Raw genomic sequence first — 72,089 nt, 5'->3', positions numbered from 1 at the left:
ACATGAATAACAGCATGCTGCCTCAGCTTTGCAGAAATGTTTAGTTTCACATTAGCAAGTTTGACCTATTGATAAAAAATTAAATGCCTTGCAAAAACTGAGCGTTTTCTCACTCATATTCTCATATTAGTCATCTTAAATTGGTGCCTCATTATTTTACATGCTGTATTATACAATAATATAATCTCATACTGAAACACTGCTCAAGCTAAACCAAGAGAACTGATGCCATCGCTGGTAGATCACACATAGCTATCAAGAATGAGGAGGGTAATGTATCACTTGCCAGTTCTAGCTTTTCTGTAAGCTCCATACAGAAAAAAACTGCTAGTGCTAACAAGTTTCAGAAAAGAGATACAAGGCGGCATAACGTAAATAATGTTAGTTTAGGATTTTTTTTTTTTGCTCTGAGTCATAGGAAAAGTCAGCACCACAGGATCCTCTATACTATGAAATTTTCAATAATGAAATCATGAAGCTGGCACAGCATTTGACGACAAAGTATCTGTTACTGAAGTACAGTATAGGCCCATTGTCTTTTATTGTGAGAAGATCTGAAGCAGCAAAAGTCTACCATAAAAAACAGTGCTACTCCAGTTTCAAAAGTGCAGGAAGCACTTACTTACTTACTTCCCACAGTAATGGTGAGATGCTATGTTTACTTTAAGCAAAAGCTGGCACATATAAAATGTGGGAGAAAAGCTGCTAAACAGTGAGGTCTGGTGCCTCTCGCACAGTTACTTGCACACTAAATAATATGACAGATGATGTCTGAAGTACACAATCCATTAAAATAAGCAGATGCTTTTCACTCCAACAGTTGTTGCTGATTTAGCCAATTCTCTGGTATACCTTATATATGACTTTGTGAGATCATTCCAGGATTTGTGTTCTATAAATTACTACCAATATGAACTACAGGAGAATATATATTTCAGATTCTGAGTGTGTTTATCAAAAGAATGATATCAACTCAAAAATGCATCACAGTTTGTACATACATTCCAGTACCCTGTCAATAATGAACCAACATAGCAGTGTGGGCTTCACAGATCAGATGTGTTAGCCCAGGTATTAACTAGACACACTGCATTACCCACCACAAGGTTTTGTCTGTCAAGAAAAATGTCCAGAGTACTTAAAATCTATGCTACACTCTGTTGATAAAGTTTCACCTGGAAGTTTTATTTAGTGATCTAGTATGGTTAGCAAAAATTTAATTGCTGGCCGATATATCCTTATATTTGAATTAACTAAATATTGTACTGCAGGTGCTCACTTTGACCAAAAGTAAATGTGCACTACTCTTAATTTTTGTTATGATCAAAAATAATATCTTCTTGGAGATGTGTTTCTATTTGCAGGCAAAGAAGTCCATTAACGTGTGCCCTTTTGACTTGTCATGATGAGAGAGAGTGTCTTGCAGAGGTATGTGTGCACACAAATGCTGATGTTGGTCAACAACATGTTATGTGGCTTCTGTGAAAATGTATATTTTAGGTAATAGTTTGATCTTTTGTATTAGTCTCAGGTATTACATGCTTTAAAAACTTAATGAACCCCTAATATAGAGCATCTCCTGACATTGGTGCGGTTCTACAGTATATTAAAACCGATGTCAAATAATGTTTGGTATAAAAGGAAAGTTCCTAGCTATTTTGTTGAAACAGAAATTGAACAAAACATATTTATTTTCCACAACAAAAATCAATCAGAAATGTATTTAAGATAGATAGATAGATAGATAGATAGATAGATAGATAGATAGATAGATAGATAGATAGATAGATAGATAGATAGATAGATAGATAGATAGATAGATAGCTTTCCCAAAGAGAAAATTTGGCTTTAAAAGGTCTTTAAATACATAAATAGATGCATACATACATAAATATAGATATACACAAAATACATACATAAATAAATATAGATATACACACACACACACTATGGTCTGAAAACACACCAGAATGACTAGAAAGCAAAAACAATAAATAAAAAGAAAGCAAACTTCCATCTTGGCTGTCACAGTCACAGTAAAGCATTATGCAGATGTATGGCTGTCAGTATAAAAAGATCCTCAATAGCGTTTCTTGACACACTTCCGCTGAATAATTTTTGGCACAAAGAACCTGGTGTGAAAAAGAGAGGAAGAGTAGCATTGTTCATAATAGTACTCAGTTTTGTTTGAATTCACTCTTTTGCTGCTGTGGAGTTTACACATTCTCCCCATGTCTGTGTGGGTATCCTCCAGGTACTGTGGCACTCTTGCCACATAATTTAAAGACAATGGTTTCTGGTGATTAGCAATTCATAATTGGCCATGTCATGATTTAGCCATCACTGCAAACTATATAGGGAAAGTAACATATAATAAATATTATTTTTGGACTTTTCCTCCCTAGCATTAGGCCCAAGCATCACTCGGGCAACTGTATAGATGCGTCTCACATAAGCGTTAGATGCGAGGATTACTTGGACTGTAAAAGTGGCAACAGCATTAGTGCCAAGCATTGCTCAGGAAACAATATAAGTGTGTCTTGCATAAGCGACGGGCCTGAGTGTTAAGCAGGCAATTGAGCAGACACGTGTTCTCCTAGCTTCAAAATAGTGTCTTGTAAGAAATATTGTTCAGCAGCCAAGGTGTTGCACGCTCTTGACAATGATACAAGCAGTGATGATGAAGAGAATCTGTTTTCAGAAAGTCAAATTGAAACAGGCAGTGAAATCAAAAGTGATTCTGATTAATCTGAAAGTGACGGTCGTGTCAAGCATACATGTACATTGTGCTGTTCAAAAGCTGATCAGTCAGGAAACAAAATTCGCAAGGTATCATGCTACTATTGTCCCGACTGTGACATTGGATTGTGTACTTCACAATGCTTCAAGGTATACCACGCAAATGACACATTTTGACAGCATATATGGTATTCGCATAATTTTTATTATTATTATTCACCATTGTTATTATTATTTGTATCATTATTATACTTTCTACACTTATGATTTTGTACTTTTAGTGTATTTCACATTTTACAGTAGAACGATCAGATTTAATAATTATGTAATTTTTCAAGTCAAAAAAAATGCAACAGTTTTACACATTTTTTAAAGAAAAACTGTAACATTAAGGAATTAATGAAATTCAAGAGTCTTGGTGACCTGGAGAATGTAATGCCAGTAATGGGTGCAAGTTACAAATGCATTTTAGATGTAGGAGGGAGACCTACCTATATGGAAAAATATAGAGAAATTCACAATATGAATTTACAAACTCCACTAATGTCAGAAGAGTAGCTTGGCTCTTTTGACTATATCCATAATTATTCATACATGGCCAATTTAGAGTCACCAGTAAAAAGGATCTGCAAGTCATTGGGGACACAGGTGAAGAACTTGACATTAATTCTTTGCAGACATGGGGATGATGTCTAAACTACAAATAGTCAATGGTCCACTTGGGATTTGAACCGAGGATCCAGGAATTATAGATGAATGTTATAAGGGGGGGCTGGGAACCTGACCCGTCCAGGATGCCCTCAGTCAGCAAGAATGGGGGAGACAGCATGCACAGGGCATTGTCTGTCCCAGAATGCTAGATGGCAGCCCCCCTGGGTTGCATTAGTACCCCAGATTCCTACAGCAAATCATGGGAACTGGAGTTCTTTGGCTTAGGCCTTTTGGGTTCTGTGGGTGCCACCAGGGTGTGCTGCAGGGACTAATCAGCCCTACCTCATGGGGTTCTCACCTTACCTTAAGGGATTACTTAAAAGGAGCTGCCTGCCACTGCTCGAGGATCCAGAGTCGGGAGAAAGGAGGATGAAGCTTGCTGGGAGAAGCGAAGGAGGCAGAGACAAAAAGAAAAAAGACAGAGAGAAGAGAGTAGAGTATTGCTGTGTGCAGCTTTGTGACTGTGACTGCACTGTGGGAAATGCTTCCCAGGGAAGAGTTTCCTGAAATAAATCCTCTTGTTCATTTTATACTTGTGTCTGAGCCATTGTGTCAGGTGTTTGGGGAGCTAGACTGCACCCTGTTGACCACAATGTATACTATTGAAAGAAAATACTTGGGAGCTGCAACTGTTTAAATGTGCTGCTTTGGGGTGGCACAGATTACCACAGCTGCATCCACGCACAAGGAACCTTGCTTTCATTTACAGCACAATAACTGTATCTGAGGAGTTAGCAAATTCTCTTTATCTCCATGTACGCTTTTTTCAGGTACTCCAGTTTTGACACCTTGTGACCCTGAATCCTGATAAAGAGTTTAGTAAGTAGATGGTTGTATGAGAATACAACTTGGTGCAGGATAACGCTTTTACCTTAATAAATTGTGATTAGCATATGGTAAGCATGAGAATAGTATTTGCAAAAAAGGTCAACTTAACTTTCTTTCATTTTCTATATATCTTTTGTGATATTTTCATTCAGAAAGAATTATAGGCCTAAATCACAAATAAATAAAGACAAATATCAGGGATAGCACAAAAGAACTGTCATTTAACACCAAAAGATAAGCATAGTAAAAGCAACAGTAAAATAAGGAACATAAAGTTCAATTAGTAAGTCAATTTTATATAGCATCATTAACAGCTTACAGTATTATCATGTGCTTAATAGAGCAAATAAGATTACAATACCGAATCATTCATAGAGACAAATCAGATTAGCAAAAAAGAAAATACAAAAAATGCTGAAATAATAGGTATAAGAATGAGCTATAAAGTGTAACTTATAAATTTGAACAGTGTAAAGGAAGAAAAGGTTGGACTAGTATCATTACCAGTATTGATTTTCTTTCTTTATCTGTACATGAGACCATCATAATGGAAGGACTGTGGGAGACAGCTTTCCAAGGACACGTTCACCCATTTGGTGTTAGTTTGCAGTATCCCTCTGACAGTGCTACTGTTTGGACACCTACAGGGCTGCATAGTCATGTAGTTTTGACAGATCAGCTGAAGGGAGCTGCTGGGAGTAGACTCTCTTGTTGTCCCGGAGGTCAGTTTCACTTGAAAGTGCTTCCAAACTACGCCTCTGATGCTTCATCCAGGTAAAACAGAATCAGGCATGGGGTAAGAAGTAAGTAACCTTGAGAGGAGAAGGAGGAAGAGGAGAGAAATAGAATACGAAGTTTAGGGTAATGATTGTGAAGCAATACCTTTGTAAAGGTATTTATGTGTGAAAATGAAACATTGTTTGGACCAGAGTTTGGTGTGTTGCAGTTGTGCCTGGTGTTTGGTATCAGTGATGTCCTCTAGTGTAGACAACTAAAGTACTATCCAAGTGATACTTACAGATAAAATATTGTTATAGTGTAAAACTACCTAGTATGACCAAAGACAAAATCAGAGAAATCTATGTAAGAAGATAAACATATGCATTTGGCATGGATATTTCACTGCCAACATTCCAAAAAAACTAAAAGGACCGTATTCAAGAAGCCAGAGAATTCAGATAAACCTTCAATGTGGATTTCAAAGTCAAGTCATGTTTAGGAAGCTGTTCCTGACTGTAAGAGCACAAGAAGCTAAATGAGGGTTTCATGACAGTTGTGCAACCTGGTGTTTGGAACAGTAAGATGGAGACTGATGAAAGTTAGTATGCTGTTGCAGAAGATGAAGTTATAAGCTAGTAAGTTTTTTGAGAAGGTACTGTATACTTACAGTATAATGTTACAATGACAAAGTAAATAAAATGTGGAATAACAAAGGTGGAAGAAAAACACAAAATGAAGTTGGTAGTACACCCAAATTAGCTGTAACTTTACTCTTGATTTCAAGATAACAAGATACCAAAGACCATTTACAATCAATAAAATGTGTATTCATGGTGTCTTATGTGTTATTTGATAGTGTTTTAAAAATAACATTTACTGTATACATTTGAGGATCAGATGTGCCTGGGTTAAAACAAAACATTTTTTTTTTATTTTAAAACCATTTTCTCTAGTCTTTATGTGCATGACCAAAATAATGGTATCTGTCGTAAAATTTAATTCTTCCTGTAAAACGATTTTAGACTCAATTGCTCTGCCCAAGATACGCAGTAATAAGGGTAGACCTGCTCCCTGGCTAAATGAAAATACACGATCGCTGCGCCGTGCCTGTCGAACTGCTGAACGGCGTTGGAAAAAAGATGAACTGATTGTCTCTAAACAGATTTTTAGGACTTCTCTTTTCAATTTCCAGGCTGTTAATTCTACTGTTAAACATGACATTGTCTTAGAATCCTTTGATCTAGTCTCACTTTCACAGCTAAAAAGAACTATTGACACCCTTAAACCAGCCCCCAGTCCTTTGGATATTGTACCACCACGTCTCTTAGTGGAAGCCTTTGATGTGTTGGGCCCATCCTTATTAGCCATTATCAATGATTCTATTAGTTTGGGAATTGTGCCCTCATTTTTTAAATTTTTTAGTCCGTCCCCGTCTAAAAAAGGCAGAATTAGATCCTGGAGTTTTAGCCAATTTTCATCCAATTTTCCAACTGCCATTTCTGGCTAAAATTCTAGAAAGAATTATTTATAATCAATTGGTTGATCACCTTAACTCCAATAATTTATTTCAGATCTACCAATCTGGCTTTAGGCATTATCATAGTGTTGAAACGGCACTCCTGAAAGTGTTCAACGACATCTCTCTTATTACTGACTCAGGTGATGCGGCAGTCCTTCTCCTCCTTGACCTGTCAGCTGCCTTTGACACTATTGACCATGAGATATTGCTGTTGTGGCTTGAACATCTTGTTGGGCTTAAAGGGGCTACTCTTAACTGGTTCAGGTCATATTTAACTGGTAGACACTTTTCAGTGACTTTTAATTCCTCTTCTTCATCTACTGCTCCTCTTAAATATGGTGTTTCTCAGGGATCCATTTTGGGTCCTATTTTATTCTCCATATACCTTCACCCTATTGGAGTGATTTTTATATCAGTTTATATTCCAGTCTGCAACTCTACAACAAATCAACTCCACAACTGTCTGTCTGAACTAAGATCCTGGATGGCTAATAATTTTCTTGATCTAAATCAAAATAAAACGGAGGTGCTTATAGTGGGTCCATCAGCTAAAGCCCAAATTGGTCTTGAACTTCTCAACTCTTTCTCTGTCTTTTCCAAACCTCAAGTCCACAATCTTGGTGTTACCTTTGACAGTAAACTCTCTTTTGAGAAACAAGTAAATTCTGTAGTCAAGAGTTGCTTTTTCCAACTTCATCTATTAGGTAAGATAAAGCCTTTTTTTTTATCTTCTAGGGATCTTGAGATAGCTACTCATGCATTTATTTTTTCTCGCCTTGATTACTGCAACTCACTGTATTCTGGGATTAGCAAATCCTTGATTCGCAGGTTACAGTTGGTCCAAAATGCTGCCACTCGCTTTCTGGTTGGGGCAAGAAAGTATGACTCTGTTTCTCCTATTTTAGCTTCTTTACACTGGCTGCCTGTCAGTTTTCGAATTGATTTTAAAATCTTGCTGCTAGTTTTTAAATCTTTACATGGGCTTGCTCCTGCCTATTTATCTGAACTGTGTGTTTTGCAACAGCCATCCAGAGTGCTTAGATCTTCTGGTCAGCTGTCTCTGGTTGTCCCTCGTACCAAGTGTACCAAGTGTACCAAGGGGGACAGGGCTTTTGCAGTTGCTGCGCCTCGCCTGTGGAACTCTTTACCTCATCATATAAAGGAGTCGTCTACAATTAAACTGTTTAAAACAAGATTAAAGACTCATTTCTATTCACTTGCATTCCGTGACCTTCAGTAATACTGATGGTTTCCTCTTTGTGATTATATAACATTACTTCTATTTTTTATGTATATAACATTACTTCTATTTATTATGTACTTTATTTTATTTTCATATATTTTATTTCTATTTATGTTTTATGTTAATTTGTTTTGTTGTTCTTTTATTCTATTATTGTAAAGCACTTTGGCCACAGCATTACTATGTTGTTTTAAATGTGCTATATAAATAAATTGAAATTGACAAAACAGTAAACTCTAAGATCACCTGGCACATTTCAAGAGAACAATTACTAACTACAAAAGCACGTGGAATTCTAAAACTTCCACTGCCAAATGTGTGAAATCTGCTGGATGCATTTTCTGATTTAACAATTTCATTACTGACAGTGCAAACATAACCTCAGTTTAGCCAACAATACTGGATAATTGTGAAAAATTAAAATAACTGTTGTTTTCCATGCTTTTTCAATTTCTTACAAGTTCCACTAATTTAAAATCTTTAATTGTTATTTTTAGTATTACATAATTAAGAAATTATTTACATTAAACTACAAGTTAATTTGGATCCCTGTGCTTTTATACACACTGGATACCAGTACAGTATATTATGTGTACTCAAAACACGTACTGTATTTTATAGTGTATACATATTGTATCTTGTACGTTGTACATTATCACCCAAAAAGATGTAAGTCCACTCATAATTTAGTGGCTTCAAAACTTTATGTTTGATCATCTAAAATAGTTTTAAAAGTATACAGTATTACACTTTGTAAGTTTGTGAAAGTTGGAATTTTGTAATGCAGAAAAATTATATTTATGATACGGTACATTTTTATATTTCTTGCTTTTATGGGTAGACAAGAGAAGAACTTTGATAATTATAGTATAATTATAATATTCATTTCTAGTGAGAAAAAAATATTACAGCTTCACACACCAAATTAAAAAATGACCTTGTGAAGACGATCTTTGAACACATTAAATTTCTTAATAACATTGAGCTTATGAATGAGAATAATAGTTATACACTAATGTAACAAAGGGTAAAAGACTGAAATTCCTGAAACATATACAGAAAAATTACTTTTTGTCTTTCATCACTGAAATAAGCTATAATAACAGCATCTACACACTTACAAATATTTAGTGATGACTTCCTCTATCCTCTTTTAAATTTTAAAGAAAGCTCTTGTAACCCACCATTTTCAAATTTTTCCACTGGGAAGTTTGACTGGGCAACCAAAGGACTTTCATCTTTTTACTTCCAAGCCAATTAAGGTGTTTTTCAATAACAGATCATTTGAAAAATAGTGATGAGAACCTGCGGTGGGCTGGCGCCCTGCCCGGGGTTTGTTTCCTGCCTTACTCCCTGTGTTGGCTGGGATTGGCTCCAGCAGACCCCCATGACCCTGTAGTTAGGATATAGCGGGTTGGATAATGGAAGGATGGGTGATGAGAACAGGGTATTCATCCCAACAAGTTTGTCCATCATATTCGCCTAGATTGTCCAAAATAACATCAAGTTGTGATTCGAAGGTCCCTAAAGTCCTACTCTCCACCATGCTACTTACTAATTTATTCCATGTGTCTATGGTTCTTTGCATGAAGAACAACTTCCTAACATTTGTGCAAAATAATGTCCAACTGCATCTTGGTGTTCTTGTTGCAGAATTGTTCCGCAGCAGAACAAGTGAGTTTGTATTTGAAGTTAAGTGAGTATTCTTATTTTTGATATTTTTGCTTCTGGATGTTGGATTTTGCTTATGGATTGTGTATTGGGATTTGTTCATCTTGGATTGCCTTTTAAGCACTTTTCAATATTTTTTGTTATGTTTTCTATTTTGCTAATAAAATATTTTAAGGATTAATGTTAATAAGTATTTTAAGGATACTTTGTTTCATTTGTCTTTATAAGCTAGAAATTGATGGTTCTCTCCCATTTGAGGCATTTTTATTTATATTTTGGGAATTCCTTTGCATTACAAACTTTTAAAGCTAGATCCTCATTTTTGGGGCCTGTTCCAATTGAAGGCAGCAGGTAGCATTTGAGGCTTAGGTGGTTTAAAGTAACCTTCTTCTGGGCAGTTCATTTTGGATGTTTTTGCCATGTTCACATTTCCAAGTTACCTTACTTCAGGAATCGGCCTAGACGCTCACCCCTGTGCTTTCTCTAGCACTGCTATGTCTTTGTTGAAGTATGGAGACCAAAACTGAATACAGTACTCCAGGTGAAGCCTCACTAATGTGTTATGTACAGTAACTTAAGCATAACCTCCCTTGACTTGTACTCCACACATTGTAATATTTAACCTTAGATATCATTATGCTTCTGTACACTGTCTGAATGTAGACAGTGATGAGTCCACTATTACTCCTTGGTCCTTTCCATGAGGATTTTCAAGTTTCAGACTTCCCGTTGTATATTCAAATCAAATATTTTTACTTCCCTTATGTAATAGTGTACAATTACTCTCATTAAATCTCATCTGCCACAAATCTCTCTGTAATAATTTAGCTGATTCAACATTATCTGTCCTTCCACCTAGTTTGATATCATCTGCAAACTTAACCAGCTTATTGATTAGATTCTTGTCTATATTGTTTATATATATTTTAAAAAGCAGCAATTCCAGTACTCATCCCTGAGGGGCATCATTTTAACATCACCTAATTTTGAAAAAGATCCCCTAACCATAACCCTTTACTTCCTGTGTTTGAGTCAATTGTGCACCCACAACAGACTGTGCCCTGAAATTTCACTTCTTTTAGTGCCACCGTCACATACAATCCTGTGTTTTGCTGAACTCTTAATACTGTATAGTGGACTGATTAATTTTTACTTCACTCAAGCAACTAAAGTTTGTAAGTTTTTAAATATGATAATAGGCCTATAAATGGCTTACCTAACAAGTTTCCTTCTTGTCTGAATGATGAATTTTAATTCTCAATCTTTTAAATTTAATTTTTTTTGTATAGAGAGCTGTCATGAACTCATGTGGTTTCCTCTTGAACCATTTTCAGGTATTTTGGATGTATTATTATTTTTATTTTTGTTACATATTTGTTTTTTTCTTAATATGTCATTGCTGCCACCATTGTATAATGTGTTTTCTTCCCAGGTGTCACAATGCCACCATCTTGTGTGTTTGTTGCATTGATTCCACCATATTGTTTGAAGCAGCATCCCAAGTTGATAGACACATGATTTATGACTGTATCATCAAACTTCCTCTATTAAATATGGTGGTGCACTTGGAAGTTTGGTTCAAAGACTCATTAAACATCAAAATACTAATACTAGAAGGAAAGTTTAACCGGTTAAGTTTGTACTTTTTGACTATAGAATGTTTCTGGCTTCAAGCTCGGTTTCCTATTCAAACAGGCTCAGACCAATGCCTGCCTATTTAACGTTCCTCTTGGTGGACCGATCTCCTGCTTAAAACTTCCATTTGTCCTCCTGGAATTGCCTTTTTACAAGGCATTCATAATAGCACTCTTCACCAAGTACAGGATCAGGGTACTTAAACATATTTACAACTATGTAGTAATTGTAAGTTACTAAAACATGCTGCATTTCTATATGTAAACACACACATTATATTAAAAAAAAACTGAAAAAGAATTAATCTTAATAATTAACACAGATAATGTAAAATCCATGAACATAATAACTAAGATATGGCCAGTTGACGAAGGAGAAGAAAAAAATTAAAACTCCAGTTAATAACAATCCTCGAGTAGACTGGGAGTCCAGATTCGGTTATAACAGGCAAAGTTACAGTTTTGAAGACCTATGCCGCCGTCGTCATCTTTAACATTCTAAAACATCTTTGTTTAGGCATAGTCTTGATGGTATAGTACAGTTAACAGTTAACATTCCTTTATTATTGAGCCATTAATGTTCAGAGAGAGAACCAAGCATTTTAAAGTAGTTCTGAACCATTTTCCTATTCTATTTATTTATTTGTTGTTTCTTTGTCTCTGTTCTTTAGTCTTCATTTTTATGACTTAAGATTTTAACATAAAATGGTTAAACTTGTCTTCTTACAAACTGCATGCTGACACAATGGTTTAGAATGCTATCTCAAAGCCCTGGGAATCTGTGTTCAAACCGCATTATGTTTTCTCTCCATTTTCTCCCAATCTTTACAAACAGTCATTTTTCACCTGTGTATTCCAGGAGTCGCTTACAGCCCCAGAACACACATGTGTCACACATGAGTGCCAGTGGATCACTCTCTGGGCTAATCTAAGGTATGTACTGCCACCTTGATTTGAGAGGGGGCACTGGCACTAAATTTGTCCTCCTCTATTTCCTCCGCAGTACTGAGAAGGTGCCCAGTGAAGGCAATTGACTCCTCCCCTTCTGGTCCCCCACCTATAAATACCATTGTGAATAGAACACCCCAACAGGTTGGAGCTCCTACCTGGTGACAGAAACGCTGGAATTACAAAGCCTGACAGCTCCTGTGTTTGTTTTGGACTTTTCTGTTTCATTTTGTTCCCAAGATGGCTACATTTGTTTACCTTTTGTTCAGTTTGATTAAACAATCACACATGATAGGTAGCTTAGTGTCTGTTTACTGGTTCTATACCAGCAAATATGGATGTGTGTGTTAGTGTGCTTTGTAGTAGAAAAAGCTACTGCTGCTTCAAACCTGTAATAAGAAAAATGGGTTCAGAAAATGGATTAGAGTTTTCTTACACTTTGTAATATAAATACTAGAATATACGCATATAATATAATTCATTATAAATCCAGCTATCTATTTCAGTTACTTAATCAGATGAATGTTCATATGCTTTTTATTTAGACATTATCTATTGGGGTCATCCTGTGAACAATTTGGTTTAATTCAACATATTTAATTTAGCTTACATCCCACTTACACGCTCAGAGCACTATACTCATCATAAGAAATACTGTTAGGTATTTAACTCAGTAAAAATAAATGTTCTTGTTTCATATAGTATAAACCTTCGTCTAGCTTAGACTGGTATCATTTATTTTGAAAATGGTATTCAGCTAAACAGTGTCATCTAGTGGTTATTCAAAAGAAATAAATAAACTATTCTGTGGCATATGAAGTAAAAGCATAGTTTCAACTAAACTAAAAAGGATATTACCTAATTTAAAACATGTGAGAACAATGAAAAATCAGAGACATTTACAGTAATGATCATGATATTACATTTTCAGTATTCTTTCCAATCACCTACATTTTAAATCAAAATATTAAGAAGACAGTTTTCAAAGAGTTAAACAATTTTTCGCATCATATGTTAAATGATGACCACTTCAGCTTTTGGCACAAGAATCAATAAATCCTATATTTTTATATGAATGTTTGACAAAACTGTTTTGTATGTACTTCCACTTTGTTGTATGTGCACAACAAATGGTATACCTTTCTGGGAAAGATTTGATCTTTCGAAGGTACAATTTTTTACTTACCAGTTAATGCAACACAATGTGTAAATCAATATTTCATGACAATAAAACACACTTTCCCAACACAAATTTACTCTGTCAATGCATTCTCTTATTTTTCAATCTTATTTGATTTCTGAAGTATAATACAGCCTTAGACTTATCATTTTTAAGATATTTTGACCCCATTCCTACAACCTGACAATAGACACCTTCTGTTGTTGCACATCTTTCCATTATGATCAAATTCAGTATATCTTCTTTTAACAATAATTCCTGCAAAGAAATGTCCTCTCAATGCCAATTCAACATAACATTTAGCCTTCTGGACACAAGAATGTGCATTTGAGGGTTGTCTGTGTACTTATTTGTATGATAAGGTTTAAATTTCTTAACGTATCATTCCCAAACTCCATGCCTATGTTTATAGTATTGCTTGTCATCCACCTTCAAGAAAGACTTTATTTTTCAATCTAATGCCTTAATATGATAAACTACAACTAACAGACCATACCTAGGAATGTGCATATACTTACTGTATATATTATGGTAGTTTTACAATAAAACACAAAAACACATGCAATAAAACAATGTGCTGCACAGTCCTAGGCTGAAATCCCTTACTGGGCACTGCATGTGTGGAGTTTGTGAGTTTCCCCCTTGCCTATAGACATTTTTCTGTAACATCTCTGATTTCCAGCCACATCCCAAAGTGTTTTATAGCAGGTTGCTTGATACATTTAAATTGGTATGCTTGGAGTAAATGTGGTTATGTGTGTGAATAGACTAGTACACATCTGGGGATAGGCACCAGCACCCTGTGGTAGATAGATATATGTGGCTTTTTGTTCATTTTATATTAGGCTTTGGCCAGATATGACATTCAACCCCTCTGTGGGTTTTCTGCAGTGTATGACAGTGTGAAGAATTTGGCTTGATAATGAAAGTTTAATGCTGGGTCTGTCATGATAAATCCAGCAAATGATAAATCCTTCCTTAGATCCTATTTTAACTGAAATTGGCTCCGATTTCAATTAAATGAGAAAGGGGCTGCACCTAACCCCTTTAGCTTCTTATCTGTCTCCCTTTGTCCCAGCTATCACTCTCACCCTGCATATATTGGACCTAAGTACCCCTATCATTATACACCATGTCCCCCAGAAGATGTATTATCTATTATCAAAATTAATAAGGTTCCTCATTTTTAAATTGGTCAGCACCATACTCCCCTATCTTTTACAGTTAGATATTGACCCCTATCACATCCCACATCTCTCATTTTGTATGAAATGCTAAAGGACCTGCTAAAAATATATTTTAACTAGTAGCTTGCAGTATGCATGGTATAATTACATAATTTAGAATTATAATATTTCGGCTTTCACCCTCTGCATGATTTTTAGTTTGGTTTACAATCATTGTTTCTGTTTATCTTGGAGTGTCCCCCTACCTCCCTTAATCTTAAAATCATGTCTCCCTAAACTCAGTCCTTTTATTCTCTATGCAGCATCAGGTTGAAAAACACATGGGCTGCTGTCAGGGTTAGAACTCTACGACTCTTTAACAACAAGGCCCTTTGAATTGGTGGGCACTTCAACTCCTATCTGTCCTGGGCCATTCAGGTAATTAGCATACTTGTGAATATTTGTGAGGGCTCAGGGTCTGGGACTTTACAATGGCTGTAGTCCGATTTTGTGATGCCCCAGTTTCTTAAGACTTAAGACATGTGGTGTTCCACTTATCCTTTTCCCTCCCATCCTTATTATGATTTATATGTCTCATGATACAAACCTCGTCTCTGGCCTGTACGCTGCAGTCATTTAAAGCTGCTAATGAGCCTTAGCCATTATACAGAATAAGGAAGAGTATAATCCTCTTCTCCTTTATCTTGGAACACTATTTTAAAAAATTCTCCATGTCCTCAAAAAACCTACTTAACTCACTTAATTAATGTGTGTACATCAGCTGTATCTTAAAACCCCAAAGTGTTATGCAATGGCTCTGGATACTGATTTCAACTGCCATTTTTGCTCTCCATTGCCCATGTGTCATAGTACTGGTCTGACGCTCTGTATTATCGTTATATTTCCCTCTACTTACCCTTTGCCTAGGGGTAAGTGTACTCATCAGATTCGTTACCGGGTTGATCTACTGTTGCACCTTAAGATTAACACACATATGCATAGCTATGTGCATACACATAGAAAACTCAACAGTGCCCTATGAATGACAAACACACAGCTGGTTAATCACTAGCACTTTAAACCACACAAGTGCCTTAGGAATAATACAGTCTGTCACTCTCTTAGCACTTCAAGAGACTTAGTTATTATCGGCATGAACAACATACAATGTTTTAAAGATATCACAAACCTAAATATTACTTTTGGTCTCCAAGAATACATTTAAACATGCAAAGGCTCAGTATCCTTGACTATAGGCCATTTATCAGCCAAGAATGTCATACTTTACGTAATTTTCCCTACTATTGTGTGGAGCTCTCACCCTCAGCCCTTAATAAACCTCGAAGCACAGAGGTAATGGCAAATCTCCAGCTGCACCAGGTGCTCAAAGAAATCTACCTTACAAGGGGGCTCCTCTTCGCTCGCCTACCCCCGGCGTTTTGAACCCGTGCCCGCCGGGCAGCCGTAGGTTGCTTTTGTATTGGCCTCTCTTTCAACCTCATGTAGCATTTTTATAGACTTAGCTAATGGGTGATTGTTTATGACCTTAGTGACGTTTCTCATTATAAGCTCCGTGCATTGTTTGTTTTCAGGACGGTTCACTCGTTGATAGATTGCGGCATCTGGATCTAAGATGTATATTTCTGCAAATTTGCGTCCGTGATTTGTTTCAGGGTGCACTGTTGTAAAGGAGGCAGTCTAACTTGACGCTTTTGACAACAACGTGTAAACTCATTAGTTGTATTGCCAGTTGTTTCTTCAGGGTAGTTAAGTGAATGACAATGATTGCAAATGACATTCATTAATTCCAATGAATTTTCATTAATAGTGGACTCATTATAGAACGCGTTGTCAGCCAACTGGCGGAATTGTTTAGCAGGTGTTTGTCGTTACTGTCTTTGACGTTTATCTTTTGCCTGTGCCGTTTGAGAGGCGTGTTGTTGTATGTCCAGTATTTGGGATGTGTTGTTTTGGAGCTGTAACTGCTTTGCTTGTGTTGTGTGAGAAGCGCGCGTGTTGTAGACGTCTGCGTTCATTGATTTTTTCCCATCGGTCCCGTTTTTGTAAGTCTGTCACATGAGCTCTTTCCTTTTGAACCCGTGCGTGCTTCGCTTCCGCAGTTTGAGATGCGCGCTGCATGTGTCTACGTTCATTGTATCTGTCCATTTGGGCTCGTTTCTGTACCTGTGTTAGTCGAGCTTTTCGTTTTTGGAGCCGAGACAGTTTTTCTTCCGCGGTTTCAGAAGCGCGTTGTAGGCGCCTACGTTTATTGTTTTTTTTCATGCGGGCTCGTCTTTGTGGTCCCGTTACTCGAGCCGTATCGTTTTGCACCCGTGATCGTGAATTCATGACTTGTCTGTTCTTTATCATTAGTAATATGGGTAAGTAATAAGGATGATCGCACTTACTGTTAATAGGGAGCGTTTTCTGTGGTTGTACGGTTAATAGTGCATCACTGTAATGAGATTCACCTATGCTGTATAGTTTGTACATGTTCAGATGACGTATGTTTAATACGGAGCGTTCGTTTCTTCATATTATTACCCATCAGGTGTTGCGCCTGTGTTATCTGTGGTTGTCTGGTTAATATTGCATCACTGTAATGTGATTTCAATATGTAGTGTAGTCCGGTTTCTTGTTGTTTATGTATGACGTCGGGTGTCCGCATGCGGTTTTTTAGAAGTGCGTGGATTATGCTGTGTAGTGTGTATGTTGATTTCAGATGCGCGTTGTAGGCGAATGCTCCTATCGTAGTATCTGCCGTTTTCCGTACCACAATTTGCTTTCCGTAATATCTCGGGGTTGATGTGTGACCCTTTGTGGACTCCGTAGTCTGTCCCGTTTTACTCTGGTGCGGGGGGGTGACTCGTCTTTTTCCGTACCATCTCGGGCTTGATTTGTGAACCTTTGTGGACTCCGTAGTATGTCCCGTTTCATTGTGGGGCAGGGATAATGTGATTCAAATATGTTGTTTTGTCCGTATTTGTGGGGTTTCTGTATGATGTCGGGTGTTTGCTTGCGGTTGCTCTTTCGTTTTTGAATGGTAATCTCGGGCTTGATGGGTGACCCTTTGTGGACTCCGTAGTCTGTCCCGTTTCACTCGGGGGCGTGGGTCTGACTCCTCTTTTTTGTGTGCTATGGGCGCGTTGCCTCATTTCTTATTTATGTTAGTGTGTGTACTCCGTAGTCTGTCCCGTTTCACTCTGGGGCTTGGGTGTGACTCCTCTTTTTTGTGTGCTATGGGCTTTGTGTGGCACCTGCATCTGACTCCTCTTTTTTGTGTGCTATGGGCACGTTGCCTCATTTCTTATTTCTGTTAGTGGAGGGGGGCTTTGTGTCTCATTTCTTATTTATGTTAGTATGTGTACTCCGTAGTCTGTCCCGTTTCACTCTGAGGCGTGGGTCTGACTCCTCTTTTTTGTGTGCTATGGGCTTTGTTTGGCGCCTGCGTCTGACTCCTTTTTTTTTGTGTGCTATGGGCGCGTTGCTTCATTTCTTATTTCTGTTAGTGGAGGGGGGCTTTGTGTGGCACCTGTGCACCATGTCTCCTGCGATTTCTGTTAGTTGGAGGGGGGCTTTGTGTGGCGCCTGCGCACTATGTCTTTTGCGTCCACGGGCAGGTCCCTGCGTCCATATCCGGTTTACCATTCTCGTTTAGTAATATGGATTACTTCAATCACTCTAGACATTCAGACAAAGCATAGAAAGTTAAAAGCAGCCTGGCATTTATTACAGGAATAATAATACCAGTAGAATAAAGAATAATAGAAAATAGGACTGATAGTAAAGTCTGGATATGTATAGTCATTAGGAAAAGCTTACGAAAAGTAAAGATGACAAGGATGAATGTTACAGGCAGTTGTGATCTAACACTTGTAGTTATTCAGGAAATGCTTTTCTGATGATCAGATGGAAATGGTCGCACGTTGCCGGCACCCTTTTCTGATGTTGCTCTGTTCTCTTCTCCTGACATCTTCATCCCTTCTTCGTCCTCCCTCCTATGTCGCTCTTCAGACGAGGTATATTTACAGTAAACCCCCCGCAAAGTCACAGTTCAGTTCGCGGCCTCAGTCGTTCGCGGATTTTTCCATAGAACCTAACAAATAATTGATAGTGGAAAGCACAAATATCCTCCACAATTTTTTTATGGCTTTTTTCATGGCAATACTGTACTGTAGAGAGAACACAAAGCAACCGTAGAGGAAAACGCGGCTTTGGATGCTGAAAGTAGCCAATCTGACAGCGTTATTCATTTCTCCTTGCTGCTGATTGGCTGCAGCCCAGCATTCCCACATCATAACAGTTTACTGTGTGTAGCTATCTCAATTGTTTCGCTGAGTGTTCTCTTGTTCTTCGTTTTGTTCTTCTTAAAGCCCTAAGGGCCCTGCACCTTCTAAGGCTTCTGGCAATGAACCTAAGCATCAGAAGAAGTTTAATACACTCCAGGAAAAGGCTGAACTACTGGATTTGCTCCAGGAACTAAAAAGTTATGCCGCAGTAGCCACCAGAGGAGCTGTAAATCCTCTTTAAAACTATCATTTTGTCCCACACACATCAGTTCTGTCTTGAACTCAGTTTTGAAAATCAATTTCTTTGCTTCTTACTGCGACCAACCTACAATATGCGGGTGGCTACCCCAAACTTTTTTCTGGCTTTTGGTCCTTTATTCTGACACCTCATACAACATTGAATTACAATGGATTTAATTTAGTGTTCCTGACATTGATCAACAGCAGTGTTTTTCTAATTAAAATTTTTTTTTATATTTCTTATATTTTATACTAGCAAAATACCTGCGCTTCGCAGCGGAGAAGTAGTGTGTTAAAAAGGTTATGTAAACATATATATACATATATTTAGGGCGGAGTGGTGGCTCTGAGGCTAAGGAGCTGCGCTGGTATCCCGAAGGTTGCCGGTTCGAATCCCCGTCACTGCCAAAAAGGCCACTGCTCTGCTGGGCCCTTGAGCAAGGCCCTTAACCTGTAATTGCTCCAGGGGCGCTGTACAATGGCTGACCCTGCGCTCTGACCCCAAGGGGTATGCGAAAACTACCAAATTCCTAATACAAGAAATTGTATAAGGTGAAATAAAGAGAACATATATATACATATCTACATATATACATATATATATACACACATATATATATATATATACATATCTACATATATAAACACATATATATACATATATATACATTCACATATATATCCCCACTGTTTTATAAACGAACGCCATATAAGGCCGTCCTTTCTCCTTGCTTAGCGGTTCTGTATTGTTTTATTGTTCGTTTATTACGATTGTTATAGTTATTGTGTGGCTATTCAAGACTCACTTTTCTGTTCAGGTACCCATTTCCTTTATGTAATCCGCGGATTCTCCGCTATTTTTTGTTCATTTATTATGATTATACAGTGGTGTGAAAAACTATTTGCCCCCTTCCTGATTTCTTATTCTTTTGCATGTTTGTCACACAAAATGTTTCTGATCATCAAACACATTTAACCATTAGTCAAATATAACACAAGTAAACACAAAATGCAGTTTGTAAATGGTGGTTTTTATTATTTAGGGAGAAAAAAAAATCCAAACCTACATGGCCCTGTGTGAAAAAGTAATTGCCCCCTGAACCTAATAACTGGTTGGGCCACCCTTAGCAGCAATAACTGCAATCAAGCGTTTGCGATAACTTGCAATGAGTCTTTTACAGTGCTCTGGAGGAATTTTGGCCCACTCATCTTTGCAAAATTGTTGTAATTCAGCTTTATTTGAGGGTTTTCTAGCATGAACCGCCTTTTTAAGGTCATGCCATAGCATCTCAATTGGATTCAGGTCAGGACTTTGACTAGGCCACTCCAAAGTCTTCATTTTGTTTTTCTTCAGCCATTCAGAGGTGGATTTGCTGGTGTGTTTTGGGTCATTGTCCTGTTGCAGCACCCAAGATCGCTTCAGCTTGAGTTGACGAACAGATGGCCGGACATTCTCCTTCAGGATTTTTTGGTAGACAGTAGAATTCATGGTTCCATCTATCACAGCAAGCCTTCCAGGTCCTGAAGCAGCAAAACAACCCCAGACCATCACACTACCACCACCATATTTTACTGTTGGTATGATGTTCTTTTTCTGAAATGCTGTGTTCCTTTTACGCCAGATGTAACGGGACATTTGCCTTCCAAAAAGTTCAACTTTTGACTCATCAGTCCACAAGGTATTTTCCCAAAAGTCTTGGCAATCATTGAGATGTTTCTTAGCAAAATTGAGACGAGCCCTAATGTTCTTTTTGCTTAACAGTGGTTTGCGTCTTGGAAATCTGCCATGCAGGCCGTTTTTGCCCAGTCTCTTTCTTATGGTGGAGTCGTGAACACTGACCTTAATTGAGGCAAGTGAGGCCTGCAGTTCTTTAGACGTTGTCCTGGGGTCTTTTGTGACCTCTCAGATGAGTCGTCTCTGCGCTCTTGGGGTAATTTTGGTCGGCCGGCCACTCCTGGGAAGGTTCACCACTGTTCCATGTTTTTGCCATTTGTGGATAATGGCTCTCACTGTGGTTCGCTGGAGTCCCAAAGCTTTAGAAATGGCTTTATAACCTTTACCAGACTGATAGATCTCAATTACTTCTGTTCTCATTTGTTCCTGAATTTCTTTGGATCTTGGCATGATGTCTAGCTTTTGAGGTGCTTTTGGTCTACTTCTCTGTGTCAGGCAGCTCCTATTTAAGTGATTTCTTGATTGAAACAGGTGTGGCAGTAATCAGGCCTGGGGGTGGCTACGGAAATTGAACTCAGGTGTGATACACCACAGTTAGGTTGTTTTTTAACAAGGGGGCAATTACTTTTTCACACAGGGCCATGTAGGTTTGGATTTTTTTTCTCCCTAAATAATAAACACCATCATTTACAAACTGCATTTTGTGTTTACTTGTGTTATATTTGACTAATGGTTAAATGTGTTTGATGATCAGAAACATTTTGTGTGACAAACATGCAAAAGAATAAGAAATCAGGAAGGGGGCAAATAGTTTTTCACACCACTGTAGTTATTTATTGATTCCCTTCTTTAGCTGACTGCCTGCTCATATAAGGTGCTCTGCTGTTTTTTTGTGAAGCAGCCTTTACACAGTTTCTCCGCTGTTTTATAAACGAACGCCATATAAGCCCATCCTTTTTCCTTGCTTCGCCAAGGAAGCAGCCTTTTTATTTAATCCACGGGTTCTCTGCTGTTTTATTGTTCGTTTATTACGATTGTTATAGTTATCTTTGTATACCATGTTGTCAGTTCAGCATTCCGGTTGTAAAATGACCAAGCCGTGCAAGCTTACAGTTGAGAATGCAACGTATAGTTGTACAGGAGAAAAGCAATCTTGCCTCAAATCAATGGCAACCTTTAGTAGGTCTATGAACTTAATTTAAACTTTAGGTTTACACGGTGCTTTGTTTCCGAAGTACCTGCACTCTTGAATATGTCTGTATGCGTCAGTCGCTTCATATTCTTTTCCTACATTATCAATTGTGTAATGTGTTTTTTGAACAGGTTTAATTCATCGAAGTGATCACTCTTGCTGCGTTCAGTCAGTTCACGTGAGCCGCTCTCTTGTGTGATGTTGCGATGTCCACGGCTTTATTTAATGTTAGCTAAGACCCGGCACTTAAAAGTTTCTCGCTACAGCAATTTTAACTCTGTTACAAAGTGATCCAAAGTCTCGTTTATACCTTGTGTCTTCTCATTAAACTTGTATGTCGCGAATATGGTATTGCAAACGGCAGCGGGAGCGTTTCTATAAACTTAATTTGTTTCCGCAGTAGCTGCACTTATGAATATGCTTGTATGCGTCACTCGCTTGCTTCTTATTGTTTCGCTGCCTTCTCAATTGTGTAATGAATGTTTTCTTCAGCGCTCTTTGGGGCCCTTCCTTGTTTTCTACGTACTGCGTTCACAGTCAGTTCACGTGATTACGTGGGAGGCGTGATGATGTGATATGCAACTCTGCCTCCCACGGCCATCGAGCTGCAGTCTATTACAGTATATGGACAAAAAAGAGGTTCCAGTTATGACCGTTATGCGTAGAATTTCGAAATGAAACCTGCCTAACTTTTGTAAGTAAGCTGTAAGGAATGAGCCTGCCAAATTTCAGCCTTCCACCTACACAGGAAGTTGGATGAGTGAGTCAGTCAGTCAGTGAGTGAGTGAGTGAGTGAGTCAGTGAGGGCTTTGCCTTTTATTAGTATAGATCTTAATATTTTTTAATTTAGCTTTTGATTTTATTTTTTTATTTTTTATTTAATTTTAGTTTTTTGCCATTTTTCTAATTTTTGTTTTGTGTTCTTTTTGTTTTTATTTAGTTACTAGCTGATTACCCAGTGGCTTCGCTCACTGAGTGCAAGGGAAAAAAATAAAATGTAGTATTTATAAAATAAGTTTGTTAATTGCCAATTTTATTTTTCAACAAATAAAGAGCATTTACAATAACATAGAAATCAATATAAACAACATTATTAACATCATTATCATATGAGAATATGAAGTAATATAAGAAGCACATTGCATATAAATATAAATTATTAAATAGTGGCTGTTCGTTTGTCTGTCCAGGATTTTAAATCACCTGTAGCTCGCAAACCGTTTCACCTATTGACTTGAAATTTGGTACACATATACTAAATGACATCTACTATCCGCTTTCGGGGACATGATTTTATTACTCTTTTTATTTTTATTTTATTTTATTGTAGAATCAACTCTCGGCAGCGCGCAGCAGGGCGGCCATACAGTGCATGCGTACGGGCACCGTTCTCAATCCCTACCACCTTCGCTAATCATTCTTGAGGCAGACTGAATTTTAAGTGCCAGATTAAGTGAAAGGTTAAAGAAAACATACTAAGCAATTGCAACACAAAAACTTAACTTAATCAGTTTTAACGCGAAAAGATGCCGAAGAAACAGGAGCAGCGGGCCGCTAGGGTGGAGTAAAGAAGAGATGCTCAAGAAGCAGCATGTGCATCAACCTCTGAGCAAACAGATGCTAAACGTACAGAGGAAGAAGATGAATACTATTAATGCTCAAGTCAAGTGTATTCACTGCACGTTATCGTGCAGTGCGCCGTTACTGGTATTTTGATAAAAGAATTTGAACAACATATAAAAAGCATATAAATTATTAAACAGTAAAACATTAACATTTAAGAAGTAAAGATACATTGAGTACTACTACAGTGCTTTCGGGTATACTACATTTTTTGTTTGCCCATTACGTGCATAAATGTATACATTTTTTGGTGTACCTACCCGAGAACACGCGACATATAACTGACTGTGGGAGAAGCATGGATTTTAAACACGTGTTGAGTTCATCTGCTGGTGTCCCTCGTGGAATAACTGGTAATGTTTGACGAAAATCTCCTGCGAGTAAAGCAACAGTACCTCCCATTATTTTGGTAGGATCTCTGAGATCTTACATTGTTCGGTTCAAGGCTTCATAAGCTCTTTTATGTGCCATGGTGCACTCATCCCAAACTATTATCTTTGAATGTTGCAAGACTTTTTCCTTTCCAGAGCCCTTGCTTTATGTTGCAAATTGGATTTTTGTCGTGAGCGAGGTTTAATGGTAATTGCAATGCCGAATGTGCTGTACGGCCTCCATCTAATAATGTAGAAGTGATTCCCAATGACGCTACAGCCAGAGCTATGTCACCATGTGCTCTCTCGGCAAAATGAGGTTTATTAAGAATGTTTTTCCTGTTCCTCTGTGGTCATATGTAATTTCCGTTTCAAACGCTCATATGCAATTTCCGTTTCAAATGTGAAAAGAATTTTATATATATAGATAGTTTTTCATCAGTTAACTTTTAGTTTTAGTTATATTTTATTAATTTTGTTTCTCACCATTTCTTGTTCACACAGACATAGTCTAGCAATTGTAAAAACTGAGCTTTCTTTTTAGTTATCAAATTGTACGTATATCATTTATGTTGTACCTGTCAACTTAATTCATACAATTTTACTGTCTATGATAGTGCAAGGGTTTCAGTATAATCAAAAAAATGCAAGAATCAAATTACAAGTGTGCTCTGAAGTCATGTTACCTTAACCTGCAACCAGTTTAAGCAAATTAGTATTTAATTTCAAAAACACATTTATTTTTATTTTTAAGATACCCTTGTAGTGCCACTCTCTGAGGTGTGCAGACCAGAGACTGGCCAGAACTCTGTAGGTGGATACACCCTTTATTGGTCTGGTCGCTATGATGGCTGTCATACTCGGGGAGTAGCTGTTGCTGTAGCGGATTGGCTTCTTCCGATGATGTCCGATGTCACTCCTTTCAACGAGCGTATTATGCGACTCTGGTTATGGCACTACCTGGGTGCCTTGTCTGTTGTCTCAGTGTATGCTCCAACCGCGGTAGGTGATGTCTTGGCGAGGGAGACGTTTTATTCACAGCTTCGCTTGGTGGTTGATGGGTGCCCACGAGGTGACACTCCTCTGGTCATGGGTGACTTTGATGCAGCCACTGGCACTGACAGGGCTGGCTATTAGGATTATCTTGATCCCCATGGGTCTGGTGACCGTGGTGAAAGTGGCTCCATGTTCCTTGACTTTGCAAAAGGTCAGGGGCTGCGAATCGCTGGATCCTGGTTCCAGCGCCCAGAAAGCATCATTGGACTTGGTACTCCAGTACTGCTGGTGCGGTGAAGGAGATCACATCCTCGTGGGATGACACTGGAGGCTCTTGAAAAACTGCAGGGTCTACAGAAGTGCCCAGTTTGTAAATTCTGACCACAGACTTGTTGTTGCTACTCTTAGGATCCAGCTTAGGTCCAGTAGGTTACCACCTACTAGGAAAATGAGCCTGGACTTGGCCAGACTCCAAGACTAGGCTGTTTCTAATGAGTTTGCATGCAGTTTGTGTGAGGAACTTGCAGATTTGCGTGCAACTGCCGATCCTAATGGGATGTGGGAGACCTTCTGTGACAGGACCCTGAAGGTTGCTGAGGGTTCTGTTGGTGTTACCGGTGTTCCCGTAAGGAGGTGTTTCATCTCGCAGGGCACCCTGGATATCATCGAGAGGAATCCCAGCGCACGGCTCAATGGCAACTCTGATCTGTACCGGGAACTCAGAAGGACAGCTGCGAGGGCTCTGATGGCAGATAAAGAGGCGTTTGTTAGAGGAATCTGTGAGCAAGTGACACACCATCTGTGGTCTAGTGACCCACATCCTGTTTACAGAGGAACCAAAGCATTACACACATCCTAATCTATTCCTCGGAGAGTAACAGTCAGGGTGGCTGATGGAACGGTTCTTACGAATGACACTGCAGTTGTGACCCGCTGGGTTGGCTACTTTGAGCAGTTGTTCAAAGCTGATCCTCTGGCTAGGACGTTGGATATCTCTGGGTCAACGGTCCTTGAGGCTGATCCTCCAATTAGCTGTGAATCACCCAATCTCACTGAGATTCCACAGGTGGTGAACTAGCTGCAGAGGGAGGAAAGGCTACAGGGATCTGTGGTATCCAGGGTGAACATCTCCAGGATTGTGGTAAGGCTGTCCTCCTGGCATTGCAAGTGATCTTTGCTTCTATTTAGGAGATTGGCATCATCCGAACTGAAAAAAAAATGGGACTTTTCGTCCCTATCTGGAAAGGGAATGGTGATCTCCTGGATTGCAGCAACTACAGGGGGATAACACTGCTCTCGGTGCCGGGGAAGGTCCTTGCTAGGGTCGTCCTCAATAGGATCCGTGATCACTTGCTCACCTACCAGCGACCGGAACAGTCTGGTTTTACACCTAAGAAGTATACCATCGACCGCATCCTAGCACTGAAGGTTCTCATGCAGCGCAAACACAAATATCGGCAGAGTTTCTTTGCAGCCTTTGTCGATTTTCATAAAGCGTTTGACTCAGTTGATCAAGCTGCCCTGTGGGACATCCTGAAGGTTCGCAAGATCCCCTCGAGGTTGCTGGATATCATGGCTGGCCTGTACACTGGTACTGTGAGTGCTGTGCAGAGTGGAGGCAGAACCTCTGCGTTTTTCCCATTTGATTCTGTGGTTCGTCAGGAGTGTGTTCTTGCTCCTACTCTGTTTAATGCTTGTATGGACTGGGTGTTGTGCAAGGTCGTGGGGTCCAGCGGCTGTGGGGCATCTGTTGGTGAAGAAAGATTCACAGATCTTGACTTTGCTGACGATGCTGTGATCTTCGCGAAGTCAATGGAGGCTCTGATCAGGGCACTCGAGATACTGAATGAGGAGTCTGAGTATCTGGGTTTGCGAGTGTCCTGGATAAAAACCAAGATCCAGGCCTTTAATTACCTCTTGGGCACAGCCATCAGCAGTGTGTTTGTTTGCGGAGAGAGTGTCGACCTTGTTGAGAGGTTTACTTACCTTGGCAATGACATTTATGTTTCTGGTAACTCTTCCTATGCAATCAGTAGATGGATTGGGAGAACATGGGGGGTCATGAGGTTCGCTGGAAAGGGGTGTGTGGCGCTCCCTTATATCTATGCAAAAGGACGAAGGTCCAAGTCTTTAGAGTCCTGGTGCTTCCTGTCTTGCTATATGGTTGCGAGACATGGAAGCTATCCAGTGACTTGAGACGAAGACTGGACTCCTTTGGTACTGTGTCTCTCCGGGAAAATCCTTGGGTACCGTTGGTTTGACTTTGTGTCAAATGAGTGGTTGCTCATGGAGTCTTGAATGAGGGAGGCACATTACCTGCAATGTGAGGGAGCGTCATTTACGGCACTACAGCCATGTGACGGATTTCCCCCGAGGGTGATCCGGCTCATAAGATCCTCATTGTTGGGCACCCGAGTGGTTGGACCAGGCCAAGGGGTCGCCCACGTAACACCTGGCTGCGACAGATAGAGGGTCATTTCTGGAGGGTGGGACTGGACCGCATGTCTGCCTGGGGGGTTGCGAACTGGGATCCCGAGTTGTTTCATTGTGTAGTGGGTGCAGAGTATATGTCATCTACCTATTTCAAAACTTTTACAGAATATTTGTTTTTCAGGGAATTATTGCTTTGCTTATTATTTGAAATACTCTTGAAGCCACTACTTGAACTGTGTTAATAATAATAATAACATAAATATTCCATGTATATACGTCATTTTTATAAGCATGCCATTTACATTAAATACTGACCATCTGTTATTGCAACATCTCAGAGCATTAATTTAATAAGCAACATGCAAAACATGAGAAGCTCCCTGTGAGCCTAACCTGGGAGAATGTAATTTAACAACACATGTGGGAATAAAAAGATTTTGGCAATTAGGAGTATTTAATGATCACTTCTAATATCCAGCTATTAAAACAATATCAGAAGTTATGCACACTCAGTCCACATACAAATGGGGAGAACATGCAAACTCCATAGAGACACTGACCAGGCCAGCAATCAAACCTGAATTCATGGTACTGTACGCTGACAATAATGATAATTTTATGTATATAGTACCTTTCAAATGCTTAAATTACTTCACAAATAGTCAAAAGAGGTCATTCAAAAAAGTTTCTGCAAGTTTATATTTTTGTTGGTAAGCGGTTTAGGCGGGAAGAGTAGTAATTGGTCATTAAAAAGGTTGGTACGACGCTGGCAAAATTGAATCCCAAATGAAGAAGAAAAGTGATGTAATTTATTTTTGAAATTCTTAACAAATAGAGTTAAAAAAAGTGTGGAAACTTTTTGAACATCCCTCTAATAAATATTGACAAAGATGATAGTATTGAATTACATTAGGAAATAAGCAGGAAAAAAGAAGAAGAAAGCCATGAACAAATAACAACATTTTTGTACACTACCTAGTGCTATAAATGTTGAAGTTACAATCAGCCATGATGATAATGAAAAGGATCAATAAATAAGTGAAGTGTGGAGTTTATTATCAGTCTTACAGCCATACATTGAACGGACATCAACCATTCAATGGCTATTCTTTAAAAAGACCTCCTCGCTGCTTTAAAGTAAATATTCAGATGGAAATCCCCTGTTAAACATTTGCAGTACTGCGTCATCCTAAATATATCCATCCATTTGCTATCAATGAAGGATTTGACATGGAGAAGTTCACACCGCACTGCCCACGTTGAAATATCACTACTAATAACATGATTAAAACTAAACGTATACGTGTAACTTTGGCTCAGTTGAGAAATCTGACTGCATGCTACACATCTGCTTAATCTGTCACTGCAAAGATACTATCAATAAATAAGCAATGTTTGTGGCAAGTAATGTTAAATGGCTGAAATTCCTACATTCTTGGTGTATAAAGAGAACATTTCTTACCAGACCAAATATGTACTGAACTTGAATCATGAACTTGAACTTGACAAATCCTCCATGGCTCAAATTTTCAAACTATTTAGTTTTATCTACCAAAGTAATGTGCAGCATGTTTTAATTCACCTTTCATTGAAATTTAGTAAAAGTTGCCTGCCATTCACTGTTAGCGGGGCATCTGTGATGGTGATTGAAACCCACAGATTAAGTCACTGACAAGTGATGAGACTTTGGATTTTGGAAGACCAATGAAATCCAAGAGATTCAGATGCCAGCTGCGAGGGAAAATTGCACATGTGCACAAATCAATGCTCGTTCCTTCCCAAATTTACGACTTCTGGGGTGGAGTGGAGGCTCTGAGGCTAGGGATTGGCACTGGCAATCGGAAGGTTGCCGGTTCGAATCCTGTAAACACCAAAAAATGACTCTGCTTCGTTGGGCCCTTGAGCAAGGCCCTTAACCTGCAATCACTCTGTTCTGGGTATGATGTTAATCTGCATCCAGTCCTGCATGTATGCCCTCCAACGTGCAGGGAAAAACCTGGGGTTGGTGGCAGAATTGGCACTCCACCCACCATAAAAAACCTCACACTGTTCCATTCCATCTGAACTAGTGTGGTGTTGAGGTGTCACCCGTTGCATGGCTGCACTCGGGTCCTAATCTGGGATCCTGAGTTGGTGTGGCAATGCACTGTATCAGTGCATGCTCCTAACTTCTGTCTCTCTCTCTTAGTTTTAAATAATATATAATTAATATACTGATAATTGCACAATTGTATGTACAGTATGCACAAAGACTAGTGTGGCGAAAAATCAAAATTAAAATTACAAAAACTAGTGTTGCCTTATTTTTTCATTTTGTTTAGTTCTAGTTTTCAGAAAGTGTTTCATTTTTTACTATTTTAGTTAATGAAATGATGATTTTTTGCTAATGATATATTGCTTTTAGTTTTTGTTAATACGAATAATACTGATCAACAAAAAAGACCCCTCAAGGTCAAAGTGAATAAAGAAGAAAATAATTAATCTCATTAATAGTCGCCCCTTTAAGATGACACACCTGAATCATCACTTGTATGGCCAGTTGTTTTCAGTCACATAATTAGTTACATGAAGATCACCTGTCTGTAGTCCAGGGGTTTCAATTGATTGTAGTATAAATGGGAGGTCCAACTGGTGGTGAGCTAGTGTGGTGGCCCATCCTACACAATAAAGGCAAAAAGGACACTCCCAGGAAATCTACAAGACAATATCCTACTCACTGAATATCTTTTGCATCCCAGTTAAATCAGTCACTAGGAAAAGAAAAGTGTATGGCAGAGCTGTAAATCTGCTTAGAGCAGGCTGTCCTCAAAAACTGAGTGATCAAGAAGAAGAAGACTAGTGAAGGAAGCCACCAAGAGACCAATGTTAACTGTGATGAAGGTACAAGCTATAGTAGTTGAGATTTTAGAGACAGAGTTTAAAACAACTGTTGCCAGGACGCTTCACCAGTCACATCTTTATGGGAGAGGGGCAAAGAGAAAAAACACACATGACATCACAACTAGAGTTTGCCAGGCACACAGAGGCTCTGATGTCAGCTAGAAAAAAGTGTTATGTTCTGATGAAAATAAAAGTGAGTGCTTTGGTTATCAGAGTAAATGCCATGTTTGGCAAAAGCGAAACACTGCGCACCATCCCCATTTTTAAGCATGTTGATAGCAACATCACACTGTGGGGATGCTTTTGTGTAGCAGGCCCTGAAAAGATTTTGAGGGTAGAGGGTAAAATGAATGCAGCTAAATACAGACAAATCCCAGAGGACAAGATGATGCAGACAGCAAGAAACCTGTGCCTTTGGGAGAAGATTTGTTATCCAGCAGGACAACAACCCCAAGCATAAAGCCAAAACACAGAAATGGCTTAAAAACAACAATGTTGATGTCCTGGAGTGGCTTATATAGTGCAAGACTGAAAGAGAGAGGCCAATGGGAACAGAGTCAAGGCTTTCTTGACTGCCAAATGTGTATCTACTAAACACTAAATGTAAAGGGGGTAAACATTTATGAAATCAGTTATTTTGTGTTTTATATTTGTAATTGATTCAAAGCACTTTGAAGAGATTCAATTTCATTTTGACATTGAATGTTTTTTTTTTTTTGCTGCTCAGTTCCAAAAAAGCCAAATGAAATCTATTGTAATTAAATGTTGCATAATAATGAAATATGAAAACTCTCAAGGGGTAGACTGCGTTTTAAAGGACCTGCATCTATTTATAGATGTGACCATGACTTTATACTGAGAAAGAGAATGGAGTTAGATCTACAGTAGGTGTGTTCTGCTCTTTTACTTTTTTCCCACTTTTGTAACTAAGCCAGCACAGCTTAAAAATAATGTTTGCCTTTCATGTGATTCAGAAAGTATTAATGATAAGTTAACAATAAACATATCTTTGAGCAATAATACTATATGATTATCTTTATTAAACTAATCTAGTCCAACTGTACCTGCCACTTTTATAACCACATAAGTTAGCACCTCAGGTCTTACCACTAGAGCAAAACATATTTTTATTGTAAATTAATGTTTATATCCATTGATAAATCATATTTTATTACAGTAAATACTTCAGCTATGCTTCCTTGGGACAGTGTTGGACTGCAGCTAACATGTAGTTTGGGTGTGCCCAGAGATAAAGATTTGCACAGTGTCCCACTCAGCATCCAATGGATGCCAACAATAAGAAATTTATTCAGAGGTGTTGAGAGAAAACAGCCCTTGGGACAGAACACGTACTTCATCAGGACTGAAAGCAGACTGACTAAGCTGCATAGATAACAATGACAAACACTTTTATGCAGTACAGCAACCCTAACTCATCCAGCGTTTTGAGCCTCCCTCAGTCTCAATAGCATACCATGAGGAGTACACCACGCTCACAGCTTCAGCTGTAACTAATTTAGTTTCATTATTAAACAGTCATCTAGTGATATATTTACTAAAAACATTTCTGTGAAATTAAAAAGAGTATCAGGCCAAATTAGGATTTCAGTTAAAACAAGGGTCTGACTACAAATTAGGACTCTGGAGAGAATGAACATCAGCAGCCACTGCGGCGCTAAAGGGCTGCCAACGCCTGTAAATTGGAAATTCAAATCTTTGGTTTGGTACTGGGCCGGCACAGTGGGTACTGGGGTAGCACGGAGACCTGGGTTCGCTTCCCGGGTCCTCCCTGCGTGGAGTTTTCATGTTCTCCCCATGTCTTCGTGTGGTGCTCTGGTTTCCTCTTTCAGTCCAGAGACATGCAGGTTAGGTGGATTGGTGATTCTAAATTGTCCCTAGTGTGTGCTTGGTGTGTGTGGGTGTGTGTGTGTGTGCGCGCCGTGCGGTGGGCTGGTGCCCTGCCAGGGGTTTGTTTCCTGCCTTGCACCCTGTGTTGGCTGGGATTGGCTCCAGCAGACCCCCGTGACCCTGTAGTTAGGATATAGTAGGTTGGATAATGGATGGATGGATGGTTTGGTACTGTGATATACTGAGATAAATCTCAATAAATTATTACTTCATTGAATCATGTGTGTGTATTCCATTATTGATAAGGCTTTCCCAGTTTGTATTGGGAAGATTAAAGTTTCTCAACACTAACTTACTGTATGAAACTTCATTTTGCTATATATCAATTTTAATTAAAAAAGAACAAATATACATAACTTATCTCTTTCTCTCCACTGGGACACTTCATTCCTGCCAATTATGTCTGTCCAGAATTTTCAGTCAGTTTCCATGAAGGGATGATAGAGGCTTAAGAAATTCTCTGGCTGATGTCCCTGAACAGTGCATCTCTTCCTCTGTGCTGAGGTTCAACAGTAGAGTTTTACCAACTATCACAGTTTGGTGCCCTAAAGAACATTTAAGCAGGTTCCTCCAGTCGTCTGTTATAATGCTTGCCAATTACCCTCTCATGCTCGACAACTTTAATGATGAAGTTCTGAAAAAGCTGGTACTATTCATAGATTTAGGATGCCTGGCTTGTTGCATTCACAATGTTCAATATCCACAAAGTTCATAATGTACTGTATAATTACTGTAACACAATTTTACTTTAACTGCAAGAAATTGACATCCTTAACAAGAGCAATAAGAGCATCAAAATTAATCAGAAATATTTTGATCTGTTAGCAGAAATAATTTGTATGTTTTCTCTTACATGGAAAGAGAACAATTTGAGTAAAAGTTGACATAATAGTTGCTAATGGCTAGATTTCAGAAAGTGCAAAAAATGTACAGGATCCCCAAAAATATTTTTCTGAAAATAAGATGGTTTCCCAAAGAACTAACAGACCAACAATCATACATGTAAGGCACACAAGCAGGAATTGTTTTTCCTTCAGTCCCTATTGAAGAAATGAGAGATGCAGCAATCTTAGAAGAAAGCCTAACCCAAACTATTGTAAAGAGAGGGGGTGACAGGTAGACTTACTTCCTGTCCAGGATTCTCTAGAACCATTTTTGACTTTTATTATCTCTTCTGGAAAGAATTCATTCTATTCCAAGACACAAAATGACCCAGAATCTAAGCATTTCCATTGCTTATGAAATCTAGAATACCCATCTTGTATTTTTAGACCCAGTCACATTTCTACACAATGTACACATTTTCCAAGTTTCATTTGCATCCTCTATATAGCAACAATGAAAGTTGTGATTCAATGACATTATTAGGTCGGGCCAATGGATAACTGAACTAAGAGCTTGTGGAAATGAATGACAAAACAAATGAGCATGAGAAGAGATGGCAGATTTAAAAGAAAAATCAAGCCAGAAGACCCAAACGTTTTGCCCCATATAACAAAGCATGGGAAAAACAGTATGCCAAATGGTTGAAGCCTAGTCCAAATGATCATTATTCAGCAATGCGAACATCTGTCCTTCTATAATTAGTGTAAACTATAGTGGTGGCAGAAATTTAGAACCATGAGAACAGCTACAAATTCAAATTTTGATATGCATGGAAAGGAAGAAAAGAAAAACTAATTCCTTTTATAACAAAGAAATGCTCTGAAATGGACCAAGACACCAGCTGAACTGACATCTGTCTGCCAAAGATTGTGTAATGAATTTGAGTGGTTTCTCTCCACTAATTATGGTACAAAGATTGGCGCAAAAATTTAATGACTCAAGCACTTCTACCAAAATGGCTGATGGTTGAGCTAAAAGTGAAGCTATAGCCTAGAATGTCTTAACACCATACTGTACATCCAGGGTAATTTAGCAGAACAACTGAAAAAACCAGCCTGCCTTCAGTGTATGTTCTGAGGCATCAAATTTAGGTAATGTAAAGCTTTTCCCATATATTATCCAGTATGTCAATGAGACTAAGGGTGTACAATATGGTCTATTGGACTTTTGTGAGGATTCTGATGATTAGAGTGGAGCAACAAAGTGTCAACATCACCAAGCATAGTGAATTGTTTGTTAGTGAAGTCATTGTGTTTGGCACAAATAATATTTCTGTTATTACAGAAATACAATTCTGTTTATCAGAAGTTAAAGTAGCTCAATGCAAAAATACTTAAAGGCAATCCCTTCATTTACACAAAATTATCTAAACAGCTAATTACGTTCTTAGCACAAGAGTTGATGTGGGAGGTTTTATTTTGGGGGTATGGTATGTTTTTGTGTTCTGGAGAGAAACTTATAAGTCTGAGGCAGGGGTCACCAACTCTGGTCCTGGAGGACCACTGTGGCTGCAGGTTTTCATTCTAACCCTTTTTTAAATGAGTGCCCTGTTTGTGCTGCTGATTAACTTCTTGTAAATTCACTTAAATTGAATTGCTTTTTTAAGATTTCTTCATCGTTCCTCTGAATTGTTTCATTTCTTTCCTAAAATGGCACCCAAACAGAAATGAAATGTGAAGTGAGGGAGCCAAGAGAAGGCCAACCAAATCGGAGCCTCAAACTCCAACCAATTTCACTCCAACCAGTTGCTTAATGAGGTGCCGATTTTTGTCGTTAATTAAACCAGTTTTTTAATTCAGTGGCTTGTTGCTGCTCTCGTGGTGCATTAGCAGACATTTCTGAAATTGTTTATTTTATCTTTCTAAAAGCACTGTTAAAATGTTTTGGGGACCCGAGCAGACCAACATTCCTAAGACCTTCATCGTTCTTTATTTTCAGATATTGTATGATGGACACCAGTTTTTTTGGCTCATTTTGTATCTCATTATCGTTTGGCTGCTAATTAAGGAAAAAGAAACAATTAAGGGATCTAAGTCTTCAAAAGCAAGTCAATTAAAATTAATTCAAAAATTAATTAGCAGAAAAAACAGGATACTCTTTAAGAAAAGGGTTAGAATGAAAACCTGTAGCCACAGTGGTCCTCCAGGACCAGAGTTGGCGACCCCTGGTCTGAAGGAATTATTCAAATTTACATCAAATCAGTATGGGCAAATATTGAGATGCATGTTAACCTGTTGGCTCTACTTGTTGGCTCTTATTCAATGAATCATAGAATGCTGGCCTGCACTCAAGTCTTGTTGTTTTGTCATTGGGCACATACTGTCCTAGAAACATCTGGAAAGTCATGGCAAGGTGTGCGGAGACCGCAAAGAGCAATGAGACTTCTGCAACGAGTGTTTTTTGTTGTTAATGGTCAACATCATGAAAGAGTTTGATTCTACTATCCAAAATTTGAATAAAAGAGTTTCCTTCCATTCATCTACTCTCTGCTTTTGCCTCCAGAGAAAACAGCCTATCTCCTCTTAATTTGAACAAAGAAAGCTCTGAGAAGTCTTTCCTAAGGGAAAAGGAAAATTTCATAAAGCTGTTTTTTTTTTATTAACAAAAGAGCTAATTACCAGACAGACAAATCTGACTTTGAATTCAAGACATTTTTTGGGACAGAGAGGTCTGCTTTAAGGGCAAGAAAATGCACACATGAAAACGGTATGGAAAATCAAATTAGAATAATGAATATATTATTTTAATATTTAGTGTTAGGCTTAGTCATGATAGAGGTTTTGTTTCATGTTGAAGAATTATTATAAACTGAACTACCGGTATGTTCAGTATTTCATGTGTTCATATTCTTGCAAGTTTTTCCTTCTTAAACAAATAAGTAAAGAAAGAAAACTGCTGTTCTACCTCCTTCTTTTACATGCTGTTATTATGAGCTGAAAAATGCAACATACACAGTATAATTTCTATATTATCAAGAAAGTTAAATTGCATACATTTGTAAAAAAGCTAACTTTGACTTTAGTTTTGCATTTTGTGACTGTACTATGTCAAGCATGGGATCATCTGAGGTAAGCACTATGACTCTGCAACACAAGGGGACGCTATCGCTAATGTTAACATCTGACTTTTCTCTCACACCCCTTAGAAATCACTCACAGAGGAAAACTGACCCCGTCCCTTAATGTTCCTCTTCTATCAAACCAAGATGCTCCCAGCATGGCTCGTCTCATTCTGGAGAGAGCGGACTGATGACTGGAGCTCCTGTTTGAACTTGATGCACCTGAGTTAAGACTAAAATCCTCTTGTTTATTTCTTTAGTTAACTTGCTTTTCATTTTGCCGTGTTGGATGTGCCATCAAATGCCTTTTTCAGTTTGAGGACTTATAGATATTAAAGGGGGAGCCAGTTAGTGCACCAACATTTCCTACATGATCAGTCTGGTCCCTTGGTTGACGACAACTGCGGTAAGGAGTACCATTTGGAGTAATGTAAATGACCTACTGCAAAATAAGTAATTAATAATATAGAGATATGTTCATATATATCGATGCTCACTGTATATTATTAATGGCCATTCTTTAACCTGAAAGGTTTGCAATAAACTATGTTATTCTATTATTATATCATTTGCAATCCCTTTATAAATAATATTTGTTGTATGTAAATATTACTGGTGACAGACTCGTGCTTTTTTTGATCACAATATTGTCCAGCAGTCAAGGTATTTAGCCTCTAGCACTCAATAGTTTTATCAGAAAAGCAGTTCAAATTTTTAATAAAATGTAAGAAATTATTACAATTACAAATTAGGGTTCAAGTGCTCAAGTCTTATTATAGACTCATACGCCATCAAGGCACTGTATAAAGGAAAGGATCTGGAAGCATTTGTTTGACATCATTGTCAGGCTCGCCACCTCCAAAAGTATCCCAAAGCTTGCAAACATTACATCAAGTCTAAATGGAAAAATACAATACTATGGCATTAAGCAAGAATTTGATTTTTTTTTCCAATTTCAAATAGTATAGAATCTCAGTTACCCACTGACTTGTAAAAGGTGGGTTGAGAATCTTCCAGTTAAGCAGGATAAGTCTATGTGCTAGTAGTGTGGCATAGGCAATTACTATGAAGCTGTCCTTCTCCACTTTAAGCCCTTCTGGGAGTAAACCAAGAATAAGAATAATTAGCTAATGTTTTGCAGACTGAGCAGCAAATTAAAAATGACCCTTCTTTTCTGCAGAACCGGCAATTAACATGTACAAAAAATGTTGAAACATTCAAGAAAATATTTGAAATGTGCTAAAGCCTTGTTCCATACTTCTGGTATTCAGAAAATAAACTCAGCACTACATCACTCTGTCCTGATCACCCCAGAAACCTCTACTTGCAGAGTACAGAATTTATTTGATCTACTGGCAGAAGGACATTTTGTAGTTAATAACCATGGGGTGATACATGCCTGCCACGCCATGCCACACCAAACCATGGTACTGCCACAGACATTGGTCTTTTTAAAGAAGCACTGTATCATTTTGCAAAAAGAGCCTCTTGTTTAGAAATTTTAGTAAGTGATAAGAAACAGATTTTAATTGAAATCACAGTGAGATGGAAGGACATGCCTCCATTATTTTAAAAGATTCCTAAAGAAAACGCAAAAAAGTAGTTTCAAAAAATCATTCTTTTTTTCTTTCTTCTTCTTTTGGCTGCTCCCGTTCATCATCTCAATCATCTTTTTCCATGTCTTCCTGTTTTCTGCATTTTGCTCTATTACACCCACCACCTACATGTCCTCTCTCACCACATCCATAAACCTCCTCTTAGGCTTTCCTCTGGCCTGGCAGTTCCATCCCTAGCATCCTTCTCCCAATATTCTCAGCATCTCTCCTCTGCACATGCCCAAACCAACATAATCTTGCCTCTCTAGCTTTGTCTCAAAACCGTCCAACCTGACCTGACCCTCTAATGTATCTTGTTCCTATTCCTGTCCATCCTCATCACACCCAATGCAAATCTGTTTTTGTCAGTGCCACCATCTCCAACCCATATAACATATAGTAGCTGGTCTCTCTAATGTCTTCTGGACCCTCTCTTTCATTCTTGCTGATATTCGTCAGTCATATATTACTCCTGACACTCTTCTCAACCCACTCCATCATGCCTGCACTCTCTTTTCACCTCTCTTCCACACTCCCCATTACTCTGTACTATATAACCAAAGCATTAAAGTCATCCACCTTCACCAGCTCTACTCCTTACATCCTCACCATTCCTCTGACCTCCCTCTCATTCACACACATGTATACTGTCTTGGTCCTGCTGACCTTCATTCCTTTTCTGTCCTCTCTAAAGCATATCTCCACATCTCCAGGGTCTCCTCAGCCTGCTCCCTAGTCTCGTTACAGATCACAATGTCATCCGCAAACATCACAGTCCATGGGGACTCCTGTCTAATCTCATCTGTCAACCTGTCCATCACCATTGCAAATAAGAAAGGGCTCAGAATCAATCCCTGATGTAATCCCACCTCAACCTTAAATGCATCCGTCACTTATACAGTACATCAGACCTCACCACTGTCTCGCTTCCCTCATACATATCCTGTACAACTCTTACATACTTCTCTGCCACTAACAACTTCCTCATATAATACCACTGCTCCTCTCGAGTCACTCTGTCATATGCTTTCTCTAGGTCCAAAAAGACACAATGCAACTACTTTTGGCCTTCTCTATAATTCTCAATCAACATCCTCAAAGCAAACATTGCATCTGTAGTGTTCTTTCCTGATATGCTCTTTCCGTACTGCTGCTCACTAATCACCACCTCCCTTCTTATCCTAGCTCATCAGTTTTATCCCTCTGTAGTTACAACAGTTCTGCATATCACCCTTATTCAGTACCAGTACGCTTCTTGTCCCCTCCTCAGGCATCAGGCATCCTGTCAGTTTCCAAGGTTACGTGAAACTATCTGGTTAAAAACTCAACTGCCATCTTTCCCAAACTCCTACATTCTCTTCATAGCTGTCCTTACTTCTTCCTTTCGTCCATTGCACTTCCTGGGTCATGATCTTAACATCATCCAACTTTCTCTCTCTCTCTCATTCTTTTCATTCATCAGCATCTCAAAGTACTCATTCCATTTGCTCAACACACTCTCCTTACTTGTTAGTATGTTCCCATCATTATTCTTTATCACCCTAACCTGCTGCTCATCTTTCCCAGCTCATTCTCTCTGTCTAGCCAGGTCTTTTCTCCCTCCTTTAGCCTTCGCCAACTCTCTCTTCACCTTACACCTTATTTCCTTGTACTCCTGTCTATCTTCTTCATCTCCCTGACTGTCCCACTTCTTCTTTGCCAACTACTTCCTCTGTATACTCTCCTGTACTTCCCCATTCCAACACCAGGTTTTTTTGTCCTCCTTCCTCTGTCCAGATGTCACACCAAGCACACTTCTAGCTGTCTCCTTGCCACTTATGCTGTAGTTGCCCAGCTACCTGGTAACTCTTCACTGCCACCTAGTGCATGTCTTAACTCTTCCCTGAGCACCACCTTACAGTCTTCCTTTTTCAGTGTCCACCATTTAATCCTTGGCTCTGCTCTCACTCTTCTTGCTCTCCAAAGTCATCCTACAGACCACCATTCTATGCTGCCTAATTACACTTTCTCCTGCCACCAGTTTGCAGTCTTCAATCTCCTTCAGATTGACCCTCCTACATAGGATATAATCCACCTGTGTGTATCTTCCTCCACTATTAAATGTCTCCCTATGTTCCTCCCTCTTCTTAAAATACATATTCACCACAGCCATGTTCATCCTTATCGCAAAATCCACTACCATCTGACCTTCTGCATTTCTCTCATTGACACCATACCTACCCATCACCTCCTCATTCCCTCTGTTCCATTGACCAACATGTCCAGTGAAATCCACTCCAATCACTGCTCTTTTTCCCTTGGGTACACTGTCCATCACTTCATCCAACTCACTCCAGAAATATTCTTTCTCATCCATTGCACACTCAACTTGTGGGGCATATGCACTAACAACATTCATCATCACACCTTCAATTACCAGCTTCATAACCAACACTCTGTCTGACTCTCTTTTCACTTCCAACACAATCTTGACATACTGTTCCTTCAGGATAACCCCTACCCCATTTCTACTCCAATCCACACCATGGTAGAACAATTTGAACCCGCCTCCGATAAACCTGGCTTTACTTCCCTTCCATCTGGTCTCTTGCATGCACAATATATCATCCTTCCTTCTCTCCATTCCCTTCCTCCTACCTCTGGGTACACCTTCCCCCTCTTCTTCTCCTTCATCCAACAGTATCCCAATTTCCTCCAGAACCCTGTTGGCTAACAGTACTGGTTAACCCAATCTGGCATGGAAATTTGTATAGTTGTCCGCATATTGATCTGGCAAAATTTTACAACTGATGCCTTTCCTAACCTAACCCTATCCTTTAATCTGTACTTGGAACCGGCACAAAGAAACACACTTGTTTGTGCATCCCCCATGGCTGAGTTAGTTTAAAAAAAATCATTCTACTAAGAGAAATAAAGAAAAGCATTCATATCTTGGCAAACACAGAACCATTCATGCCTACAAACCTGAAGATTCTAGTTTGGATAAACCTTCATATACAGTATATCCTTATATTTTACTAATTGAATGCTTCTCCTTGAAAGTCACAATGATATAACTTACCCAAAATCTGCAAGCTTAAGTTTGCCACATGAAATACATTTTTACTAAGCCACTGAGTAAAATCTTTAAAAAAAGAAAAAAAACAGTAAGCCTGCAGTGAATAAATTGGAAGGATCTTTAGTTATTGTAAAATACATAGAAGAGATTATATAATTTATTGTTTTTTCACATCTTCATTGTTCTGCTGAAAGGACAATAAAAACTGAAGAATGCTGTGCTGTCAATTTTAACAATCTTCATCACCATAAAGCGATGATATTATGCTACAGGTGCCAATATAGCTTTAATCTTTTCTGAAACTGAACAAATCTTATCATACCCATGATGTTTACAGAGTTATAGTGGGCAATAAAGATGTACTGCTTAATTACACACAGTTATTATGTTGCTGAAAAACCATATAAAGGTATAAATTAGCAGCAGAAAGCTTAGCTGTTTGTGGCACAATGGCTTTATGCAGTATAGCAAAGTAGGACTGATAAAATCATAGAGCTTGGAAATGACAAGCTTTTTCATCTGCATAAGATCTTGGTTGTATATTTCTTAATGTGCATATAAAATATTTCACAGTAATTTAAACTGTCTTCTTGAAAAATATACATGCACATCAAGACTTAATTGCCATGAACTTTGAATTTAATATATATTTTAGTGAACATTTATTATCTTTTATACCAAAATCTCAGCATAACTAAACAAAAATGAACAATTCTAAATATCATTTCCATAAAAGATTTCTACTGCTTTGTTGACTATTGTTATACTGACAGTTTTATTTAAAGCCATATAAAAATTTCCTGCAAATAAAAAAATCTGAAAATCTGTGTACTGGATATAGTGTCTAATGAATTATAAATATAAAAGCAAGAAAATTATTTGAACTGAATCCTGATTCTCTTAGCCTAAAAAAATGATTTCAATAAAGCATTATATGTTGTTTGGGAATATAATTAGCAAGTAAGCAAAGTTTAAAAATAGATCTTTGGATATACAGTAATAAGAAAAGAGAATAGTACACGTAAGACTAATATAATTGGCAAGGGCATTACAGTTACTCAATAAAAAACAATTCATTTTTATAAATGCTTGTTAAATTCAGTTTTCACCTACTAGTAGCTAGATAGCATATTCATTCTTGCTATAGTTATGACACTCATCTTTATAGCCATAAAAGCTTAGTTTTTTATGTGTAAATTAAATTTAGGGACCAAATAATGTAAATAACTAAACACTGCTAAAACATTTATATTCTGATAGCCTCCATGGGAATCAGCAGAATCATCAAAATACAATAACTAGTATGGCTATGATATTCCTCAATTATAACTTTTTTAAGCCCTTAAAATTAACTGAAAACTGGGGCATTGGACTTATTGGATTATACAAAACAGTGCAGTACTTTATTATACCGCACACCAGGTAAGGTGTATAATTATACTCAGAACAATGACTTTGAGTTTTCATATGTGCCTCGTTAACATCTTAGTGTAATCATAAGAATTCCTGGTTTCTTCCTTGCAGTAAGGCTTCTGGGGGTTTGTGTCTCCATGGAGTTTGCGTGTTCACACTGTGACTGTGTGAATTTCCTTCAGATGCTATGATTTCCTCCCACATGTTATTTATTATTAAGATAAGACTTGGTAAAGTGCTTACATATGATTTTAGAAATGAGGCTAATTAAAATGTCTTTTCATTTTTTAATGATCATATTAAAAAAATGTGGTTTTGGAACACTGACAATGTTATGTTTTTATCATTTTGTAATATTTTTATTTTGCTTTTATGCTTTTCCTTTTTATGTTGTATGATCTAATTCATATTTTGTTTTTTTTGATAATTTTGCATGTATGTTTGATGTTTGTTTTATGGTGTCTTGTCTCTTAAGTAATGTTTCTTGCAGTCTATATTTTGAGCCTAGGTGGGCAGGGCCACCTTGCACTGAACCTGGGGAACTACCGCCACCACGGTTCAAGAAGAAGCAGAAGAAATGGCTGCATTGCAATTGTTTCTGTCATTTTGTTTCTGCTCTTTTCGGATTTCAATTCTGTTTTATAACTGTGTCATTGTTACAGCATAAGTCGGAAGGTTGCCGGTTCGAATCCAGTAAATGCCAAAAAAGAGACTCTGATCTGTAGGCCCTTGAACAAGGCCCTTAACCTGCAATTGCTGAGTGCTTTGAGTATTGATAAAAGCACTATATAAATGCAAAGAATTATTATTATTATTATTATAAGGTACTGTTTATGATTTGTGTTATTGAATTCACTTTTAGGCTTACCTTTTATTGCTCCTGCCTTTGTTTTGATATTATTTAAATAAAATATATAAATATTAAAGGATCTTTTTGTTTTTTTCTGCCTACCTTTTCTTCCTCCTTTATGGCAATTTTGACATAAAGTCTGTTTCCTGTCTTCAGGTCTCTGCAGGCCATAAGCCTGCCTCTTGAGTTTAGGGCCAAGTTGCCTGCACACATTCTGATCAGGCAGGATAGCAACAGATATGAGTGACTGGATTGTTTTAATGTACTTAATATATGGTATCTGTGGTGTGTGTAGCATAGAAAGGCTGCATTAGATAAATGTCACAGAAACTCAACCGTGCTTACTTCATGTTTTTTTGTACATTTAACAAGCCTTGTCAGAGCACTGCAGAATATCTGCCTACAACAACTGATTACTCTATTTTCAACCTTGTCTGACCCAATTTCCTTTATGGGAGGGACAAGTTGACAGCATTTGTCTTTCTAGCCTTAATTCATTGATTGCAGCTCTGAGGCAAAAAAAAAAAAACAAAACATGGATTGATTGTCATTGCTACTTATACTGAACAGTGTTAAACTCCACACTACAGCAGAGAGATATGATGACTGAGGAAGCAGCCGCTAATCTGACTCATGGTATTACGCAGCCTGGACAAAACCGTGTGCTTGATAAGTTAGTCAGTCAGCTCAGGAATTCGTAAGCCAATAAATGAACACGTAACTAGACATAGATCATAAGTCTTAAATCATAGTCAATAATGGGGTAAATTTTGTAATTAGAAAAGTCTAAACACAGCAAAAGAATGAAAACTAAGGGTTTGAGGTGACCACACATATTGGATGAAATGTTCCAGGGCAGAGCAGGCTTATATGTGGTCAGGTGCTGATAATGTCATACAGTGTGACTTCTGGGACATGCTCCCTAACAACGAGAGCCATCACATCAAGGCAACACAGCTAGAAAATGGAAGCATTCATAAGAAAAACAAAATGGCATTGCTGGAAAACGCATTTAATATTTAACATTGTTAAAAATGAGTTGAAACACCAAATAATCATAAACAGTAGATTCCTTGATCTCCAAAACACCAAAAACCAATGTCAAATGAAAACTGCAAGACCAAGGAACATACAGGAAAAAACTAAAAATGCAAGTCAAGACAGTTGCAGCTTACTTTTAGATCACGATGTGATACCCCGCATAGTGGAATTTGGCATCAGCCTACACAGTGAGCCTCTTGTAGTTCGGGATCGAGCCAATCATGGTGAGAGATGGAGACGCAGACAAAAAGCCTGCATAAAACAATGGTGAAATCTATTTACAAAGAGTGCACGTAAAAGCAATTTAGCATCATGTAGCTCTTAGGACACAGTTCTTCTTCAGTGACACAAACAAAAAATAATAAAAGACAAAAAGCAAAAACAAAAACTATACAGAATTTTTACAGCTCATTCCCCGAACTCCAAATAATGATGCAAAGAAACACAAAAGTCAGTCTTCCTCTATAAATAATACAGTTCAGGAAGTAATTTTCTTTAAACAAAAATGATGCAAAAATATTCAAAAAGAAAAAAATGAACATACAAACACGAAACACCACCAAAAAATCTCAAAACACCTCCACTGAAACTAACACTCAAAGGGTTATATAAATATTTATAAAAAAACATACTGCACATGCCAATTCTCCTTCCTGCTTTCACAAAAGGTCAACAGATAGGACCACTTGATTGTTCCCTTGGTCAAAAGATGATGTCTGCTGGACTCAAATCCATTTTCTACGAAGCTAGAGATTAAACACCCAATCCCTCGCTGTGTGTATTCCTCTGCACCAATAGTGGTAGAAACAATTACACTTAACTCGGCACTGCTCTACATTGTTGTGCAAATTCTTTATTTATTTCTCATGTGGACACACACCATCTTTAATGTGAGTTTGAAGCACTGTCTTTTGAGACCCCTTTTAACTTAATTATGCTGAGCCATTAACTAAGCTTCTCCACTTCTTTCTCCAATAGTGGAAGACCAGCTGCAGGGATGCCAATGCTTGAACCAAGGTGACATGTGAAGCTGCACAAGTCTTCGTGTATTCCACTTGTTCAATGAAGTCCTGTGTGTTGCAAGCATGTAACCTCCACAACAGTGACATTCATTCACAGGAGCACTCCCATTCACTTCTTACTTCATCAAAGATAAGTTCCTTCTTTTAAACTATTTCCTAATAACTATTCTTTTGCATATAGCAATACACTATGTAACTACTAATTCAGGGGAATGGCTTGCCACAGATGGACATTGGATTTCTTTTTGTAATTTTTACACAATTTTATTTTCATTAGAGGGGCTTGAATCATCTTGAAGGACGATATAAGGGGTGTAAAGAGACTGGGTACTCCAGTCTTCTTCCCACATATCACTATGTGGGAGTGTGTGTACCCTGCCATACAGGGTTGATTTGTAACTTGTGTCTGATGATGCTTGGCTAAGCTCCAGTTCCTGTGACTGCAGAATATGGATTCAGTTGATTTAGAAAACACATATATGAATCCATACAAACTTTAGGTGTTTTACTTATTTAAATAAAATTTTTCACAATGTGAAAATTTGCTTCCTTCTGCAGTTTTCTGATGTGAATATTACATAATGGCTAGTTTATTCATTAATAAGTAGAGTTGAAAAGTGCTAGTGTTTAGTTTCAAGTCATTCAGCCTAATTCAAACCAAACTGAATCAAATCAAATTATAGTCGGATAAGAGCCAGTAGAATGGCAACCAAACTCAGTGGTACCATCTTGGACAAATATCACAGTTAAGCAGACATGTTAAAAGGAAAAAGCATAAATCTTCGTCTTATGTCTCCATAAAACTTACAGCTAACAGTTAACCTTAAAATCCTTTTTTTGACATTGTTGTTAAAAATTTTGTTCTCATTTTACCTTGAAAAATTACTGAAGTCAGTATTCTAAAGCACATTCTAAAATTGCAAAATGCAAGTCTTTTAAATATAAAAATATTCTGTTCTTGGTATAAACTTATTCTAGTATGATCTGACTGCCAATACAAGGGTTCTAAAGCTAAAAAGTCATTATTTTAATATTTATTGCTTATTTTGGACCTATAGGTGAGACTGCTCTTATTTTTTTTTAGTAATAGGGACAAACGTCATGTCTGACTAACTAAGTGTGTCTCATTCTGGTGCCCCTCTTAGAATTCTGGAATGACAATTGCTATTGCTGCTACTTTGACTAATGTATCCATTCTGTCCTTGGACCAGGACCCAATAATGAGTGACAGACCCAAACATGGATCTAAGTCATATTCCATTAAACTCATGGACTATAACACCTTTAATAGTCAACTGAGACCAGACTCATATCATAGGCCACATGTTTTTGAAATGTCTTCAGCTGATAAACTGCTTATTACTTTTAACTATTTATTGAATAACTTCTAAAAACATTTTTCATAACTTTTGTTTTTCTACTAGCTTGTCAATTATTTTCAATTAAATGCAAGAATCTAAGTGTGCCTAACTTTTTACAAAGGGATAAAGTACTAATAGCAACAGTATTAATAAAGAGAATAAATCAACATCACTCAGTATCAGGTCAGGTTGGGGAGCATGCACTGGTACAGTGTGTTGCCGCACCCACCACATGACGAAACAACTCGGGATCCTGGTTGCCAACCCCCAAGCCAAACACGTTGTCCAGTCCCACCCTCCAGAAATTACCCTCTATCTGTAGGATCCTGCAAGCCGGATCATCCTTGGAGAATCACACCACATGGCCATAGTGCCATAACTGACGCTCCCTCACAATGCAGGTAATGTGCCTCATTCGGGACTCCATGAGCAACTGCTCATTTGACACAAAGTCAAACCAACGGTACCCATGGATTATCCGAAGAGACACAGTACCAAAGGAGTCCAGTCTTCGTCTCAGATCACTGGATAGCGTCCATGTCTCGCAACCTTATAGCAAGACAGGAAGCACCAGGACTCTAAAGACTTGGACCTTCATCCTATTGCAGAGATATTGGGAGCGCCACACATCCAATTCCAGTGACATCATTACGCCCTCCCCCCATGCTCTCCCAATCCGACTACTGACTTCATAGGAAGACATTCATGTCTCTGGTGACTCAGCATGGATCTACTGAAATCTCCAGTGTTTCTAGCCTTTTACCAACATCCTCCTCTGGGAATTTCTTTACTCTGTACATATAAAAATATTTACTGTTTTCTACTTCTTTCGGCTGCTCCCGTTAGGGATTGCCACAGCAGATCATTTTCTTCCATATCTTTCTGTCCTCTGCATCTTGTTCTGTTACACCTTCACCTGCATGTCCTCTCTCACCACATCCATAAACCTTTGCTTAGGTCTTCCTCTTTTCCTCTTCCCTGGCAGCTCTATCCTTAGCATCCTTCTCCCAATATACCCAGCATCTCTCCTCTGCACATGTCCCCACATATTGATTTGGCAAAATTTTACACCGGATGCCCTTCCTGACATAACCCTCCCCATTTATCAGAGCTTGGGACCAGCATGAAGAAACACACTGGTTTGTGCATCCCCTGTGGCTGGGTTTGTATCTAAGGCTATAATCCTATACACCTATAAACTAACACATATTAAAGTAACTGCTGATATATTATGGGTTGCAAACATTAGTCACCCAAACTATCAGCTGGCCTTCAAATACAATATTTATATATTGACATTATATAGTGTCACACATGTGCGACTAGGAGGGAGCTGAATGGACCAAGTGGAGGTAATTAACCACCAGGCCAGGGGGTGACAGGGTGCACTAAACCTACCGCTGTTATCTCTGTAGGCCAAAGATGGGAAAACCTGCCTGATTCAACATCACTTCCTGGTCCGGCACCCAGACTGACATCACTTCCGGTTCTGGCCAAATGACATCACTTCCGCTTTAGTTATATTAGAAAAATTTTACAACCACATACATTTATAACACTGTAAACAAAAGAATGTATTTTGGAGCCAAAAAAGTGAGCCCATCCTCATGGCAGAAGAAGGCTGCCTGTGGAGCAGAGCCGGGTCCGTAGAAGGTGAAAGGGGAGGACGCATAGCTGATTAGCCACATGGTCATAAGAAGGTAAACAGAGAGCTCAGAGATTCAATCAACAAGGTTTATGAAAAAATAACATGAAATAACGATATACATACAATAAATAAAAATCAAACAACAATCCAAGGTTTATGAAAAAATAACATGAAATAACTATACATACAATAAAAAAATAAAAATCAAACAACAATCCAAGGTTTATTAATAAATAACATCCAATAACTATATACAATACATACAATGAATACAAAAGGCAGTTTTTTGCAATAAAAAAATAACTAAATATATTGTTGAAATAAATAGAAAACAAAACAGTCAATGCCATAACCTGCAAATGAAGCCCAAAATTAAAAAAAGAAAATTGAAAATTGAGAGGAGGGGGCCTGCCAACATACAAAGTGCCAATCATTTGCAAAGATTGCAAAAAAAAAAAAAGTGTCAGCCGGCGTGGGGAGTGGCTGGGTGGCAGGTGGTTCATGTGGCATGGGGGGTGCCCGACGATGGGTGGTGCCACCTCCACGGGGCCTTGAGCTCGCTGTGTCACCTGAGCAGACAGGTCAGGTGGGTCATGGAATTCAAAATCTTCTGCAGTGGTCAGCTCGGGGCATGTGGGTCATGGGCGTACGGCAGGGGCGGGCTCTGAAGCAAGGGCCGGGCTGCTTGGCAATGGCACAGTCATCTCCAGAGCCTGCCGTACCAGCTCCCTGGTGCCTACAGGGACACAAAGCAAAGGAAGTCAGGGTGGGAGTGAGGAGAGGGGCATGATGGACCCCACTTGTCCAGTGTGTACTTACCATTGTGCCAGGGTGCGCTGATTGAGGGGGAATAGCTGGATGCATGTCTGGGCCACGAGTTCTGGGTTTGTAAGTACATTCTCCTGAATGCAGATATAATCTCGGATGACTGCTGCCCAGCGGTTCACCCTCACACCACAGATGATGGTTCCTTTGGGTTGAATCCTGGACAGGTCTATACAAAAACGGCCTCCACAAGGCGACTGATGTTTGGCATCTGTGCGGCTTGGCCGCCTTGGCTGACCATGTACCTACAAAATTCTGGGGGTGGGTTTGGGAGAGAGGGAGGAGAGAGAGAGTGAGAGAGAGAGAGAGAGTCAGTCCTGCCATCGATATCTGATCAAAAGGAAAGAGGCTACGCAAAAGAGGTTGAGCACCTACCGTTGCAAGCTCTCCATTCCCGATGTGACACTGGTCTGCGAGTGCTTGTGTCGGAACATCCCCTTCACCAGTCTTTCCTGGTGGCGTGGTGGAAGGTGGACTGGGGCCTTGCCACTCTCCGGCAATCATTCCCAGGACAATCATAGGAATGGTGACGCAGCTGCAAGAGACTGCAGGCCACGTTGACCACATGCCAGTGTCAGGTCCAAAGCTATTCTGTTGGGGGAAGAGAGCGAAAGTGAGAATTCCACAGGTATATCACGACTCGTTGGGAAGAGACTTACTGGTTCGTAGCACTCCCTTTGAATGGCCTCGTCTCCAGGGGAGGTCTCCTGCTCAGCTGGCCCAGACTGTGAGGCGCCGATGGCAGGGCGCAACTGGGATGTGTCAGACGACAATGGTTTCGAAGTAGGCCGGGCGAAGTCTTCCTCTAGGCCGAAGAGGGTGTGGTCGAGATGCTCCTCTACCGACCCCTCGTCCTCTTGGAAGCCCTCGTCGACACTATTGTCGTCGTTGTCATTTGTGTCCGTCCCATCCAGAGTGTCAGGATCCCTGCCAATCACTTCCTCCAGCACTCGACCGATCTGTGAAAATAGGTACTGGACGCCAGTGAGCTCACCTGTGAAAAAGAGGGAACTGGTTTAAAAGGAAAAGGTGGGAGGGAGGGAGGGAGGGAGGGAGACAGACAGACAAGACAAGACAAGACAAGATAAGACAAGACAAGGGCTGGACGCCCGCCTCACCAGTGTACTTCACAGGCCGGGTGAAGTCCTCAACCATCTTCTTGTGAAACACAAGTTCACTCAGCTGATTGAAGGAGTGCTGGAGTTGGCCACTGTAGTAGACAATATCACAGTCTGCTGCCTTCACTGCCTGTGCCGCACGGTCCTTGTTCCACCGCGCCAGGCCTTCCAGGAGATAGGCCTGAAAGTGGGCCACACTGGCTGAAGTGCCTGAAAGACACGGTGAGAGAGACAGACAGAAATATACAATGCCACCCACTCCCTCGCACAACACAGGTCACAAAAAACAGGTTTCTGGGCACCCTTACCAGGTATGAAGCGGTTCAGATGAAGGTGGAACGACTCCAACGAAGTTGAACCTCATGCACACCTGAACACCAGCAGTGTGATCCCCCTTTGACCAGCCATCCGGTCTGCATGTACAGGTGCACACCGGGTGGGTCCTGGATGCAGTGGAGGTGGCGCCTCTGAGTCTTCCAAATGTTCTGGATCTTGTCACAGTCCAAAAGTGGGATACCCATAGTGTCAGAGGTGTCCCCGAAGGCCTCCAGCATCTCGTCAATGAGCTGGCTGGTCTCCTCTGCCCCATGCGTGCAGTGGCGGCAGTGGTGGGCCAGCTCCTTTAACGGGATGTTTCTGAAGCTGGAGCCTCAGGGAACCTTCCCCGCCTCACTAGCCTTGGCCTGTCGCAATTGGGCGACATCTCCCTGTTCCCACTCAAAAATACAGAACGAGAGACGCACCATGAAGAGGCTGTATAGTGGGTGGCACTCCGTGGTGACACCCACTGCAGAGCGTCGTATCAGGTGCCACACGTCGAGCCACACCAGTGGACTCATTCAAGAGAATGAGTCCACTGATGGAATAACAGGGACACCATGGATGCCCCCCCCCTGGGAACAGCAGTCTCAGTCCACATACAGGACCAGAGGCGGGGACACACTGGCATCACAGTATCACTGCATCAGCCTGGTGGCCATGGGGTGCAGGCCAGCAGCCTCAGCTGCAGTGAGGACCTGGCCATGCTCATTCCCCACGTTAGTCACCCAGGCTGCCGTACCTGCCGCGGCACCAGCGAGTTTCTTGGTCACCTGAACAATGAAAGCGAGAGTGACGGTAAGCTGGAAGGAAAGAAGAAAAGAAAGAAGGAAGGGATGGCGATATTGCTTACCTTCTTGATTGAGTCCATCTTCAAGACTGAGCTGAAGATGGAGGTGATCCGGGCCTTGGTCTCTTCTATCCTCGAAGCCACCTCCCTGGCGTAGACGGACAGCAACCACTTTGCACCGGGCACCGGGGTCATCCGTGGTGGTTGAATGGGACTTGCAGATGGCTTGGCAGCCAATGTGATGAACTTGGACAACACAAACAGGTACATTTTGGACCGTAACATTCTCGACCTGGTGTGCTCCTCGAGCAGATATCAGCACAGCCAGTTGGCCCTGTTGCCCAGCATGCGCTCACGCATCTGCCCGATGAGCTTTTCGTCGCAGGATAACCTGTGTTAGAGAGAACAGATGCTAGGACTGCCCGTGTGTGCCTGTCTACCTGTGGAGAGTTGACCCAGCCATCGGAGACTCCTTGTCTGACCTGTAAGTCAGGATAGCTGGAAACTCATCCCGGTGGGTATGGTGCAGCTGATCGATGACATCCTGTGACCAGCCCACCACCTTCTTCCTGTAGCACCGGCACTCCAGGTACTCCGTGGCCATAAAGTACCATCCGTCTGTGTCCAGGACCCTCCGGACAGTCCTGTAGAGTCCAGCTTCCAACAACCTGTGGCTGCATGCTGTACAGGAGAGTTTGTAGCCCCACATGCGGTAAGGCATCCACAGGAAGAACAGGCACTGAAAAAAGTGTGCCAGGCAATGTCGGGGGCTGGAGGTGCACATTGCGGGGGCCAGGAGGATGCCACCAAAGGCAAAGGTTGGAAGTCAGCGCAGGCTTTCCGTCCTTGCCCGTGGTGAAAAGGACCCGGCTTACCTACATATGCTGTTCTTTAGGTAGTGAGGTCCTCCAGCCCTTGGGCAAAAGTGGCTGTGTGTGTGTGTGTGTGTTTGTGTGAGAAAGAGTGAGAGAGAGACAGCATGAGCAAGAGAAAAAGAAACAAAAAGAATCAGACAGGCCCTGTTCCTTTCCCGGCAATGGCATTCAAAGAAACACATCCTTTTAACTCACCTCTCTCCTGACTACAGAGAGCATTTGCAAACAGCAAAGACAGCAAAGGCTGGATCAGCCATCGGTTGGGAGTGCTGGGATGGCACGGGCCCTCCACTGGTTGAAGACTGGGAGGTAGATGCTGGGGAAGGTTGTTTACAAATTCAAACAAATAACAGGTTAAACAGAAAAGTGAAGGAGCAACCTCCAGTTTCCATGGGTGGCTGTCACTTACCAGCCTCCAACTCCATGCTGGCCGACAGCAGCACGTTATCAGGAATCTCGACGATGGAGGCTGCTGCAGAGAGAGAGGCGGTGGGGGCAACACTGGTGGTTTTAGGAAGGGAGGAGGTTGCTGCTGCCTTCGCCTCGTCTCTCTGCCGCACATACAGCTGGAGCGCATGCATCCTGGTTCCGACTTTGGTGGTCTGGTGCCGGAGCCATTTGATAAAACTGCGTTGGGGTACAAAACTGGAAACGGTAACAGGTGAACAAATGGAAGCAGGGTCCCACTGCCTTGCTGTGCCCTTTCCCTCAGACCCCACCCAAAAGTCTCTCACCTCTTGGCCTCCCGATCTTCTGCATTGTAAAGGGCCTGAAACGTCAAGTGTGTGTGTTCACCGTTGCCGACAAGCCTCTTGCCCTCATCCAGGGGCCTGGACGATCCGTCTCTCTCCTTGGCGATCTGGTTTGCCTCAGCGGAGGCCTTGAGGGTCAGTTAGCCAGAGGTCTCATGGCGGAACTGTGGCACAGGGTTCAAGCTGCATAAATCAGATAAAGCAAGAGAAAGTTACGGTTCCACTCCAAAGTTTTACAACACCTCTGTTTTTCTTCAAATTTAACCAAGCTGGAATGCAATGAGCCTTGCAGTTTGGAGATCCAGTTTTGCTTCCCGGGTCCTCCCTGCATGGAGTTTGCATATTCTCCCTGTGTCTGCATGAGTTTCCTCCGGGTGCTCCGGTTTCCTCCCACAGTCCAAAGACATGCAGGTTGGGTGCATTGGCGATTCTAAATTGTCCCTAGTGCATGCTTGGTGTGTGTGTGTGTGTGTGTGTGTGTGTGCACCCTGCAGTAGGTTGGTGCCCTGCCCGGGGTTTGTTTCCTGCCTTGCACCCTGTGTTGGCTGGGATTGGCTCCAGCAGACCCCCGTGACCCTGTAGTTAGGATATAGCAGGTTGGATAATGGATGGATGGAATGCAATGAGCATCCTAAAACGGATCAGTAGGAAACTGGCAGACATTTATATTTAAAGTTTAGGTTGCCAAAAACTGAAATTAAAAGAAATTTCAGAATACTATAAATTGGCCTTCAGGGAACAAGCTAATAGGTTACAACCTACATACAGTCTGCACCAAGCGACATGGGCTCCAACAGAGATAAAATAAAGAGTAACAGAGCATGCAAAAAGAAAAAAGGAAAAAAACGAACAAGGGAACAACAGGATGAAAAACCGCCACCTTTGAACAAATTCCATATGAACCAAGCCCAATACTCCAAAAAGTAGTTTTTTTTTAAATTAACCTTTGTGTTATTTAACCTAGGAATACTTACATGTCAACACCACAGGTCTATTAAAACAACGCAATCAACCAGTACGTCAATTAAAGAAAGAAACCTTTGTTTTAAGAGGAACACTGCTACTACAAACAAAGACTCACGTACAGTAGGAACACTAGTGGCAGCCATGGTAAGGGATACCAGAAACAGTTAATTCTGAAAGAGTAAGGGGAAACAGACACTAAATAAATAAATAAATAAATAAATAGAATGGTTAGTAATACTAGTCCTGACTTTTTTAAGGCCTTTAATAATATTACAACTACCTTATTACACTGCAATTTGCTATTGTTAGCATTATTATTATTTATTATTAACAAACATAATTATAATGCAATTCTGTCCAGATTATTTACAGATATTTACTGTATATTACCGAAACCAATTTGCTAAAAAGAAAAAAACGAATACTTTCGTTAATATATACAAAACAAAAAAATTCTCATTAGATTAAACTTCACTATAATCCTTGTATAATAGTAGCACTAATAGTTATATTACTTATTATACTACTTGTCAAAGTATCGTTATGTAGTCGCTAAAAAGAAAAAAAGAACACTTTCATTAATATGCACATAAGAAAAAAAATTAATTACATTAAACTACAAGTTTTATTTCACTTCACTATAATTCTTGTGTACTAATAGTGGCAGCAATCGTACCATATTAATAGTACCAGCAGGCCCACTTTAAGATAAAAGTTGTAACATGACATCGCCACTTTTAAGCGGGGAGGCGGGTCTTTCGGAACAGAAAAAAGAACGCATTTTGTTTAGCTAGTCAAAATGTACAAAAATATCAGAATAAGAACAACTCGACCAATTAGAACACAGGCGTTTCCGTGGCGAGCCAATCACTGCACAGGGCTGCTTGTCAATCACTTGAGAAAAAAGAACAAAATAAGAACAGAATTAGCACCGAAGATTGGGACTCAGAAGGCGCACAAAATAAAAGTAGGCAATAGTTCAAATAAAGTTAAACAGAAATTATTTTAATCATTCCAATTGAGACAATTTTCAAAAAGATGGAAAGAAACGCTTTTGAGAATTATCTCACTTATGCACAGTATTGAGCATCATTAATGTTATGTGCCACTTTATTTTATTCTTGCAATATTTTTTTAATGAATTTCCAGCATTTTCTTTTGTTGCTAGCAAAACACTTCAGATTTAGATATATTTCTTTTACCTTGCAGCCTCAGCTTTGACTCTTACCCTCAGTTCTCTTTCCATGACAGTTTTCATCCCAGTTTCTTCTAAATGCTTCATTTTTGTTTCATTTTCATTTATTAGTGATTTACACCTATATATACTGTATTCTTGCTTTCACGTCTTTCAATATCATTCTCAATTTCCACATCTGTAGAGCATCTTTAGTTGTCTTTATGTCTTTGTGTCATAGGTTAAAGTACTGTCAGATCTGAGCCTTAACTCAGAACTCATTAGAATTGATTCTGTGTATCTCTAAGAAAGGCCAATCTGTGCTTTTCTTAATATCCTCGAATTTTCAGCACTAGCTCTGATAATGACTAATTCTATATACAGTATAAGGCATAGTGATCTTTTAATCTCATCGCCTTCGGTATATTTAAAAAAACGTATGTGTTATTTCCTTTTTGGTCCTGAATCAATTGCCTAAGCAGCTGTCAATGCACCCCCGTCATTTATCATAATTTAATTCAGAATCATGCCTCTCTCACAACCTTGACCCTCAATGACTGCACAGTATGTGATGATGTGGGTTGGTCCACATTCCCTTGTAGTTTCTAGGGAGTCTCTTGAACTCGAACTGTCAATAGTAATAACTGAGATGAGATGAGTAAATGAGGCATGGGGTAGGTACAAAAGTGATTAGTGCTTTTATTAAAAACAAAAAACAAATCAAAGTGTCCAAATAAATAGTGCAGTGCAGTCTTCTTAATAAATAAATAATCTAATAAAAATAGTACAAGTGTGTGGAGGTTAAAACCAAGTCAAATAAATAAATGATCCATTAAAACTGAGGTTAAAATTCTAGTGCAGGAAACTGTTCTTAAAATCTCAGTCCTCCGTATTACTTCTCCTTTGCTTACCCTGCACAGGGCCATGCAGCAGTGAAGACGCCCTGCCAACCTTCCTTTACATGTCCAGGTTTCTGCAGTCCATGGCTCCATCCAGGGCTCTGCATCCGAGCCTGTCCTCGCTTCGTCATTCTCCCGTTGCTTCTCTCCAAACCTACCCAGGAACTAGATCTGGGTCACTCCAGCTCCTTAAGTCACTCAGCCACAGTGGTCCCCTTCACCCCCTGAGTGTCGACCTCACCCTACCACAAGGGACTTGCCTCCCCTCTCTCACACACTGGATCTTTCTGATTTCTGACTTCCTTTTTCAACTGTAAACTCCTTTCCTTTCTTTCCCTCGATCTTTTTTTCTGCCGTGCTTGCTCCTCATATCGCCTGCCTAATTGGGTGCGGATGTCAGATGCCACTTCCTCTGAGACAATAATAAGGCACCTGACTGACGCTTGCATTTACACGTGTATATGTGATCAGCTAGGCACCCCAGACATCCCTGGAAGGAAGCGCGTTCGCACACAGCCACATCCAATTCTGAACCTGCACCTGGTTTGATTATTTATTTAAAATCAGCACAGCACCATGGACCACTTATCACACCGTACAACCTTTACATACATATTCTACTAATGTCTCTGTTAGACAAAATATATTCTAAATTATTAATTAATTTAGATCACTTTGCAAACATATGCTTTCACTTTGGCATTAAAGCGTCTTTTTTCTGTTGATCTGTGTCAAAAAAGACAAATTAAATTCAGTGATTCATGTTATATCACAGGGCGGCACGGTGGCGCAGTGGGTAGCACTGCTGCCTCGCAGTTGGGACACCTGGGGACCTGGGTTCGATTCCCGGGTCCTCCCTGCGTGGAGTTTGCATGTTCTCCCCGTGTCTGCGTGGGTTTCCTCCGGGTGCTCCGGTTTCCTCCCACAGTCCAAAGATATGCAGGTTAGGTGGATTGGCGATTCTTAATTGGCCCTAGGGTGTGCTTGGTGTGTGGTTGTGTTTGTGTGTGTCCTGCGGTGGGTTGGCACCCTGCCCGGGATTGGTTCCCTGCCTTGTGCCCTGTGTTGGCTGGGATTGGCTCCGGCAGACCCCCGTGACCCTGTGTTCGGATTCAGCGGGTTGGAAAATGGATGGATGGATGGATGTTATATCACAATAAAAGGTGAAATCTTCAAAGGGTCTGAATCATTTTCCAGGCACTATATATGTACAGTGTGTGATTTTTAGGTGCATTTACATACAATGCAAGCAGTACATACTGTGATATTGATGTCTGTCTGCCTGTCCATCTGTCCCTCTGTTTGTTTGCATGAAACAACTTCGACCCCCATAGTCCGATTTTGTTAAAATATACACACTTATTCTTCAAAGAAACTTATCGAGACAGTTAAGTTTTAATTGAAATATGATGAATTTTAGATAGCACTGTGCAAAGTTTTGATATTTTGATTACATCTTTTGATATTCTGATTACATCTTGCCTGAAGAACAGGCCTGAGTTGCCTCGAAAGCCTGCATATTACAATCTTTTTAGTTAGCCAATAAAAGGTATCATTTTGCTTGACTTCTCACAACATTCATAATGACTAACACGGTACAACACATTAGTACTAAAATCTCCCATTGAAAAGCATTGATGAATCTTAAAACAGAGAAACATTCTGTATAGCTTTATCTTCAAATTAGATTACTGTTCCGATTTTACCTTAATAGTGGTTACACCAACTTGCATACTTTGTATAATTTTCTTTTACTCATTTGACAGCCACTCGGACAAGTAAAACAAAAGAACACCAAGGAAGGGCATTGAGCATGCAAGCAGCTCATTCAGCAGCACACTTCTCCTGCTGCTTTAGGTAAGTTTACATAAAAGCATAAAAAAGTTATCTTCTGTAGAAATGAAAGGAGGAGGAAAGCAATTATGTAAGCATTTATAACACTGAATTGACCAAACTAATATTATCTGTAGATTATTATTGTAAAGAAAAGAGTTTATCAACCTTCAGCTGTTTGAACTAATTACATGGGAATGGTGCAGCTCCCCTAACAGATATAAACATAAAATGGATTTGGAATGGGAGCTGTAGTTGCTTTGCAAGTAGAAGAGCCGGGCATGCAACAAGTACTTCTCTGTGGCGTACAGTTTTCCTGGTGTATAAAGAGGCTGATTATACTGCAGATAGCAAGGTCATAGCAGGATTATAGCTTGCACTGTGCTGAAATAGTTACTTAGCAGTAAAATGCACTACAGACTAATTTGGCGTTACTGTTTATCTGTGCCCAAAAGAGATCCATTTGCTTCTGTGTATCTTCTGATTGGACTTCAAATTTTTAAGACAATTGTCTTCTTTTGGCATTACCATTATGCAATAAATTAGTTCCTTTCCAAGTTCTTACTTATGTTGATTATTTGAATCAGTTACAGGGTTTTAACTAATATTAATAGGTAATTGGGGAATCGTATTTCTGCATTTTTATCTGTTTTCATAGCGGAATATTGGTGTAACTGGTGTGGTATTGTTATTAAGATTGAGAAAGATGGGATTGTATTTACTGCAAAAAATAACTGCTGGGTGGTATTTTATCATGTTATCAGCTCACCTGTGATGTGCAGCTAATACGAAAGTACCAATGTAACTTCTTACAGTTCTTTCTTAATGTGGAATAGAAACATTGTCAAAAACAGCTATACAATTGTTATCTATAACCTCTTACACTTTCCGTATTGTACGCTGCGTATTTAACCCTAGGGACCTCCCTCTGCAGGCTGCTGGCTGACTGTGACTCTCTTCTGTTTTCACCCTTTTACTTCAGCGAAGTTTACCACCAATAAAGGATTCCACAAGGTGTCCTTTGTGCCTTAAAGGGTTTGCAGCTAGGAATGATGAATCAGCATTCAGCGACCCCAGTAATCAATAATCAGACAGAGACATTAAGTTTAAGTTTTGACTTAAAAAAGTTTATTTGCATTATAACTAATAGCAGCAAATATAAACAATACAAAGAATTATAGAATCTGGGTGAGTTCATGCAGTCCTCATTCAGTTCCAGAAGACGGTTCTCAGATGGTCCGATTCCTTAGTTAAAGTATTATATATCCTTGATTGAAAAATGAAAAGAAAGGTTTCCTGCTGGAAACAGAGCTCTTTGGAAAGTATCCAGCAGGTAAGCAAATAGCAAGCTCCATTTAAATGTGTGTGGCATCTCTCAAAGTGTCAGAAAGGCAGCAAATGAACAACACTCAGTTCTTGTAACAAAGCACCAATTAAACTAAAACTAATTAAAAACTGAACTGAAAACTGAACTGAGGCACTTGTTGAAAAAAGTTGTAATAAAAGGTAGCCACTCTATCCCTCAAAATAAACACATATATCTCGCTTACTATCCACTAGCAAATTAGCTAACAGTTTTGCAGTTTCTCAAAACACAAGAAAGTTATCACACAAGCTCACAGTCAATTCCCATGGGAATCAAAAACTGCAATAAGCTACAAACATACAGTATGGAGTATCGCCACGACTGCTGAAGGTCTGTATGTTGGAGCTGGGGAGTCCTCTACAGCGCATCTTCAACCTGAGCCTGGAACAGGGGAGAGTCCCGAGGCTTTGGAAAACATCTTGCATCACCCCAGTCCCAAAGGTATCACGTCCTAGTGAGCTGAATGACTTCCAGCCTGTTGCTCTGACATCACATGTGATAAAAACCATGGAGAGGCTGCTGCTTCACCACCTGAGGCCACAGGTTCAACAAGCCCTCGATCCTCTGCAGTTTGCATATCAGGAGAAGGTGGGAGCGGAAGATGCCATCATCTATATGCTACACTGATCCCTCTCCCACTTGGACAGAGGCAGTGGTGCTGTAAGAATTATGTTTCTAGACTTCTCTAGCGCCTTCAACACAATCCAACCTCTGCTCCTTAGGAACAAGCTGACAGAGATGGGAGTAGATTCATACCTGGTGGCATGGATCGTGGACTAACTTAAAGACAGACCTCAGTATGTGCGTCTTGGGAACTGCACGTCTGACATTGTGGTCAGCAACACAGGATCGCCACAGGGGAGTGTATTTTCTCCGGTCCTGTTCAGCCTATATACATCAGACTTCCAATACAACTCGGAGTCCTGCCACGTGCAAAAGTTCGCTGACGACACTGCTATCATGGGCTGCATCAAGAGTGGGTAGGAGGAGGAGTATAGGGACCTAATCAATGACTTTGTTAAATGGTGCGACTCAAACCACCTACACCTGAACACCAGCAAAACCAAGGAGCTGGTGGTGGATTTTAGGAGACCCAGACCCCTCATGGACCCCATGATCATCAGAGGTGACTGTGTGCAGATGGTGCAGACCTATAAATACCTGGGAGTGCAGCTGGATGATAAATTTGACTGGACTGCCAATACTGATGCTCTGTGTAAGAAAGGACAGAGCCGGTTATACTTCCTTAGAAGGCTGGCGTCCTTCAACATCTGCAATAAGATGCTGCAGATGTTCTATCAGATGGTTGTGGCGAGCGCCCTCTTCTACGCGGTGGTGTGCTGGGGAGGCAGCATTAAGAAGAAAGACGCCTCACGCCTAGACAAACTGGTGAGGAAGGCAGGCTCTATTGTTGGCATGGAGCTGGACAGTTTGACATCTGTGGCAGAGCAACGGGCACTCAGTAGGCGCCTATCAATTATAGAGAATCCACTGCATCCACTAAACACTGTCATCTCCAGACAGAAGAGCAGCTTCAGCGACAGACTGCTGTCACTGTCCTGCTCCACTGACAGACTGAGAAGATCGTTCCTCCCCCAAACTATGCGACTTTTCAATTCCACCCGGGGAGGTAAACATTAACATTATACATAGTTATTGTCTGTTTTTACCTGCATTATTATCAATCTTTAATTTAATATTGTTTTTTGTATCAGTATGCTGCTGCTGGAGTATGTGAATTTCCCCTTGGGATTAATAAAGTATCTATCTATCTATCTATTGGCTGTACAAAACATTCTAAGGTCCTTGTCACAACCCACTTGCTCTGCTAGTAGTTGGGACCAACAGTGACTTTGATGTTGGCAGTTGTTATAAAAAGAAAGATGTTTATTTACAACAATCCTCTTAAAAACAATTCTCCTGTTAATATGTAAAGTGGCAAAGACTCAACTTAATTAATCAAAATGCACAGGCCAAGGGTCGACAACAGACTAAAAAAATAATCACTAAAAGATTGTTTTATGATAGCAACAAACAAATAAAGCTCCTCTGACACTCAACAATCGAGAGCTTGCACCAGCTAGATAGGAGCTTTAAAAAAGCACCTATGAGTCCAGCTGGACACATAGCCACCCAGCCGTTCTCCAGCTGCTATGCACTGCATTCTCTCTCGCACTCTTGCTACTGCTCCCATAAAGCCAGCACAACTGACCCCTATAGGCCAGCTTCCCAACCCTTATAAAGACCATGTCATTTCCCCCACAACCAACTCCAAAACAGGAAAATCTATTCACATCAAAGAGGGGAGATGGACTAATGTAGCTATACACAGACACTAACCAAACCACCAAATAACTTCCATCACTGACATAACTCAATACCTTTCCATAAATCCACAACACATCTTCCATGAATACCCAGTTGCCATGAAAAGTGAAGTTAAAAACAAACCTAAACAACAGTTGAGACCTCCACAACAGTTTGGGCAGACACTATTTGAAGGTGTGTGTTCTGGGGCTAATGGCCTTGTTTAAAATAACTGTCCAGTCTGTGCAAGCTTTTGTTTGGATGGAACTTTCTGATGATGGGAAACCAGTGACACAATCGTACCGAAATCCCAAAGTAAGCGCTATTACTTTTAACTAATCTGCTTTACACGGAACCATACACTTACTTATTTTATAGGCTAAAAGCATACTTATGATACATGTGCTATTATACACATATCAAAATAAAAACAAAAATAAGAATCCTTCATCTGCAGGCATTGTGTGCATCATTCAGTCACAGTCCTGCACTGCCTTTCCCAGAATACACTTCAGTTCTATCCAGTGTGAAAGGAAATGCCTTGACACAAGAAAAAGGTTTGGGGCAGCCATCTGTATACTTGAATAAGGCTGCAAAGAAATGAGTGCTGCATCTTATTGATTTAATTGGTGCCGCCATCCTGTCCTGTATTGTTTAAAGAAAAATAACTCAACTCGAACTACATTCCTCTATCAATAGTTTAAGGGCTATTGGTCTCTAACATAATTTGCTGATATTATCTGCTATGTTGATTGATAGGTTCAGTTAATCTGATGAGTATTAGTTAGTCAAACACACAAAAAATAAAGTATTTTTAAATTTCTGATTTTCTCATTTTAAAAATGTCCACCTATTTAAATTACATAAACCTTTAATTAAAAACTTTTGTGTGAGTAAATGATTTACATGATGATGCATGAGTTTGCTTTTTAAAAGAAACAATTCTGCAAGATAAGTTTTGCTGATGCTTTTTAAAATTAATAATACAGTATCTGTTGAACTCTTTGTCAGATTCATAGTCTTGGCAGGTATTTGGCTGCTCTTTTTTATTCACATGCTATGTCTTTTGTGTAGGAGAATAATCAGAAATGCACACCATACGCCAAACTTAGACAGTTTCATGAAAATATAATAAATGTCTTTTTAGTCTAACATAAATCTCAATATTCTACTCACAACTTACTTCTTATAAGTCAGCATCACCCATTTTATAATTACAACTAATATTCTTATACCTGTATCCTGCACATTAAGCTACGGTTTACTTAATTTAACTTGTCAAATGGTAGTCCAGTTTTGATACTTAGAGTTTTCTTTACTGCCTCCTGGTTAATGTTAGTTGTTTTGATGTCATATTTGACTTCATATTTTGATTCACTAAACCTGAATCTGATTTCTTAATTTAAATAATAAATGTTCGTCTGTTCTGTTTCAGGATTATATTGGAGCCAAAACTGAGCTGAAAGACACACATAAGATTGAAAACAAAGACATTATTGAATTTTATCCTAGTGCAGTAACTAAAATAATCTTAGGAAAAAGTGGACAAGTTAAAAAAGCTAGAAGTTTCAATATCTAATAAAAGTAGATATTCTAATATTGACTGATTTAGAAGTTTGTTCTTAAATAATCGCAGCTACAGTATTATTCCAACTCAAAGTTAAGTGCCTTGCAGCCTTACTGAGACCAATTTAATATAACAGATGGCAGGGAACCTTGCTATCAACTACTGGTTTGGGGGAGTCAAAGATTGCCCAGAAAGTTTTATAAGACAACTTTATTTTACCTTTAATGATTTATTGTTAAATTATTTGAACATACCCATGTGGTAATTAGATCTTTTTGCTACGTTCCTTCTTTATCTCTGCTTATGTCAATTTCAGTAACCTTACACTGACAAGGAACAACAGTATGCAACTCCTTCTCACACCATGCTGAAATCTCGCACTTTCAGGCATTTCTAAATAATCTCTTTACCACTCACAATTCTTTTCTAAAGTATGCCAGAATACATTTTTCATAGCATAATGTTATCCCATCTCTGACTTATTCTGAAAATTGCTGTTAAACAGATGGGAGTAATTTTAGTACTGAGCCTACATAAAGAGTAAGCAAAGATTTTAAACCAAAATGGTCTGAGTGTATTTATCAAGTCTAGGGCAAGAAGTTTGAATGTCTGTAGAACAGAGTGATTCACGGTTTCAAATATGTCATTAATTCCTTGCATTCCTTTGTCCTGTCCTATGAAAAGGCCATAAAGTTTAGCAGGGTTTTATACATACCAGGTTACATTGGTTTTTGTTTCTGAAGATGTTCCTGAAAGGCTAGGATTTATGTTGGATGAATTTTAGTACGCTAATTGCAAAACCAGGGTAGCAGGAGCTTTGGCTGGAGGAGTTGCCATGCAGGGAAGAACAGACAAATGAAAATGTAGACATCAAGTCTGTACTACAAGTAGAAGCTTTGGAAGTACATTGAGCAATGTTCTTTTGAGCAACCTGGAGTGAGTACACAAATGAACGTGCAGCCATATTTGCATGTGATAATGTAAGTGTCTCGCTTCAAAGACCCATCATGTGCTATACCTTGGTGAGATAAAAACTAGAAGTGTGGGAGGAAGGTGATTTGATTAATTGATAATGTGTCTTGGTATTTGATGAGGAAGAGGGGATCTCTATTCAGACCAATCATCATGGCCGTGAACGACAGTGGCGTTTGATTTGAAAAAAAAATGACGTTCCTTTTAAAGAGTTGTTTGTATTATTGAGCTCTGGAAGTAATTTTTGAGCTAATTTCAGTTTTGCTTAAGTAATTTCTGAGTACTTTTTTTTCAATTTTATCAATTCCTGTCATTTTTTTTTGGGTGCCTTAGCTTTTGAGCATCTATATTTCTTCTTGAGAACATTACAAATACTTTTGGCTAATCTAAACATCCATCCATCCATCCATTATCCAACCCGCTATATCCTAACTACAGGGTCACGGGGGTGTGCTGGAGCCAATCCCAGCCAACACAGGGCGCAAAGCAGTAATCTAAACATCTGTGATGAATCCTTGTTTTAGCAGTCCTAGAAATAGTTACATTTCATTTTTGAGCCCTTTGTATTCCTTTTTCCTTACTGTTCCTTTGAGTGTTTTTTTTGGATAGTAGCTGCCATTTTGTGGCTGTTCCTCAAAGGCTGAGGCCATGCTGTTTACAGTTGTTGTGCCTATTGCCAGTTACATGATATAGGGGACACATTACATAATAAGTTATCATCATTTAGCAGCACACTGCATTTAGTATCTGAACATTAATTCAAATTACAAAAGATAAACCAAGAATGTTAATCATAATTTATGGAAACAAATACTAGTTAGTTTAAACACCTTTTGCTATGTATAATCTGATTATAACTTTGGATTTAGAGTTCTGATGTTTAATATTATATTTCATTTTTTTTGCTATTTTTGACAGCAACCTGTTTTCTGACAACATCTGTACCTGCCTCTTTTTAATCTCTTCATGTTTCATTACTGATTACTACTCAATCCTTAGTGATCATTGCAACATCATTATACAAAAGACAAATTGCTCTGCAGGATACCACATTTAAACAGGTATTTTTTTTTTTGAAAGGCAGCAATTAATGTCTGATGTAGAATTTTATGTTCTCTGATTTACACAAATATTATCAACTGTAATGGTGGTGATTTGCCAGGAGGAATTTGTTTCCAATTCTGTTGGGTAACTGTTTACAGTGAGTTTATAGCACCTTGAGAACAACAAGGATTTGTTAGTCTCCATGGTGAAGTGTGTGTCAAGGAGAGGCTTGTGACATTTGTATGTTGTCAAAGAAATCGTTAAATTGAGACTCTATCCAGTTTATACTCTATATAAAAAACCTTACAGCATTTCTTAAAAACTTAATTCTTAATGTTTCTTACTTTTGACAATAAATACATCTCAACTATTAAATAAAGACAGTTTAAAGAATAAAAAGGTTTTTTTTCTAGAAACACTAATGCAATACATTCCAAATTACAATATGTAAATAGTTGGAGGACCATGCGTTACAAGTATGTTACACGTCACATCCACAACATACTATACACAGGGTTATAAATGCGGCCGTATTAGACTTTTCCCTATGAAAATGCCTTAGCATATTAGTTGCAAGATATTCTGAGTGGTAATACTATGGAGTAAAATTATTATCTTTTTCTTTCTTGCCTTAACCAACTGATATGTATGTACAAATTCTTGTATGTATGTTTAGGAATATGTCACGCATTCTCAATTTAGCATTTTTGTTTTCTTCTTTAATCCTGCCCAGTAATTTCAAGTACCGGTACTAAAATCCTGCTTTCAGTTTATGAGCGTAGTCAATCAACAATTAAGCACTTGATTCTGGCGATGTTCAATGTATTCTTAATATATTCCCCTCTTATAAACTAAAAAATCTTAATGGCCTACATGCAGTTAATATCACTGTGCATGTTAATTTAAGAACTGAATTGTTGTACAAGCACTGCAGCATATTTTTCGTCTGTTCAGCCGAAGTTTCTGCCAGATCTGTAGAAGCAGCAACAAACGAACTCAACAAAAAATGGCAAAATGATTCTACTTTAAAAAGAATAACAGTAAGTAGTGCAATATGCTATGCATCCTTCTGTAACATAGATGTGATTCCCCAAGTGATAGATTAATCGTCAGATCTGCCAAAGTTAACAATAATCAATGACAATAACCTGCACTGTAGCGTGTGGTAGGAAATTGAGAAAACTGCTTGGCAGACAATTCGAAAACATCAGACAGCTTTTTGCTTTTTCCCAGTTGCTTGTGGCAGTCGTCTTGCAAATGCGTGCTGTATAAAAATATGAAACTGAATTCAGCAGCCTAAATGTCTCATATAATTTATATATGTTTTCTGGAAATACATAGTAGTTGTAGTATTGTCGTGTATACAGATTCTTGGAATTCTTAATTGTATGTCTAAACATGTAACACATTGCCACTCACCAGCAGGAATGTATTAAAATATATAACTTTATTTTATTCAATAGAAATCACAGATCATTTTACTTTAATATGCAGTTAATAAAAAATGCAGACAAATGTGTATGTGAAATGAGAGTTAAAGATGAACTTGTTACAGTAAAGAGTCAGTGTGTTGCAAAAATACTGTATGTACCGAACTTATGCTTGTACATCTCTATTAAGAAATGCAGTACCCACAATTTATTATGTGGAGAAGAAAAAAGCGTGGTGATTTCAGTGCAAGTGTTGTTTGCAAAAGTGGGTAAACTAACCAGATTCTTTTGTGTTAAGTAACCCTCCATAAAGCAATATCAATTTCACACTTCTCATGGAGGACAAATGTACATTTCAAGCTTCATAGTAAGCCTAATGCAAGTACTATAATGGCTTCATTTCCCTCACAGTCAAAAGTGAAAATAACTTTCAAGAGTGTTGCTTTGGTTTAGTTGACACTTATTTTCTTGCACCACTGGAAATTATTATTGCAAATGTAACTAATGCTAAATTCCATTGAATCTGATATTATCAGATGGAAAGTATGCTTCTTGCATGCACCCACTTTTCAGTGTAAATCCCTCAACACTATAATGAACTGACATGCTCAGTCATGCTTCCATGGCTCTATTAAATGACAAGTAAGTTGCGGCTGCAGAAAGCTACACTTGTTTCGTATCCATTTCAATTTATGTCTGCCATCTGAAATAAAGTAAAGGCAACACAAGTTTGGAAAAATAATTAATGGAGGGGATAAAGTATCTCTTACCCTGGTTGCTGTTTATCATTTTTAAAAACCTTTTGTTGCATAGTTTTAGTCAAGGCCTTATCTTTTATAAATAAATAAAACACACTGACTTCATTTATCTTCATTTATCATTTATAGAGATAAATGCATTAACTTAAGTACTTGCATTAACGTAAGTAATTAATGGTTATCTCTGTCCGGACTTAGCGTTACCAGGACTTTGTGCCGCTTGTTTACTTTCATGCACTACATGGTTGAACTGTAGATCCATCCATCCATTGTCCAACACGCTGAATCCGAACACAGAGTCACGGGGGTCTGCTGGAGCCAATCCCAGCCAACACAGGGCACAAGGCAGGGAACCAATCCCGGGCAGGGTGCCAACCCACCGCTGGACACACACAAACACACCCACACACCAAGCACACACAAGGGCCAATTTAGAATCACCAATCCACCTAACCTGCATATCTTTGGACTGTGGGAGGAAACCGGAGTGCCCGGAGGAAACCCACGCAGACACGGGGAGAACATGCAAACTCCGGGTCTCCTAACTGCGAGGCAGCAGCGCTACCACTGCGCCACCGTGCCGCCCTGAACTGTAGATGATTGTATAAATGTTTTTAAATGTTTTAGTGCAGTGCTCCAACAGTTTGCACAGTATGTTTTTTTTATCAATATCATTGCTATTGAAAACAAATTCTGTATTAAGGAGGACTCTCTTTAATTTGGTACTAAAAGTTTTAAAAAGTGTCAGATGATCTAGGTTCAACATTAAAAACGCTAATAAATTTTTCTGGAGGCTGCTGTGAACACAACAGATAGTAATTCAAACTTTTCAAAACATGTTATTAGGGATCAGACATGCATTCTGCATGGCCACCTGTAATTAGTCATATGATGTGAATGCCTCTGATTGGCCAGTGCATTTGTGTTCAGTGAATGTATCTGATTTCAGTCTGTAACTGTGAAAGCTCGATCTCGGACAGAGCAAGAGTGCTAAATGGAATGCAGTAACTGCCACTTTTCATAATTAGTGTATTGAGGTAGCAGTGATCATAATCATGAGTGACATGTGATTAATCGTGCAGCCTTACTAACCAATAGTAAAAACAAATAACTGTAGTAAGTGCACAAATAAATTAATGAGAGCAAGCTTTGAAATATAATAATAGACTCCTGACACATGTGCAGAGGCAAAAGCAAAAAAAAACAAAACAAAAAAAAAAGGTCTTGTCGGTTGAGACCAAAAAATCTATTTCATGTGACCAACAGCCAAGCAGACAAGCTTAAACTAAGAATAACCCAAAATCCAATATTAGTTCAAGACAATAGAAAAAAAACTCCTCAGTTCGGGGATTGAGTTCATGATCAGACTTCAGAACTACAGTCCTACCTTGGGTCCTATGGGAGAGGTACAATAGTAGTCAAGTTTTTAACCTTACTGCCCCAGACGTCCTGGAAGCTCAGATATATTTACCTTTTGACAATTCTAGTCCACTCCTGAAAACAAAGGAGAAGAACTTGCTTTGAGCCATCTGCAGTTTCTTATCCTCTTCCCTAGGATTTTCCCCTGTGATCCCATTTTTAGCCCTCAAAAGAAGAAAGAACAAAATTCTGACAATACTAAGATTAAACAACAATCAAATAAAAATTAAATTTATTTTTTGATTTGGGTGATATGCTATTTTATATCAGGAGTATATTTCTTCACTCCAGTGTGTGCCCTTTCAATTCTCTGATAGAGAAGCTTTTTGCAACAAATAGACAGCCTCACTGTTGCAGTGTGGCAACCGAAAAAATATATGAAGAGAGCCTGTCACTGATGAATCTTGAGCTTCTGCTCCTCCTGTTACATGGTCAGAGAATGTAATTTAGAGAAGGGGTCTTCGGCTTGTAGGAGGTGTATTGCCAAGTGCAGTCTAATATTTGAATTACAAATCCTGAAAGAGAAAGCAAAGAGAGACTTTTTAATTTCTCCATGAAAGCACTTGGAATGGGCTACAGCTGTTTCCAGCTTTGGACATCATTGTACCACTAAACTTTAGAAGATCCTCAGACAATTCAGATGTGCATAAGTGCAGGGCCATGACTGTGAGTTACTTATGAATAGTGATGAGCAAAACAATTAGCAAGCAAAACTCATTGTTTTATTTGGCAAAGAAATTGCCAAAACAAATTGTTCTTTTCTTTCAGCAAAATTCATTCCATTTACATAAAAAGAAAGGTATTTACTTCCTGTCTGGAAGTCTTTTCATACATTAATTACACAAGCATGCTTGGCATTTAGTATTTAAATAAAGGCAATGCTGGGCATGGGTAGATTTACTGAGGAAGCTTTCTGCTGTGGAAAGGAGGAGAGATTTAACATAGTTAATTCATTTTTGGTCTCGTCTTAGATTTCAGTTACTTAGTTAAATGATTTGGTAAAGCTGCTATTTATTTACTTTACCTTTCTCTGTCATAGAAGGCGAGTCTCTGGCCTTTAGATCTATTTCAAGGTAACTGAAGCACATTTGTTTTCAGAAACAAAATAAACAATTTATTGATAAACATATAGGTTATAGAAATATGATTACTGTATATATATAAGACAGGACACAGACAAGCATATTACACAGAAAGGCTGGCTGTTTACTTGTCATTTAGAGTTCTAATATAATTTGGCACTGATAAATAGTTTTAAGATTCCAAGTCTTTAAAAATGACATCCGAGGTTGTGTGGAGTTGTTGCTTTTGTTGGTGCTCCAGGTTCAAGTGGAGGATTTGTCTTGTATTAGAGTGCACTCTTTCTCTTTGCTGCATGATCTTTTGTCTGTGGTGTTCAGTGCTTTTCTCAGTTAGACCCTTTGCTGTGACATCTTCAACTTCACAGGGAAAAGCATTACTCTTTCTGGCACAAGAGTTTAGATGCTGAAGTTTCCTTCTTGAAGTAATGGCTACTTCTTAGACTTTTCAGCCCAATAGACCACAGCTTGGCTTGGCAGAGAGATTGTCAGTTTCAGATCCACAAAGAGAAAGAGGTCATCAGTTCTCTGCTCTCCAATGAAAAAATGGCTCCTCAGCTTTTTAGTTTCAGTGAGCAGGTTTCAGAAAAAGGTAATTTTGGAGAATGTATATGTGCCCCAGTGAGATTACCCCAAGATAGACTCCAGCAAGTTCATTGAGCATGTGCATAATATCCTCCAATAGGATAAGTGTAACTAGTTGATGAAGAAAGGTGTAACCTTTCATGGTTGGATTATTCCTGTTACAAAATCAGAGCCTGTTCGTTGGCTATTTATTCTGCCCATTCCAGTTGTAATTTTTGAATTAAAGGTCTTTGTTCTTGCTTGAGTCCATTTTTGACTCAAGAAATCTGTGCTAAGATGCCAGTGAAACTCTGATTTACACCTTTGTTATTAGATGAATTACAGACTGGTCCTGGTATGAAGAGTTGCAAACTGGGGGAAAGTGAAACTGCTTGTCTGCCCCCCTGTTAAATCTTTAAGGATGACTAAGGAAGGAGATGGTAGGTTTAGCTACATAATAAACAATGCCCATTCCTGCCTCCCACCCCTGATCATTACACAATGTTTGCATTTTCCTCTGGTACATCTACCCTCCAAAAACAAAGTTTCTTAAAAACCCGAACCTTTATTAACTGAGATATTACTGTATCAATTTAAGTAATTATTTCTTTATGTTGTAGATTTAACTTCCAAAATCTCAACACACATATATACACTTGTTTAAATGTATTTTATTGAAACAATATAAAACATTGACTATTCATAGAAGGATTTCTATAGTACAGAGAAATCCCCCAAAAACATGACATTTTCAACATTGATGTTATATAGTTTGAATTAAAAAAGAATTTAGCTTTCAGTTTTTTTTCACAGTTAGCAATCTCCAGGGGCCTCATGTATAAATGGTGCATATGCCCGTATATAAATTTTTCGTATGCCCGTTTCCACGTTTACATCACAATGTATAAAAATTAAACTTTGCTTAAAGCCACACATATTTTCACACCAGGTCAATCCCTTGTATATGCAAGTTCTCCTCTCAGTTTTGCAAACTGGCAGCACCCAGTGTCAAAGCAGTGCTACTGTTCCTGTGTGGTTTCCCTTTATTTTTTAGATTCACATCCCTGACACGGTTTTATCAAATACCCTGAAATTAACCACATATCGTTTATTAGTTTAAGGCATCTGATTGTAATCAACCTGTAGCCATATAATGGTGTACAGATTGGCCAAACTATTCCAAATACTATTAGCTGCTTTAGTGTTTTCACTGTCAGTGCACCACTCAGAGTATTTAACCCACTGTATCAGAGTGTGGAACCACAGCTCTACAGCAGCTGATTGGAAAGAGGATTATTAGGATACAGAATTTAGTACATGATGTCTCAGCCATGCGCACAGTCTATTTGAATTTCTACAATACAGTACAGAAAAAGATTCAGAGCTTTTCCTGTAGGGATCTCGCGCTTCAGAAACAGTTTCAGCCCAAGAACTCTAAACACACCCAATCAGTCCATCAAGTGTTCCTGGTAGAACTGTTTGTACTTATAAGTACAATTACAATCACCTCAATGTAAACTTCCAACTACACTTATAATATTACACAACCTGAGCCACTTTATAAAGCGCGTATTTACATATGATGACGATTGGCTTCTAAGTCGATTTAGATTTCTAAGCGCTATCTTCTTGGAGCACTTGATATCATTTTTAAGATGAAATGCAGTAAAGCATGTTTATTACATTATACAGATAAGTTTTAAACTTCATTAAAAGAATGTATATTGTTAATCATTAAACATGTGAGGACACAGTGGACAGCGGTAGCATCGAGCTGACGCCCCATTCAGGGATTATTCCTGCCTCGCGCTGTATGCTTGTTGGCACGACCCTGGATAGATAGATGGATGGAATAATTAAACATGTACTACAAAGGTATTTCAAAGTTCCATAAAAATTTTGAAGAATCAACGTTCTAAGCTTACAGATGGCTTGGAATCTATTACAGTGCTGATCATATGGCGATTGGTTACTTGGACAAAGAAAAGAAAGGACAGGAGTTGGAGGTTAGTTCGTTTGAGAGAGACAGTACTGCTGTAATAAATTATTTCAGCGAAGGTTGCGCACGGAGCAGCAAGCATCTTGTGGGAGGCAGGAACAATCTCAGGACAGGGCGCCAGCTCATCGCTAATACTG

This window comes from Erpetoichthys calabaricus, chromosome 6 (genome assembly GCF_900747795.2).
Source record: "Erpetoichthys calabaricus chromosome 6, fErpCal1.3, whole genome shotgun sequence".
Classification (NCBI taxonomy): domain Eukaryota; kingdom Metazoa; phylum Chordata; class Cladistia; order Polypteriformes; family Polypteridae; genus Erpetoichthys; species Erpetoichthys calabaricus.
Note: the sequence above shows the minus strand (reverse complement) of the source record.